This window comes from Leptodactylus fuscus, chromosome 6, assembly GCF_031893055.1.
Source record: "Leptodactylus fuscus isolate aLepFus1 chromosome 6, aLepFus1.hap2, whole genome shotgun sequence".
In the NCBI taxonomy this organism is placed as follows: Eukaryota; Metazoa; Chordata; class Amphibia; order Anura; family Leptodactylidae; genus Leptodactylus; species Leptodactylus fuscus.
The window spans coordinates 181,967,211-182,039,299 of record NC_134270.1 but is presented as its reverse complement, the minus strand read 5'-3'; the positions used below and the strand labels follow the sequence as shown (position 1 = coordinate 182,039,299).

General features: G+C 44.0%; 4 protein-coding genes across 4 annotated transcripts in view; all 4 read right to left on the bottom strand.

Moving 5' to 3' along the window:
- Positions 1 to 4,199, bottom strand: part of LOC142210219 (phospholipase A2 inhibitor and Ly6/PLAUR domain-containing protein-like) — a 15,227-nt gene extending 11,028 nt beyond the window's left edge. The window contains exons 1-3 of the mRNA XM_075279244.1: positions 4,148 to 4,199; positions 3,172 to 3,294; positions 2,779 to 2,925 (exon numbers count right to left, since the gene is read on the bottom strand). Coding sequence (XP_075135345.1) covers positions 2,779 to 2,925; positions 3,172 to 3,294; positions 4,148 to 4,199 — 322 coding nt within the window. The remainder of the gene's footprint in view (positions 1 to 2,778; positions 2,926 to 3,171; positions 3,295 to 4,147) is intronic.
- Positions 4,200 to 14,014: 9,815 nt separating this feature from the next.
- LOC142210218 (ly6/PLAUR domain-containing protein 8-like) lies at positions 14,015 to 48,784 on the bottom strand. The gene is made up of 6 exons (XM_075279243.1): positions 48,733 to 48,784; positions 48,217 to 48,333; positions 46,639 to 46,785; positions 15,356 to 15,502; positions 14,696 to 14,836; positions 14,015 to 14,139 (listed from the first exon to the last, which is right to left on the bottom strand). Exons 1-6 carry the CDS (start codon positions 48,782 to 48,784, stop codon positions 14,015 to 14,017), a joined length of 729 nt encoding a protein of 242 aa, XP_075135344.1.
- Positions 48,785 to 64,591: 15,807 nt separating this feature from the next.
- LOC142210217 (phospholipase A2 inhibitor and Ly6/PLAUR domain-containing protein-like) lies at positions 64,592 to 69,106 on the bottom strand. The gene is made up of 5 exons (XM_075279242.1): positions 69,055 to 69,106; positions 68,794 to 68,916; positions 68,460 to 68,603; positions 66,468 to 66,611; positions 64,592 to 64,719 (listed from the first exon to the last, which is right to left on the bottom strand). The coding sequence occupies exons 1-5, from the start codon at positions 69,104 to 69,106 to the stop codon at positions 64,592 to 64,594; spliced, it is 591 nt and encodes a 196-aa protein (XP_075135343.1).
- Positions 69,107 to 70,954: 1,848 nt separating this feature from the next.
- Positions 70,955 to 72,089, bottom strand: part of LOC142210216 (phospholipase A2 inhibitor and Ly6/PLAUR domain-containing protein-like) — an 11,373-nt gene continuing 10,238 nt past the window's right edge. Inside the window, exon 5 of the mRNA XM_075279240.1 lies at positions 70,955 to 71,109. Coding sequence (XP_075135341.1) covers positions 70,955 to 71,109 — 155 coding nt within the window. The remainder of the gene's footprint in view (positions 71,110 to 72,089) is intronic.

Sequence of the window (72,089 nt, the reverse complement as noted above, 5' to 3'; positions counted from 1 at the left end):
TACATTACATTCCTTATCCTGTATTATACCCCAGAGCTGCGCTTACTATTCTGCTGGTACAGTCACTGTGTACATACATTACATTACTTATCCTGTATTATACTCCAGAGCTGCGCTCACTATTCTGCTGGTACAGTCACTGTGTACATACAATACATTATTTATCCTGTATTATACTGTAGAGCTGCGCTCACTATTCTGCTGGTACAGTCACTGTGTACATACATTACATTACTTATCCTGTATTATACCCCAGAGCTGCGCTCACTATTCTGCTGGTACAGTCACTGTGTGCATACATTACATTACTTATCCTGTATTATACCCCAGAGCTGCGCTCACTATTCTGCTGGTACAGTCACTGTGTGCATACATTAAATTACTTATCCTGTATTATACCCCAGAGCTGCGCTTACTATTCTGCTGGTACAGTCACTGTGTACATACATTACATTACTTATCCTGTATTATACCCCAGAGCTGCGCTCACTATTCTGCTGGTACAGTCACTGTGTACATACATTACATTACTTATCCTGTATTATACTCCAGAGCTGCGCTCACTATTCTGCTGGTACAGTCACTGTGTACATACATTACATTACTTATCCTGTATTATACTCCAGAGCTGCGCTCACTATTCTGCTGGTACAGTCACTGTGTGCATACATTACATTACTTATCCTGTATTATACTCCAGAGCTGCGCTCACTATTCTGCTGGTACAGTCACTGTGTGCATACATTAAATTACTTATCCTGTATTATACTCCAGAGCTGCGCTTACTATTCTGCTGGTACAGTCACTGTGTACATACATTACATTACTTATCCTGTATTATACCCCAGAGCTGCGCTCACTATTCTGCCGGTACAGTCACTGTGTACATACATTACATTACTTATCCTGTATTATACCCCAGAGCTGCGCTCACTATTCTGCTGGTACAGTCACTGTGTACATACATTACATTACTTATCCTGTATTATACCCCAGAGCTGCGCTCACTATTCTGCTGGTGCAGTCACTGTGTACATACATTACATTACTTATCCTGTATTATATTCCAGAGCTGCGCTCACTATTCTGCTGGTGCAGTCACTGTGTACATACACTCACCGGCCACTTTATTAGGTACACCATGCTAGTAACGGGTTGGACCCCCTTTTGCCTTCAGAACTGCCTCAATTCTTCATGGCATAGATTCAACAAGGTGCTGGAAGCATTCCTCAGAGATTTTGCTCCATATTGACATGATGACATCACACAGTTGCAGTCGCAGATTTGTCGGCTGCACATCCATGATGTGAATCTCCCGTTCCACCACATCCCAAAGATGCTCCTCTATTGGATTGAGATCTGGTGACTGTGGAGGCCATTGGAGTACAGTGAACTCATTGTCATGTTCACGAAACCAGTCTGAGATGATTCCAGCTTTATGACATGGCATTGCATTATCCTGCTGAAAGTAGCCATCAGATGTTGGGTACATTGTGGTCATAAAGGGATGGACATGGTCAGCAACAATACTCAGGTAGGCTTTGGCGTTGCAACGATGCTCAATTGGTACCAAGGGGCCCAAAGAGTGCCAAGAAAATATTCCCCACACCATGACACCACCACCACCAGCCTGAACCGTTACCGATACAAGGCAGGATGGATCCATGCTTTCATGTTGTTGACGCCAAATTCTGACCCTACCATCCGAATGTCGCAGCAGAAATCGAGACTCATCAGACCAAGCAACGTTTTTCCAATCTTCAATTGTCCAATTTCGATGAGCTTGTGCAAATTGTAGCCTCAGTTTCCTGTTCTTAGCTGAAAGGAGTGGCACCCGGTGTGGTCTTCTGCTGCTGTAGCCCATCTGTAGCCTCAAAGTTGGACGTACTGTGCGGCGTTCAGAGATGCTCTTCTGGCTACCTTGGTTGTAACGGGTGGCTATTTGAGTCACTGTTGCCTTTCTATCAGCTCGAACCAGTCTGGCCATTCTCCTCTGACCTCTGGCATCAACAACGCATTTCCGCCCACAGAACTGCCGCTCACTGGATGTTTTTTCTTTTTCGGACCATTCTCTGTAAACCCTAGAGATGGTTGTGCGTGAAAATCCCAGTAGATCAGCAGTTTCTGAAATACTCAGACCAGCCCTTCTGGCACCAACAACCATGCCACGTTCAAAGGCACTCAAATCACCTTTCTTTCCCATACTGATGTTCGGGTTGAACTGCAGGAGATTGTCTTGACCATGTCTACATGCCTAAATGCACTGAGTTGCCGCCATGTGATTGGCTGATTAGAAATTAAGTGTTAATGAGCAGTTGGACAGGTGTACCTAATAAAGTGGCCGGTGAGTGTACATTACATTACTTATCCTGTATTATACTCCAGAGCTTCGCTCACTATTCTGCTGGTACAGTCACTGTGTACATACATTACATTACTTATCCTGTATTATACTCCAGAGCTTCGCTCACTATTCTGCTGGTACAGTCACTGTGTACATACATTACATTACTTATCCTGTATTATACCCCAGAGCTGCGCTCACTATTCTGCTGGTACAGTCACTGTGTACATACATTACATTACTTATCCTGTATTATACTCCAGAGCTGCGCTCACTATTCTGCTGGTACAGTCACTGTGTACATACATTACATTACTTATCCTGTCTTATACTCCAGAGCTGCGCTCACTATTCTGCTGTAATTCTCTCTCTTCCTCTCAGATCTTTGTCTTGCTGCTCACCATCGCCCCCTGCAGTTTCTAGGAGTCACTTACTTTGCATTGCTCCTTGATTGCACATATCTCCTCGGCAGCACTTCGCCACGTTGTACAGCTCTTGCCCTCCTGACATGTTGTAGGTGAAGTGACATCGTATTGGATGGGTCGCGCAGGATTTTATAATTTGTGGGGAATAGGTTTCTCCTGTAACGATAAATTTCCATGTTACCAGGACAGAAGAGTCGTCCGCACTGGATCTCGTGTGGCTTGTGCTGCTGTATACTGTATATCTTGGCCCGGTCAGGGGTCAGAGACTTCACCGAGCTGCTGTAATGGTCACGGGTCACAAGCATGTAATTAGAGAGTGGGTGCACTGGAGGCGGGGCTGTGCCGGATCAGTGTGAAGAGGCGGGGTTTAATCATATAATGGTGCACATACAAGTGAATTACCGTTTTTTACAAAAGTCCAGACGCTTATACAGTTCTCGACTGATGGGTCGCAGGTCTCGTTGCTCGGCTTGGTACAGACATCTCCAGTGAAGTTCCTACAAGATTCACAAAGAAGGCAGGTCCCTGCGGTAGAAAGGCCAGAATATTTACACCGACATCATATCTTATCCTCCGTGCACATTTAAAGAGACCGTTCATTAGGATTATCTTATCTTATCTCACTTCCACCAAGCTCAACTCTTTGCATCTCTTTGTGCAGTGATCTATGAGCAGTCAGGAGATATAATGCTACCTGAGCTTCCACAATGCACTTGTATCTGGTGAAGAGGAAGCAACAAAATGCTGAATGTGCATTTAAAGAAAGTCCAAGTCCTCCAAGTTCTGCTCTCTGCCTGATATCACACATGGGCAGTGCCAACTGGGATCAGACAAGGGGGCGTGATCCTTTATCAGAAAGCTCAGAGGTATTGCCCTTAGCCCATCCTACCTGACATTAGGGAGTCTAGTTAGCATATCAGGCACCAAAACTAACTGCACTGATTGCTTAGGAATGGCCGGGGCTAGAGAAAAATATTCCAGCTGTGCCAGGATTACCTGATATAGGCAAAGAGCTGGACTTGGAGGAGGTGCTGAACGGTCTTCTTTATATTCACATTCAGAATTTTGTTGCTTCCCCTTTACCAAGCTCAGGTAGCATTATATCTGCTGACTGGTCACAGGGAAGAGTCCAGATAAAAGCTTTGCTTTGGTTGTGACTAGAGTACAAGAATTATATTGGTCAACATCAGTACAGAAATGGAAACTAGTTACAAAGTTACTTTCCCATATAAAGAATAGACACATGGTGACAACCTGTTATAGATATGAATGGAATGAATGCAATACTATAGTACGCCTCTAGTGGCCGCTGCAGAGGATATGGGTAGTGAGAGAGGTTTTCATAGTCAAGGGGAGCTTACCGTAAAGCGAGACTCACCTGTTGCGATGGTGATGGAGAATATCAGGCAGGTGCTCAGCACAGTCTTCATGGCGGCTCCGAGACGGATTGAGGAGAAGCAGCACTCGGGCTGGTATTTATAGCCATCTACAAGGAGGATTTATGGATTACTCAGTTTATAGCGCCACACCAGGAGGAAATGCTAATTATCTGGTCACGTTGGCAGCGAGCGAGGGACAATCGCAACGTCCTAAAATATCCAGGATGTCACCAAATGTAGGTGTTACTCCTGCCGGTCATTGTAAGGCTGTGTTCACACCTCAAAGGACCTTAAAGGACAAATCCATCAAATGACCCCAATGATCCCTACTGACTATATAGTGGTCCATATGGTGTCACTATATAGTCCATATGGTGTGCAGTATCTAGTCAGTATGCAGGTGATGCTTTGGTAGTGCTACATCCAGTCCTGATGGGTTGGTTGGTTTCTGCTGGTGTAATTGCTCCTGAACACAGGTGTGGCAGTATAAACTGCGCTATTGCATTATATTCAGCTTCTTGTAAACTCTACTGAACATTATGTCCCCTATTAAAACGAGCAATTACTCAATTTATGTAACATAATCTAATAAATGATAATACTATGGGACTGAAATATCAGGAACAACTTCCCGATCCTGTAAACTCGAGTAGCCGTAACCACCAAATAACTGACCCAATTCATCCATGCCCAAGACAAAATCCCAAGGTCAGGACGCCTCCTACGTGCAGGGCGATAAGGTCAGACAGATTTGGTTGGACGGGCCAATGGACGTCCAATAAGGCCAGGACTCGGCCGACTCGTCAAGGTCTCCAGCCTAAGGCCTACAATGACCAAAGACAGATTTGGTTGGACGTGCCAATGGACATCCAATAAGGTCAGGACTCGGCCAACTAGTCGAGGTCTCCAGTCTACAGCCTACAATGATCAAAGACAGATTTGGTTGGACGTGCCAATGGACGTCCAATAAGGCCAGGACTCGGCTGACTCGTCGAGGTTTCCGGCCTAAGGCCTACAATGACCAAAGACAGATTTGGTTGGACGTGCCAATGGACGTCCAATAAGGTCAGGACTCGGCCAACTAGTCGAGGTCTCCAGTCTAAGGCCTTCAATGACCAAAGACAGATTTGGTTGGACATGCCAATGGACGTCTAATAAGGTCAGGACTCGGTCAACTAGTCGAGGTCTCCAGTCTAAGGCCTACAATGATCAAAGACAGATTTGGTTGGACATGCCAATGGATGTCCAATAAGGTCAGGACTCGGCCGACTAGTTGAGGTCTCCAGTCTACGGCCTACAATGACCAAAGACAGATTTGGTTGGACATGCCAATGGACGTCCAATAAGGTCAGGACTCGGCCAACTAGTCGAGGTCTCCAGTCTAAGGCCTACAATGATCAAAGACAGATTTGGTTGGACATACCAATGGACGTCCAATAAGGTCAGGACTCGGCCGACTAGACGAGGTCTCCAGTCTACGGCCTACAATGATCAAAGACAGGTTTGGTTGGACATGCCAATGGATGTCCAATAAGGTCAGGACTCGGCCGACTAGTTGAGGTCTCCAGTCTACGGCCTACAATGATCAAAGACAGATTTGGTTGGACGTGCCAATGGACGTCCAATAAGGTCAGGACTCGGCCAACTAGTCGAGGTCTCCAGTCTAAGGCCTTCAATGACCAAAGACAGATTTGGTTGGACATGCCAATGGACGTCCAATAAGGTCAGGACTCGGCCAACTAGTCGAGGTCTCCAGTCTACGGCCTACAATGATCATAGACAGGTTTGGTTGGACATGCCAATGGATGTCCAATAATGTCAGGACTCGGCCGACTAGTCGAGGTCTCCAGTCTAAGGCCTACAATGACCAAAGACAGATTTGGTTGGACGTGCCAATGGATTTCCATGAGCCCCAGCTATATCCAGATTTGTGGCTTCTACGAGTGACCCCAATGGAGCCAAGACAAACCCAAGTATTTTTTGAGTAAGGAGTTAAATTCACAACAAAGAATCCTCCATTTCTAAAAAGGACTTAGCCGAAATTGGCCAATAAAAAAATGATGACTCACCAAAAAAAAAAAGCCTGAAGGGAAGGCCCAAAATAATATCCATAAGGCGAGGCTCAGACGTCCTGCAGGTGATCTCCATAATGAACCGTCACTGCCCTCCCGTCATCCACTGAGCTAAGATTGTAAACAGAACGTCTTAAAACTCGTTTTACATGGACTGAATTATCTAAAGGCGTTCGCTCAACTTCTAACGACGCCGGCAGATAAATATGTAAGATCAGGAACATCAAGGCCAACCTATAAACCTACCGAGCTGATCCAGAAGAAGGTAAGGCCCAATGAGGTGGTCACCAGTGGTGTATAGGGTTCAGCGATCGGGAAAGATCGGATCCCGATCGACGATCGAGCAAATTTCACGATCGGCTGGAAAATGATCGGAAATTGGATTTTGAAATGTCAAGATTGGCTCAACCCTAAAAGTGACTCTTCCCATAGAGAAGCATTGACTAGGGGTTTGCGATCGGGAAAGATCGGATGCCGATCGGCGATTAAGCAAATTTCACAATCGGGATCGGCTAGAAAATGATCGGGAAATCTGATTTTAAAATCGATCCTGTAATCTCCAGATCGGCTCAATCCCAGTGGTGTAACTAAAGTATAAGTGCAAACTTTTGTCCGAGACCCCCTGCACCAAATTCTTGATGGTGATGGTTATGGCTGCTGCAGTGGTAGCTCAGATATTTTAACCCTTTCCTTGCCAACCCCGTATCTATACGTCCTCCCAGGGTGGCACTTCTGTAGCCAATCATGTATCTAATATGTGCTTACTAGTGTTGAGCGAGTACTATCCGATGGATTACCTCACCGGCATAGGAATGTCTGTAATCGGCAAAAACACCAAGGGGTTAAAAGCTTCGACGATTCGATGCGTTTAACCCCTTGGTGTTCGGCCGACTACACGCATTGCTATATCGGCGAGGTATTTGATGAATACTACTCGCTCAACACTGGCTCTTACTACTAATGACGACTGGTTGGGGCTATGAAGATGAATCTCATCTTTAAAATGAATCCAAAATCATCATCATAGCCCCATCCAGTCCTGAGATATAGGACTCTAAATTGTCCCCTCCCACCTCCTGTCTCAAAAAGTATCTTAAGAAGTGTGGTAGGAATAGGAGGAGGGGGGAGGAGGAGCCCTGCAGACTGCACAATCTTTATCATCATTTGTGTATGTGACCCCAGGAGGGGGGTAGCAGGGACTTCTGTCCCTGTTATCCCCTCTCCTATCAATCAGAGAGCATACTATACTTTTCCATGAGCCCCAGCTATATCCAGATTTGTGGCTTCTACGAGTGACCCCCAAAACTTCTGTCCCTGTTATCCCCTCTCCTATCAATCAGAGAGCATACTATACTTTTGCACTATGATTGGACAGGCGATCCCTGTTATCTCCTCTCCTCTCAATCAGAGAGCATACTATACTTTATATATAAGGCATCGGGCCTGTGGGACAGGGGTAATTGTGGTTCCATTAACTTTGATAGATGGGTCAGGTGGAGGGGCCATACAGGATGGGCTGAAGATGATAAACTCTGTTTTCTCCATGTTGAGTTTGAGAAAGCGGGAGGAGAGGAAGGAGGCTACGGCCGCTAAACAATCTGGAATTCTGGCCAGCAGGGAGGTCATGTCTGGTCCAGAGATGTAGATTTGGGTGTCGTCGGCATAGCAGTGGTACTGAAAGCCGTGAGATTCTATGAGTTGGCCCAGGCCAAGGGTGTAGATGGAGAACAGGAGGGGTCCTAGGATGGAGCCATGGGGTCACCTACAGAGAGAGGGCGTGGTGAGGAGGTGGTGTGTGAGTGGGAGATGCTGAATGTGCGGTCAGAGAGGTATGAGGAGATCCAGGAATGGGCCAGGTCTGAGATACCAAGGGATGAGAGAATTTCTAACAGGAAGGAGTGGTCAACTGTGTCAAAGGCAGAGGAGAGGAGGAGGAGGAGGAGGACAGAGTAATGGCGCTTGGCTTTGGCGGTTAGCAGGTCATTGGTGACTTTTGTTAGGGCAGTTTCAGTGGAGTGCCGGGGTATGAAGCCTGACTGGAGTCTGTCAAAGAGCAGGTTGGACGAGAGATAGGAGGAGAGTTCTGAGTGGACGTGCTGCTCAAGAAGTTTTGAGGCGTACGGGAGCAGTGAGATGGGACGATAGTTAGCAGGAGAGGACGGGGCGAGGGACGGTTTCTTAAGTATAGGAGTGACAGTGGCGTGTTTGAAGGCTGAGGGGAAGGATCCATTGGTTAGGGATAGGTTGAAGAGATGGATTAGGGCTGGAGTAATGACTTCAGCGAGTTGGGGATGAGACGTGACTGGATCGGGTCGAGCACGCAGGAGGTGAGGTGGGATTTGGAGATTAGGGAGGAGAGTTTTTCGTCAGTTATGGAGGAGAAGCAGGTCAGGGATGAGGAACAGTAAGTAGTTGGGTGGATGGATTGTCGGGGGAGTAGGGTGAGACTGTCTCTGATGGTGTCAATTTTAGTTTTAAAGTAAGAGGCAAAGTCATCAGCTGAGATAAGTGATGTCGGAGGGGGGGCGGGAGGACAGAGGAGGGAGTTGAAGGTGGAGAATAGCTGTTTGGGGTTGCGAGAGAGTGCGGATATGAGTGTGGTGAAGTAGACCTGCTTTGCGGAGGTGAGTGCATTCTTAAATGAGAGAACTGCTTCTTTGTACCTGAGGAAATCCTCCTTGGGGTGGCTTTTCTTCCAGAGGCGTTCTGCAACCCGCGAGGCTGCATCTCGCGATCGACCCATATGTCCTTTGAAATTGACCGGTAGATCGCGATCGACGTAATGGTCACCCCTGATTTAGACCATATACATAACGAGTAATGCAGCATAATATATACAGTATATAAATATATATATATATATATATATATATATATATATATATATATATATACCGTATTTTTCGGACTATAAGACGCACCGGACCATAAGACGCACTAAGGTTTTAGAGGAGGAAAATAGGGAAAAAAAAAATTAAGGAAAAAAAATTGGTGAAATATTTAATAACCTAATAATATAATATTTCACCAATGTAAATAGAACCGGGGGCTTTCGGACACAGGGATACTAAATGTGTATGTGTTTCACAGTAATGTTTTTGTTTTATATGTATTGTAGGGCTATGGGGGTGATTTGAACATATCTATCTATCTAATCTATCCTATCTATCTAATCTATCCTATCTATCTATCTCCTGTCTGTCTGTCTGTCTGTCTATCTATCTATTCTATCTAATCTCATCCATGGATGGAAAGAGACACCCTGCAGTGAAGCTATGTAAGAAGAGAAAAAGGGGCGGGCCAGACGGGTGAAGGAGGTGTGGTTTTCTAAGACTTGAAAACACACCTCTTTCACCTGTCTGGCTCGTCCCTCCTTCACTGCCTCTCACATCTTGCTCCGGCAAGGAAGCCACACAGGCAGGGAAATAGGGGCGGGCCAGACGGGTGAAGGAGGCGTGGTTTCAAGCTTGCCGAGAAAACCACGCCTCCTCCTCCCGTTTGGCCCGCCCCTCCTTCCCTGTCTGTGTGGTTTCATTGCCGGAGCCAGATCTGAGAGGCAGTGAAGGAGGGACGAGCCAGACGGGAGAAGGAGGCGTGGTTTTCTCTGCAAGCTTGAAACCACGCTTCCTTCACCTGTCTGGCCCGCCCCTACTTCCCTGCCTCTCAGATCTCGCTCCTGCAAACACGCGACACAGACAGGGAAGGAGGGGCAGAGCAGGCAGGCACCGTGCTGCTCTTCTTTTCATTCGCACAGACGGGACACAGACGCTGCGCACGCTGCATTCGGACTATAAGACGCACACACATTTTCCTCCCATATTGGGAGGAAAAAAAGTGCGTCTTATAGTCCGAAAAATACGGTATATATATATATATATATATATATATATATATATATATATATATATATATATATATATATATACATTGTCTACACCGTAAGCTATTATCTTAAATGTATTTTCTATATGAATGTGATTGAACAGGAGATTTAGGTGCAAATATGTATTCTTTCAAAAAATTATTTATGTTTGTCACAAAGTTGCATGAAGGTGGATGTGGCTGTTGATGATCCAATAATACACATGTACAGTCATGGCCAAAAGTTTTGAGAATGTTACAAATAGTAATTGTTACAAAGTCTACTGCTTCAGTTATTCTAATGGCAATTTACAGATACTCCAGAATGTTATACAGAGGGATCAGCTTAACAGCAATTACTTGCAAAGTCAATATTTGCCTAGAAAATGAACTTTATCCCCCAAAACACATTTCAACATGATTGCAGCCCTGCCTTAAAAGGACCAGCTTACATCGTTTCAGTGATTGCTCCATTAACACAGGTGTGGGTGTTGATGAGGACAGGGCTGGAGATCAATCTGTCATGATTAAGTAAGAATGACACCACTGGACACTTTAAAAGGAGGCTGGTGCTTGGCATCATTGTTTCTCTTCTGTTAACCATGGTTATCGCTAAAGAAACATGTGCAGTCATCATTGCACTGCACAAAAATGGCCTAACAGGGAAGAGTATCACAGCTAGAAAGATTGCACCTCAGTCATCAATCTATCGCATCATCAAGAACTTCAAGGAGAGAGGTTCCATTGTTGGCAAAAAGGCTCCAGGGCGCCCAAGAAAAATCAGCAAGTAGCAGGACCGTCTCTTAAAAGTGTTTCAGCTGCGGGATCGGGCTACCAGCAGTGCAGAGCTTGCTCAGGAATGGCAGCAGGCAGGTGTGAGTGCATCTGCACGCACTGTGAGGCGGAGAGTCTTGGAGCAAGGCCTGGTCTTATGGAGGGCAGCAAAGAAGCCACTTCTCTCCAGAAAACACATCAGGGACAGACTGATATTCTGCAGAAGGTTCAGGGAGTGACTGCTGAGGACTGGGGTAAAGTCATTTTCTCTGATGAATCCCCTTTTCGATTGTTTGGGACATCTGGAAAACAGCTTATTGGGAGAAGAGGAGGTGAGCGCTACCACCAGTCTTGTCTCATGCCAACTGTAAAGCATCCTGAAACCATTCATGTGTGGGGTGGCTTCTCAGCCAAGGGAATCGGCTCTCTCACAGTCTTGCCTAAAAACACAGCCATGAATAAAGAATGGGACCAGAATGTCCTCCAAGATCAACTTCTCCCAACCATCCAAGAGCAGTTTGGCCACCAACAATGCCTTTTCCAGCATGATGGAGCACCTTGCCATAAAGCAAAGGGGAGAACTAAATGGCTCAGGGAACAAAACAGAGAGATTTTGGGTCCATGGCCTGGAAACTCCCCAGATCTTAATCCCATTGAGAACTTGTGGTCAATCATCAAGAGACGGGTGGACAAACAAAAACCTACAAATTCTGACAAAATGCAAGCATTGATTGTGCAAGAATGGACGGCTATCAGTCAGGATTTGGTCCAGAAGGTGATTGAGAGCTGCCAGGGAGAATTGCAGAGTCCTGAAGAAGAAGGGTCAACACTGCAAATATTGCAACGCTGCAGTAACTCCTCCTAACTGTCACTATAAGCTTTTATTACTCAGAATATGATTGCAATTCTATTTCTGTATGTGAGAAAAACATCTGACAAACACACAGAAACCAGAGGGAGCAGATCATGTGACAAGAGGAGATTTGTGGCAGTCTCAGAACTTTTGGCCATGACTGTACACAGCGTGTAATCCCTACATTTTATAGGATGATACTTTTTTTTTTTTTAACATTTTCACCTTCGGAGCAGATTTTTGTTCCTTCTAGTTCTGGTGATTTTCTGAAGACTTGTGTGAGCAGGTGCAGGCTATAGTGATATGTACATGCGGTGCAGTCAGTGCTTAAATTGGAAACATTTTTTAGGGGGAACTTTGGAATAATGGCTCCCCCCTCTTGTAAAACCCTGCCCCCCCCCCCCCACACACACACAGACACACTCACTCCTGCACACACTGTTATGCCCAATACTGGCCCTTGCACAGTATTATACAAATTGTACAGCGCTGCAGAATATGTTAGCACTATAGAAACAAAATGTATTATTATTATTATTTACAGCGGCCCCCAGTACTATTATATGAATAAGGAGGAACATAATACAGCAGAATAGTGAGCGCAGCTCTGGAGTATTATACAGGATAAGTAATGTAATGTATGTACACAGTGACTGTACCAGCAGAATAGTGAGCGCAGCTCTGGAGTGTAATACAGGATAAGTAATGTAATGTATGTACACAGTGACTGCACCAGCAGAATAGTGAGCGCAGCTCTGGAGTATAATACAGGATAAGTAATGTAATGTATGTACACAGTGACTGCACCAGCAGAATAGTGAGCGCAGCTCTAGGGTATAATACAGGATAAGTAATGTAATGTATGTACACAGTGACTGTACCAGCAGAATAGTGAGCGCAGCTCTGGAGTATAATACAGGATAAGTAATGTAATGTATGTACACAGTGACTGCACCAGCAGAATAGTGAGCGCAGCTCTGGAGTATAATACAGGATAAGTAATGTAATGTATGTACACAGTGACTGTACCAGCAGAATAGTGAGCGCAGCTCTGGAGTATAATACAGGATAAGTAATGTAATGTATGTACACAGTGACTGTACCAGCAGAATTGTGAGCGCAGCTCTGGAGTATAATACAGGATAAGTAATGTAATGTATGTACACAGTGACTGTACCAGCAGAATAGTGAGCGCAGCTCTGGAGTATAATACAGGATAAGTAATGTAATGTATGTACACAGTGACTGCACCAGCAGAATAGTGAGCGAAGCTCTGGAGTATAATACAGGATAAGTAATGTAATGTATGTACACAGTGACTGCACCAGCAGAATAGTGAGCGCAGCTCTGGAGTATAATATAGGATAAGTAATGTAATGTATGTACACAGTGACTGCACCAGCAGAATAGTGAGTGCAGCTCTGGAGTATAATACAGGATAAGTAATGTATGTACACAGTGACTGCACCAGCAGAATAGTGAGCGCAGCTCTGGAGTATAATACAGGATAAGTAATGTAATGTATGTACACAGTGACTGTACCAGCAGAATAGTGAGCGCAGCTCTGGGGTATAATACAGGATAAGTAATGTAATGTATGTACACAGTGACTGTACCAGCAGAATAGTGAGCGCAGCTCTGGAGTATAATACAGGATAAGTAATGTAATGTATGTACACAGTGACTGCACCAGCAGAATAGTGAGCGCAGCTCTGGAGTATAATACAGGATAAGTAATGTATGTACACAGTGACTGCACCAGCAGAATAGTGAGCGCAGCTCTGGAGTATAATACAGGATAAGTAATGTAATGTATGTACACAGTGACTGCACCAGCAGAATAGTGAGCGCAGCTCTGGAGGATAATACAGGATAAGTAATGTAATGCATGTACACAGTGACTGCACCAGCAGAATAGTGAGCGCAGCTCTGGGGTATAATACAGGATAAGTAATGTAATGTATGTACACAGTGACTGTACCAGCAGAATAGTGAGCGCAGCTCTGGAGTATAATGTAGTAATATAAAGAGTTGTACTATATTTCGGTTACACTTCTGTATATTTGTATGATATATTACATATCTTATATCTTCTGAACCGCTGACACCGTGTTTCATGTTCTCATAGACTTCTATAGGTGGATTATTGTTTATTTGCTGTGTTTCTGCCCCCACAAGACACAGATGACCTTCCTGTAACCCTTTATTATCCTTGGGGTTACACATACAGAAATCAATCATCTTATTAATATTAGACCCGGCTCAGTCTCAGATGTTAGAAGTGACTGCGTCTTCTATGTCGTTCTTCACACAGAATCGGAGCAGGTCATGGTGTAGCCTCCCTGTAGCGCGGTGTGCGGGTAGGTCGGAGCTTCATACGTGCAGAGGTTCTCAGTAGTGCAGCCCTGCAAAATCCAATCCTCAAACAGAACTGTCAATGAAAACACAAAACCTATGTATCAGAAGACCAGACATTTCCTGATATTACGCTGTCGGGGAGCGGTGATACTATTCAGGACAATGGGAAGTGTCACTTACCGGCATGAAGGTAAGGAATAATATTTGGGGCACAAAGGGGCGATTACAGGACAGAACGGGGGTATTAATACTGGTAATAACTAGAGATGGGCGAACCTGGCGGGATCTGATTCTCATATATTATTATCCTCAGACCCCGAAGGCCCCCAATAAGTAGAGGCGTATTAGTAAACCCTGATACTCACCTTGACTCACCTCTCCTGGGCATCCCCTTCGCGCCTCTTCCGCCCTCTGGCTGTAATACATTATATTACACGGTTACGTCACATTGGGTCCACCATGCCCCCCATGTGACTGCTGAGACCCAATCACAGACCTCAGGGGTGATCCAGGGCACATGATGTCAGCAAGAGGTCTGAAGAGGACGATGAGGGGCCGGTGGACACTGCGATGAGGCCCAGGAGAGGTGAGTATCAGTGCATGTTGAAAAAACAGTAAAAGCTTCTTACCACTGTTATGGAGTCGGCCGGTGAACTTGAAGCATTTGTTCTGGAGCCCACGACATTTGATGGTCTGGGGTGAGCAAACGCTTGATTTTGCAAAGCAGGCCGGACATCGCACCCCATTCTCTGTCTGGTCTATTGGGGGCACTGAAATAAAAGAAAGAAATTAAAAAATAGCATAATAAATTGAGTTACAAGGGTCTATGGGGGCAGCTTGTGTCTGCAGATTGTGGGGTTGTTATAGGTCCTGGGCTATTTCATGACACCCGCCCCCTTGATAATAGAACTAGATCATTGGGTTGGACTTCTCTAATCCTTAGTGATCGGCATCAATGAGTGATCAGACGTTCTCCCTACAGCGGCCACTACAGGCCATATGGAGTATTACAGGCTCATGTCTTCTCATGGAATATTATATGTAGAAATGGCCATGTGTTTATAATGAGAGATGGAAGTATAAATTTATGGTCTGTTCCCTCATGGAAAAACTAGAAACCAAAGAGCCGGAACACCGAAGGCAACACCAAAGCCGGCTCTATAGTGGAAACAGGAGACAATGACATATACAAAGAGGTGTCCCCATAAGAAAGTACCCCGATATTGAAGGAGGTGGAGAAGACATTACCACAGAGGCGGTCAATGATTCTGTCCTTGTCAATGACTTACATGTGATGGACCCCGAATTACACATATCACCATAACAACACATCGCCGTGGAATAGACGTCTACCGGGACGCTCACGTTGTAGGTCATATCACATAGGATTGGATTGGTGGCACAAGATTTCTGGACCTGAGAGAATGTTAAAAAACCTGAAAGAAGTGCGACATGTCATAAAGAAGGTAAATATATAGTAAAAGAACAAGAATAGATAGGACACTATATACAATCTGCTCCTCCATAACCTGTAGATAGGACACTATATACAATCTGCTCCTCTATAACCTGTAGATAGGACACTATATACAATCTGCTCCTCTATAGCCTGTAGATAGGACACTATATACAATCTGCCCCTCTATATCCTGTAGATAGGACACTATATACAATCTGCTCCTCTATAACCTGTAGATAGGACACTATATACAATCTGCTCCTCTATAACCTGTAGATAGGACACTATATACAATCTGCTCCTCTATAACCTGTAGATAGGACACTATATACAATCTGCTCCTCTATAACCTGTAGATAGGACACTATATACAATCTGCTGCTCTATAACCTGTAGATAGGACACTATATACAATCTGCCCTATAACCTGTAGATAGGACACTATATACAATCTGCTCCTCTATAACCTGTAGATAGGACACTGTATACAATCTGCTGCTCTATAACCTGTAGATAGGACACTATATACAATCTGCCCTATAACCTGTAGATAGGACACTATATAAAATCTGCTCCTCTATAACCTGTAGATAGGACACTATATACAATCTGCTCCTCTATAACCTGTAGATAGGACACTATATACAATCTGATCCTCTATAACCTGTAGATAGGACACTATATACAATCTGCTCTATAACCTGTAGATAGGACACTATATACAATCTGCCCTATAACCTGTAGATAGGACACTATATACAATCTGCTCCTCTATAACCTGTAGATAGGACACTATATACAATCTGCCCCTCTATAACCTGTAGATAGGACACTATATACAATCTGCCCCTCTATAACCTGTAGATAGGCCACTATATACAATCTGCTCTATAACCTGTAGATAGGACACTATATACAATCTGCTCTATAACCTGTAGATAGGACACTATATACAATCTGCTCCTCTATAACCTGTAGATAGGACACTATATACAATCTGCTCCTCTATAACCTGTAGATAGGACACTATATACAATCTGCTGCTCTATAACCTGTAGATAGGACACTATATACAATCTGCCCTATAACCTGTAGATAGGACACTATATACAATCTGCTCCTCTATAACCTGTAGATAGGACACTGTATACAATCTGCTGCTCTATAACCTGTAGATAGGACACTATATACAATCTGCCCTATAACCTGTAGATAGGACACTATATAAAATCTGCTCCTCTATAACCTGTAGATAGGACACTATATACAATCTGCTCCTCTATAACCTGTAGATAGGACACTATATACAATCTGATCCTCTATAACCTGTAGATAGGACACTATATACAATCTGCTCTATAACCTGTAGATAGGACACTATATACAATCTGCCCTATAACCTGTAGATAGGACACTATATACAATCTGCTCCTCTATAACCTGTAGATAGGACACTATATACAATCTGCCCCTCTATAACCTGTAGATAGGACACTATATACAATCTGCCCCTCTATAACCTGTAGATAGGCCACTATATACAATCTGCTCTATAACCTGTAGATAGGACACTATATACAATCTGCTCTATAACCTGTAGATAGGACACTATATACAATCTGCTCCTCTATAACCTGTAGATAGGACACTATATACAATCTGCCCCTCTATAACCTGTAGATAGGACACTATATACAATCTGCCCCTCTATAACCTGTAGATAGGACACTATATACAATCTGCTCCTCTATAACCTGTAGATAGGACACTATATACAATCTGCCCCTCTATAACCTGTAGATAGGACACTATATACAATCTGCCCCTCTATAACCTGTAGATAGGACACTATATACAATCTCCTCTATAACCTGTAGATAGGACACTATATACAATCTGCTCCTCTATAACCTGTAGATAGGACACTATATACAATCTGCTCCTCTATAACCTGTAGATAGGACACTATATACAATCTGCTCCTCTATAACCTGTAGATAGGACACTATATACAATCTGCCCCTCTATAACCTGTAGATAGGACACTATATACAATCTGATCCTCTATATCCTGTAGATAGGACACTATATACAATCTGCTCCTCTATAACCTGTAGATAGGACACTATATACAATCTGCCCCTCTATAACCTGTAGATAGGACACTATATACAATCTGCTTCTCTATAACCTGTAGATGGGACACTATATACAATCTGCTCCTCTATAACCTGTAGATAGGACAATATATACAATCTGCTGCTCTATAACCTGTAGATAGGACAATATATACAATCTGCTCCTCTATATCCTGTAGATAGGACACTATATACAATCTGCTGCTCTATAACCTGTAGATAGGACACTATATACAATCTGCCCCTCTATAACCTGTAGATAGGACACTATATACAATCTGCTCTATAACCTGTAGATAGGACACTATATACAATCTGCTCCTCTATAACCTGTAGATAGGACACTATATACAATCTGCTCCTCCATAACCTGTAGATAGGACACTATATACAATCTGCTCCTCTATAACCTGTAGATAGGACACTATATACAATCTGCTCCTCTATAACCTGTAGATAGGACACTATATACAATCTGCTCCTCTATAACCTGTAGATAGGACACTATATACAATCTGCCCCTCTATAACCTGTAGATAGGACACTATATACAATCTGCTCCTCTATATCCTGTAGATAGGACACTATATACAATCTGCTCCTCTATAACCTGTAGATAGGACACTATATACAATCTGCTCCTCTATAACCTGTAGATAGGACACTATATACAATCTGCCCCTCTATAACCTGTAGATAGGACACTATATACAATCTGCTCCTCTATAACCTGTAGATAGGACACTATATACAATCTGCCCCTCTATAACCTGTAGATAGGACACTATATACAATCTGCTCTATAACCTGTAGATAGGACACTATATACAATCTACCCCTCTATAACCTGTAGATAGGACACTATATACAATCTGCTCTATAACCTGTAGATAGGACACTATATACAATCTGCTCCTCTATAACCTGTAGATAGGACACTATATACAATCTGCTCCTCTATAACCTGTAGATAGGACACTATATACAATCTGCTCCTCTATAACCTGTAGATAGGACACTATATACAATCTGCTCCTCTATAACCTGTAGATAGGACACTATATACAATCTGCTCTATAACCTGTAGATAGGACACTATATACAATCTGCTCCTCTATAACCTGTAGATAGGACACTATATACAATCTGCTCTATAACCTGTAGATAGGACACTATATACAATCTGCTCCTCTATAACCTGTAGATAGGACACTATATACAATCTGCTGCTCTATAACCTGTAGATAGGACACTATATACAATCTGCTCCTCTATAACCTGTAGATAGGACACTATATACAATCTGCTCCCTGTATAACCTGTAGATAGGACACTATATACAATCTGCTTCTCTATAACCTGTAGATAGGACACTATATACAATCTGCTGCTCTATAACCTGTAGATAGGACACTATATACAATCTGCTCCTCTATAACCTGTAGATAGGACACTATATACAATCTGCTCCTCTATAACCTGTAGATAGGACACTATATACAATCTGCTCTATAACCTGTAGATAGGACACTATATACAATCTGCTCCTCTATATCCTGTAGATAGGACACTATATACAATCTGCTCCCTGTATAACCTGTAGATAGGACACTATATACAATCTGCTCTATAACCTGTAGATAGGACACTATATACAATCTGCTCCTCTATAACCTGTAGATAGGACACTATATACAATCTGCTCCTCTATAACCTGTAGATAGGACACTATATACAATCTGCTCCTCTATAACCTGTAGATAGGACACTATATACAATCTGCTCCTCTATAACCTGTAGATAGGACACTATATACAATCTGCCCCTCTATAACCTGTAGATAGGACACTATATACAATCTGCTCTATAACCTGTAGATAGGACACTATATACAATCTGCTCCTCTATAACCTGTAGATAGGACACTATATACAATCTGCTCTATAACCTGTAGATAGGACACTATATACAATCTGCTCCTCTATAACCTGTAGATAGGACACTATATACAATCTGCTCCTCTATAACCTGTAGATAGGACACTATATACAATCTGCTCCTCTATAACCTGTAGATAGGACACTATATACAATCTGCCCCTCTATAACCTGTAGATAGGACACTATATACAATCTGCTCCTCTATATCCTGTAGATAGGACACTATATACAATCTGCTCTATAACCTGTAGATAGGACACTATATACAATCTGCTCCTCTATAACCTGTAGATAGGACACTATATACAATCTGCTCCTCTATAACCTGTAGATAGGACACTATATACAATCTGCTCCTCTATAACCTGTAGATAGGACACTATATACAATCTGCTCTATAACCTGTAGATAGGACACTATATACAATCTGCTCCTCTATAACCTGTAGATAGGACACTATATACAATCTGCTCTATAACCTGTAGATAGGACACTATATACAATCTGCTCCTCTATAACCTGTAGATAGGACACTATATACAATCTGCTGCTCTATAACCTGTAGATAGGACACTATATACAATCTGCTCCTCTATAACCTGTAGATAGGACACTATATACAATCTGCTCCCTGTATAACCTGTAGATAGGACACTATATACAATCTGCTTCTCTATAACCTGTAGATAGGACACTATATACAATCTGCTGCTCACTATATACTATCTGCTCCTCTATAACCTGTAGATAGGACACTATATACAATCTGCTCTATAACCTGTAGATAGGACACTATATACAATCTGCTCCTCTATATCCTGTAGATAGGACACTATATACTATCTGCTCCTCTATAACCTGTAGATAGGACACTATATACAATCTGCTCCTCTATATCCTGTAGATAGGACACTATATACAATCTGCTCTATAACCTGTAGATAGGACACTATATACAATCTGCTCCTCTATAGCCTGTAGATAGGACACTATATACAATCTGCTGCTCTATAACCTGTAGATAGGACACTATATACAATCTGCTCTATAACCTGTAGATAGGACACTATATACAATCTGCTCCTCTATAACCTGTAGATAGGACACTATATACAATCTGCTCCTCTATATCCTGTAGATAGGACACTATATACAATCTGCTCCTCTATAACCTGTAGATAGGACACTATATACAATCTGCTCTATAACCTGTAGATAGGACACTATATACAATCTGCTCCTCTATAACCTGTAGATAGGACACTATATACAATCTGCTCTATAACCTGTAGATAGGACACTATATACAATCTGCTCCTCTATAACCTGTAGATAGGACACTATATACAATCTGCTCTATAACCTGTAGATAGGACACTATATACAATCTGCTTCTCTATAACCTGTAGATAGGACACTATATACAATCTGCTCCTCTATAACCTGTAGATAGGACACTATATACAATCTGCTTCTCTATAACCTGTAGATAGGACACTATATACAATCTGCTCCTCTATAACCTGTAGATAGGACACTATATACAATCTGCTGCTCTGTAATCTGTAGATAGGACACTATATACAATCTGCTCCTCTATAACCTGTAGATAGGAGACTATATACAATCTGCTCCTCTATAACCTGTAGATAGGACACTATATATACAATCTGCCCCTCTATAACCTGTAGATAGGACACTATATACAATCTGCTCCTCTATATCCTGTAGATAGGACACTATATACAATCTGCTCCTCTATAACCTGTAGATAGGACACTATATACAATCTGCTCTATAACCTGTAGATAGGACACTATATACAATCTGCTCCTCTATAACCTGTAGATAGGACACTATATATAATCTGCTGCTCTATAACCTGTAGATAGGACACTATATACAATCTGCTCTATAACCTGTAGATAGGACACTATATATAATCTGCTCCTCTATATCCTGTAGATAGGACACTATATACAATCTGCTCTATATCCTGTAGATAGGACACTATATACAATCTGCTCTATAACCTGTAGATAGGACACTATATACAATCTGCTCCTCTATAACCTGTAGATAGGACACTATATACAATCTGCTCCTCTATAACCTGTAGATAGGACACTATATACAATCTGCTCCTCTATAACCTGTAGATAGGACACTATATATAATCTGCTGCTCTATAACCTGTAGATAGGACACTATATACAATCTGCTCTATAACCTGTAGATAGGACACTATATATAATCTGCTCCTCTATATCCTGTAGATAGGACACTATATACAATCTGCTCCTCTATATCCTGTAGATGGGACACTATATACAATCTGCTCTATATCCTGTAGATAGGACACTATATACAATCTGCTCTATAACCTGTAGATAGGACACTATATATAATCTGCTCCTCTATAACCTGTAGATAGGACACTATATACAATCTGCTCTATAACCTGTAGATAGGACACTATATACAATCTGCTCCTCTATAACCTGTAGATAGGACACTATATATAATCTGCTGCTCTATAACCTGTAGATAGGACACTATATACAATCTGCTCTATAACCTGTAGATAGGACACTATATATAATCTGCTCCTCTATATCCTGTAGATAGGACACTATATACAATCTGCTCTATAACCTGTAGATAGGACACTATATACAATCTGCTCCTCTATAACCTGTAGATAGGACACTATATACAATCTGCTCTATAACCTGTAGATAGGACACTATATACAATCTGCTCCTCTATAACCTGTAGATAGGACACTATATATAATCTGCTGCTCTATAACCTGTAGATAGGACACTATATACAATCTGCTCTATAACCTGTAGATAGGACACTATATATAATCTGCTCCTCTATATCCTGTAGATAGGACACTATATACAATCTGCTCCTCTATATCCTGTAGATGGGACACTATATACAATCTGCTCTATATCCTGTAGATAGGACACTATATACAATCTGCTCTATAACCTGTAGATAGGACACTATATATAATCTGCTCCTCTATAACCTGTAGATAGGACACTATATACAATCTGCTCTATAACCTGTAGATAGGACACTATATACAATCTGCTCCTCTATAACCTGTAGATAGGACACTATATACAATCTGCTCCTCTATAACCTGTAGATAGGACACTATATACAATCTGCCCCTCTATATCCTGTAGATAGGACACTATATACAATCTGCTCCTCTATAACCTGTAGATAGGACACTATATACAATCTGCTCCTCTATATCCTGTAGATAGGACACTATATACAATCTGCTCCTCTATAACCTGTAGATAGGACACTATATACAATCTGCTCCTCTATATCCTGTAGATAGGACACTATATACAATCTGCTCCTCTATATCCTGTAGATAGGACACTATATACAATCTGCTCCTCTATAACCTGTAGATAGGACACTATATACAATCTGCTCTATAACCTGTAGATAGGACACTATATACAATCTGCTCCTCTATAGCCTGTAGATAGGACACTATATACTATCTGCTCCTCTATAACCTGTAGATAGGACACTATATACAATCTGCTCTATAACCTGTAGATAGGACACTATATACAATCTGCTCCTCTATAACCTGTAGATAGGACACTATATACAATCTGCTCCTCTATATCCTGTAGATAGGACACTATATACAATCTGCTCTATAACCTGTAGATAGGACACTATATACAATCTGCTCCTCTATAGCCTGTAGATAGGACACTATATACAATCTGCTGCTCTATAACCTGTAGATAGGACACTATATACAATCTGCTCTATAACCTGTAGATAGGACACTATATACAATCTGCTCCTCTATAACCTGTAGATAGGACACTATATACAATCTGCTCCTCTATATCCTGTAGATAGGACACTATATACAATCTGCTCCTCTATAACCTGTAGATAGGACACTATATACAATCTGCTCTATAACCTGTAGATAGGACACTATATACAATCTGCTCCTCTATATCCTGTAGATAGGACACTATATACAATCTGCTCCTCTATAACCTGTAGATAGGACACTATATACAATCTGCTCTATAATCTGTAGATAGGACACTATATACAATCTGCTCCTCTATAACCTGTAGATAGGACACTATATACAATCTGCTTCTCTATAACCTGTAGATAGGACACTATATACAATCTGCTCCTCTATAACCTGTAGATAGGACACTATATACAATCTGCTTCTCTATAACCTGTAGATAGGACACTATATACAATCTGCTCCTCTATAACCTGTAGATAGGACACTATATACAATCTGCTGCTCTATAACCTGTAGATAGGACACTATATACAATCTGCTCCTCTATAACCTGTAGATAGGACACTATATACAATCTGCTCTATAACCTGTAGATAGGACACTATATACAATCTGCTCTATAACCTGTAGATAGGACACTATATACAATCTGCTCCTCTATATCCTGTAGATAGGACACTATATACAATCTGCTCCTCTATAACCTGTAGATAGGACACTATATACAATCTGCTCTATAACCTGTAGATAGGACACTATATACAATCTGCTCCTCTATAGCCTGTAGATAGGACACTATATACAATCTGCTCTATAACCTGTAGATAGGACACTATATACAATCTGCTCCTCTATAACCTGTAGATAGGAGACTATATACAATCTGCTCCTCTATAACCTGTAGATAGGACACTATATACAATCTGCTCTATAACCTGTAGATAGGACACTATATACAATCTGCTCCTCTATAACCTGTAGATAGGACACTATATACAATCTGCTCCTCTATATCCTGTAGATAGGACACTATATACAATCTGCTCCTCTATATCCTGTAGATGGGACACTATATACAATCTGCTCTATATCCTGTAGATAGGACACTATATACAATCTGCTCTATAACCTGTAGATAGGACACTATATACAATCTGCTCCTCTATAACCTGTAGATAGGACACTATATATAATCTGCTGCTCTATAACCTGTAGATAGGACACTATATACAATCTGCTCTATAACCTGTAGATAGGACACTATATATAATCTGCTCCTCTATATCCTGTAGATAGGACACTATATACAATCTGCCCCTCTATAGCCTGTAGATAGGACACTATATACAATCTGCTCTATAACCTGTAGATAGGACACTATATACAATCTGCTCCTCTATATCCTGTAGATGGGACACTATATACAATCTGCTCTATATCCTGTAGATAGGACACTATATACAATCTGCTCTATAACCTGTAGATAGGACACTATATACAATCTGCTCCTCTATAACCTGTAGATAGGACACTATATACAATCTGCTCCTCTATAACCTGTAGATAGGACACTATATACAATCTGCCCCTCTATATCCTGTAGATAGGACACTATATACAATCTGCTCCTCTATAACCTGTAGATAGGACACTATATACAATCTGCTCCTCTATATCCTGTAGATAGGACACTATATACTATCTGCTCCTCTATAACCTGTAGATAGGACACTATATACAATCTGCTCTATAACCTGTAGATAGGACACTATATACAATCTGCTCCTCTATAGCCTGTAGATAGGACACTATATACTATCTGCTCCTCTATAACCTGTAGATAGGACACTATATACAATCTGCTCTATAACCTGTAGATAGGACACTATATACAATCTGCTCCTCTATAACCTGTAGATAGGACACTATATACAATCTGCTCCTCTATATCCTGTAGATAGGACACTATATACAATCTGCTCTATAACCTGTAGATAGGACACTATATACAATCTGCTCCTCTATAGCCTGTAGATAGGACACTATATACAATCTGCTGCTCTATAACCTGTAGATAGGACACTATATACAATCTGCTCTATAACCTGTAGATAGGACACTATATACAATCTGCTCCTCTATAACCTGTAGATAGGACACTATATACAATCTGCTCCTCTATATCCTGTAGATAGGACACTATATACAATCTGCTCCTCTATAACCTGTAGATAGGACACTATATACAATCTGCTCTATAACCTGTAGATAGGACACTATATACAATCTGCTCCTCTATATCCTGTAGATAGGACACTATATACAATCTGCTCTATAATCTGTAGATAGGACACTATATACAATCTGCTCCTCTATAACCTGTAGATAGGACACTATATACAATCTGCTTCTCTATAACCTGTAGATAGGACACTATATACAATCTGCTCCTCTATAACCTGTAGATAGGACACTATATACAATCTGCTTCTCTATAACCTGTAGATAGGACACTATATACAATCTGCTCCTCTATAACCTGTAGATAGGACACTATATACAATCTGCTCCTCTATAACCTGTAGATAGGACACTATATACAATCTGCTCTATAACCTGTAGATAGGACACTATATACAATCTGCTCTATAACCTGTAGATAGGACACTATATACAATCTGCTCCTCTATATCCTGTAGATAGGACACTATATACAATCTGCTCCTCTATAACCTGTAGATAGGACACTATATACAATCTGCTCTATAACCTGTAGATAGGACACTATATACAATCTGCTCCTCTATAGCCTGTAGATAGGACACTATATACAATCTGCTCTATAACCTGTAGATAGGACACTATATACAATCTGCTCCTCTATAACCTGTAGATAGGAGACTATATACAATCTGCTCCTCTATAACCTGTAGATAGGACACTATATACAATCTGCTCTATAACCTGTAGATAGGACACTATATACAATCTGCTCCTCTATAACCTGTAGATAGGACACTATATACAATCTGCTCCTCTATATCCTGTAGATAGGACACTATATACAATCTGCTCCTCTATATCCTGTAGATGGGACACTATATACAATCTGCTCTATATCCTGTAGATAGGACACTATATACAATCTGCTCTATAACCTGTAGATAGGACACTATATACAATCTGCTCCTCTATAACCTGTAGATAGGACACTATATATAATCTGCTGCTCTATAACCTGTAGATAGGACACTATATACAATCTGCTCTATAACCTGTAGATAGGACACTATATATAATCTGCTCCTCTATATCCTGTAGATAGGACACTATATACAATCTGCCCCTCTATAGCCTGTAGATAGGACACTATATACAATCTGCTCTATAACCTGTAGATAGGACACTATATACAATCTGCTCTATAACCTGTAGATAGGACACTATATACAATCTGCTCCTCTATATCCTGTAGATGGGACACTATATACAATCTGCTCTATATCCTGTAGATAGGACACTATATACAATCTGCTCTATAACCTGTAGATAGGACACTATATATAATCTGCTGCTCTATAACCTGTAGATAGGACACTATATACAATCTGCTCTATAACCTGTAGATAGGACACTATATACAATCTGCTCCTCTATATCCTGTAGATAGGACACTATATACAATCTGCTCCTCTATATCCTGTAGATAGGACACTATATACAATCTGCTCTATAACCTGTAGATAGGACACTATATACAGTCTGCTCCTCTATATCCTGTAGATAGGACACTATATACAGTCTGCTCCTCTATAACCTGTAGATAGGACACTATATACAATCTGCTCCTCTATAACCTGTAGATAGGACACTATATACAATCTGCTGCTCTATAACCTGTAGATAGGACACTATATACAATCTGCTCCTGTATATCCTGTAGATAGGACACTATATACAATCTGCTCCTCTATAACCTGTAGATAGGACACTATATACAATCTGCTGCTCTATAACCTGTAGATAGGACACTATATACAATCTGCTCCTCTATAACCTGTAGATAGGACACTATATACAATCTGCTCTATAACCTGTAGATAGGACACTATATACAATCTGCTCTATAACCTGTAGATAGGACACTATATACAATCTGCTCCTCTATAACCTGTAGATAGGACACTATATACAATCTGCTCTATAACCTGTAGATAGGACACTATATACAATCTGCTCTATAACCTGTAGATAGGACACTATATACAATCTGTTCCTCTATAACCTGTAGATAGGACACTATATACAATCTGCTCTATAACCTGTAGATAGGACACTATATACAATCTGCTCCTCTATAACCTGTAGATAGGACACTATATACAATCTGCTCCTCTATAACCTGTAGATAGGACACTATATACAATCTGCTCCTCTATATCCTGTAGATAGGACACTATATACAATCTGCTGCTCTATAACCTGTAGATAGGACACTATATACAATCTGCTCCTCTATATCCTGTAGATAGGACACTATATACAATCTGCTGCTCTATAACCTGTAGATAGGACACTATATACAATCTGCTCCTCTATATCCTGTAGATAGGACACTATATACAATCTGCTCTATAACCTGTAGATAGGACACTATATACAATCTGACAATGTCTAATATGAAGTCCAATTCTTTACCCATTTTTTCTACCAACATGGCTTTGTAACATCTGGTGACGGAGTGGTCGCAGGTCTCAGTGGTGGAGTTTGTGCAGGTGTCTCCTTCCATGTTCCAGCAGTTCTCGCACTCTAAGCCGCTCCCTGTGGTGGGGGTCAGGGGTTAGATGTAATTTTTCGAGAATTACATAAAACTGGTGCAGAGGAAACAATTAGACTTGTCCGGAGTCCAAAGATTCCTCATAAGAAGACATAAGAGAGGCGGACAAGACTCCGGAGCTTGAATGGAAATGCATTCTATAGGAGCAGCTCCTCATCCTCACTGACAACCCCCTCCATTACTGACATCTGGTGAGGTGTCAGGAGCGAGACAGGAGGGGATCTGGAAGGGATTCCTATACATCAGTATAATCACCTGTAGGGATGCAGATGGAGAACATCAGACAGATGCCAAGTATCTCCTTCATGATGTAGCAGAGCTGAGGATGTGACCCAGAACCTGCCTTTATACTCTGCTCCAAGGTGGCTCCCCGGGGCCCACAGACACGCCAATACAATAAATAATGTAGGTCAAAGCACAACAAATATCCATATGTCTATCTATAATACCCAGCGCTTACATCACATCGCTCCGTCATCAAGGGTTTGGCTGCCACGTGCGGATGGGAGGTAAAAAATCAGAAATAAAGGATTGCTTCTGCTGCTCAATGGGAACAGTCCCCAACCCCAGTAATATTGTATCTATATAGGACCCCCTACCTAAAAACTAAGTCATCAGTGCCAAAACCCAGGAGAACCCCTCCAAAGGACACCCCAAGAGATGTGACTCTGTCTCTGATATAGGATGTACATTGTCTATTATGGGGTGTCTGTGAGTTATCTGCCCCCTGCTGGTCCTCAGTTATGTCATGTGACCTGCAATAAGTCTAAATCCATCCCAGCCTCTCCTCGGGGGTCGCTGTCTCACAGAAGTCGCGCTGGAAGAGGAGAGAGTTCAGCTGAGGGCGATGAGAGTTGTCTTATCAGCAGAATTAGATAATTATACCCTAATATTCCTTGGCCAATGTTCAGACACAATGATTTACACCGGACCTGTTATTCCTGTTGTCAGCAAAATTTAATAGCCGAAATGTTCCAAGTAGATCAAATCCACCGACTACACGGACATGAAGGTGGCCGACTACACGCAGCACGGACACTATGTATCTTATGCCCCCCATTAATATAGAGCGAGTCCCCAAATTACAGAATGCGAAACCCAAATACTAGTGATAATAACCTCTGGTCCCATAGACGCTGCAGTAAGTAGGGACCACTCTGTAACCCCCCCCCCCCATGCAGAGCCTAATAGGATACAATACACTGCGATACAATGTATCATAGAAAGAAGCAGAACATAAGGGCCCTCACAAGCTTCTCTAACCTCCTCAAAGACAAATCAATGGTCACATGAGCGATGAGCGATCCGGTGCTGAAACTGGATGTGACACAAAAACTTTGAGTTAAAATGAATCTGAACTTTTTGGGCAAACCAGATAAAATCTGGATGACTGCAGGAAAGCATGGACAGAAAAGAAGACTATCCTGACCTTGGGCACACTATGATATCTCATAGGCGGCTATCATGGCAGGGGAAGCCAATCATGAGGGACTATGGGACTGACGTCACTGATGACTCCTAGGCGGCAGGATGATGGAGAAGGTGTCTAGTGTGTAGGGAGAGATTAGACAGATAAGAGCGTCAAGAGACAGATAGGAAATAATACACAGATCATAACACATTGTATTTAATAAAAATAGCAAACACATATGGAATTAATATAATAATGTACAGAGCACCATGGGATTAATATAATAATGTACAGCACCATGGGATTAATATAATACTGTACAGCACCATGGGATTAATATAATAATGTACAGCACCATGGGATAAATATAATAATGTACAGCACCATGGGATTAATATAATAATGTACAGAACACCATGGGATTAATATAATAATATACAGCACCATGGGATTAATATAATAATATACAGCACCATGGGATTAATATAATAATGTACAGAGCACCATGGGATTAATATAATAATGTACAGCACCATGGGATTAATATAATACTGTACAGCACCATGGGATTAATATAATAATGTACAGCACCATGGGATAAATATAATAATGTACAGCACCATGGGATTAATATAATAATGTACAGCACCATGGGATTAATATAATAATGTACAGAACACCATGGGATTAATATAATAATATACAGCACCATGGGATTAATATAATAATATACAGCACCATGGGATTAATATAATAATGTACAGAGCACCATGGGATTCATATAATAATGTACAGCACCATGGGATTAATATAATAATGTACAGAGCACCATGGGATTAATATAATAATATACAGCACCATGGGATTAATATAATAATGTACAGCACCATGGGATTAAAATAATAATGTACAGAGCACCATGGGATTCATATAATAATGTACAGCACCATGGGATTAATATAATACTGTACAGCACCATGGGATTAATATAATAATGTACAGCACCATGGGATAAATATAATAATGTACAGCACCATGGGATTAATATAATAATGTACAGCACCATGGGATTAATATAATAATGTACAGAACACCATGGGATTAATATAATAATATACAGCACCATGGGATTAATATAATAATATACAGCACCATGGGATTAATATAATAATGTACAGAGCACCATGGGATTCATATAATAATGTACAGCACCATGGGATTAATATAATAATGTACAGAGCACCATGGGATTAATATAATAATATACAGCACCATGGGATTAATATAATAATGTACAGCACCATGGGATTAAAATAATAATGTACAGAGCACCATGGGATTCATATAATAATGTACAGCACCATGGGATTAATATAATAATGTACAGCACCATGGGATTAATATAATAATGTACAGAGCACCATGGGATTAATATAATAATGTACAGCACCATGGGATTAATATAATAATGTACAGAGCACCATGGAATTAATATAATAATGTACAGAGCACCATGGGATTAATATAATAATGTACAGCACCATGGGATTAATATAATAATGTACAGCACCATGGGATTAATATAATAATGTACAGCACCATGGGATTAATATAATAATGTACAGAGCAGCATGGGATAAATATAATAATGTACAAAGCACCATGGGATTTATATAATAATGTACAGAGCACCATGGAATTAATATAATAATGTACAGAGCACCATGGGATTAATATAATAATGTACAGAGTACCATGGGATTAATATAATAAAGTACAGCACCATGGGATTAATATAATAATGTACAGAGCACCATGGGATTAATATAATAATGTACAGAGCACCATGGGATTAATATAATAATATACACAGCACCATGGGAGTAATATAATAATGTACAGAGCACCATGGGATTAATATAATAATGTACAGAGCAGCATGGGATTAATATAATAATGTACAGAGCACCATGGGATTAATATAATAATGTACAGCACCATGGGATTAATATAATAATGTACAGCACCATGGGATTAATATAATAATGTACAGCACCATGGGATTAATATAATAATGTACAGAACACCATGGGATTAATATAATAATATACAGCACCATGGGATTAATATAATAATATACAGCACCATGGGATTAATATAATAATGTACAGAGCACCATGGGATTCATATAATAATGTACAGCACCATGGGATTAATATAATAATGTACAGAGCACCATGGGATTAATATAATAATATACAGCACCATGGGATTAATATAATAATGTACAGCACCATGGGATTAATATAATAATGTACAGAGCACCATGGGATTCATATAATAATGTACAGCACCATGGGATTAATATAATAATGTACCGCACCATGGGATTAATATAATAATGTACAGAGCACCATGGGATTAATATAATAATGTACAGCACCATGGGATTAATATAATAATGTACAGCACCATGGGATTAATATAATAATGTACAGAGCACCATGGAATTAATATAATAATGTACAGAGCACCATGGGATTAATATAATAATGTACAGCACCATGGGATTAATATAATAATGTACAGCACCATGGGATTAATATAATAATGTACAGCACCATGGGATTAATATAATAATGTACAGAGCAGCATGGGATAAATATAATAATGTACAAAGCACCATGGGATTTATATAATAATGTACAGAGCACCATGGAATTAATATAATAATGTACAGAGCACCATGGGATTAATATAATAATGTACAGAGCACCATGGAATTAATACAATAATGTACAGCACCATGGAATTAATATAATAAAGTACAGCACCATGGGATTAATATAATAATGTACAGAGCACCATGGGATTAATATAATAATGTACAGAGCACCATGGGATTAATATAATAATGTACAGCACCATAGGATTAATATAATAATGAACAGAGCAGCATGGGATTAATATAATAATGTACAGAGCACCATGGGATTAATATAATAATGTACAGCACCATGGGATTAATATAATAATGTATAGAGCACCATGGAATTAATATAATAATGTACAGAGCACCATGGGATTAATATAATAATGTACAGAGCACCATGGGATTAATATAATAATGTACAGAGCACCATGGGATTAATATAATAATGTACAGAGCACCATGGGATTAGTATAATAATGCACAGAGCAACATGGGATTAATATAATAATGTACAGCACCATGGGATTAATATAATAATGTACAGCACCATGGGATTAATATAATAATGTACAGAGCACCATGGGACTAATATAATAATGTACAGAGCACCATGGGATTAATATAATAATGTACAGAGCACCATGAGATTAATATAATAATGTACAGAGCACCATGGGATTAGTATAATAATGCACAGAGCAACATGGGATTAATATAATAATGCACAGAGCAACATGGGATTAATATAATAATGTACAGCACCATGGGATTAATATAATAATGTACAGAGCACCATGGGATTAGTATAATAATGCACAGAGCAACATGGGATTGATATAATAATGTACAGCACCATGGGATTAATATAATAATGTACAGCACCATGGGATTAATATAATAAAGTACAGAGCACCATGGGACTAATATAATAATGTACAGAGCACCATGGGATTAATATAATAATGTACAGAGCACCATGAGATTAATATAATAATGTACAGAGCACCATGGGATTAATATAATAATGTACAGCACCATGGAATTAATATAATAATGTACAGAGCACCATGAGATTAATATAATAATGTACAGCACCATGGAATTAATATAATAATGCACAGAGCACCATGGCATTAATATAATAATGCACAGAGCAACATGGGATTAATATAATAATGTACAGCACCATGGGAATAATATAATAATGTACAGAGCACCATGGGATTAATATAATAATGTACAGAACACCATGGGATTAATATAATAATGTACAGAGCACCATGGGATTAGTATAATAATGTACAGCACCATGGGACTAATATAATAATGTACAGAGCACCATGGAATTAATATAATAATGCACAGAGCAACATGGGATTAATATAATAATGTTCAGCAACATGGATTTAATATAATAATGTACAGCACCATGGGATTAATATAATAATGTACAGAGCGCCATGGGACTAATATAATAATGTACAGAGCACCATGGGATTAATATAATAATGTACAGAGCACCATGGGATTAATATAATAATGTACAGAGCACCATGGGATTAAAATAATGTACAGAGCACCATGGGATTAATATAATAATGTACAGCACCATGGGATTAATATAATAATGTACAGATCACCATGGGATTAATATAATAATGTACAGAGCACCATGGGATTAATATAATAATGTACAGCACCATTGGACTAATATAATAATGTACAGCACCATGGGACTAATATAATAGTGTACAGAGCACCATGGAATTAATATAATAATGTACAGAGCACCATGGGAATAATATAATAATGTACAGCACCATGGGATTAATATAATAATGTACAGAACACCATGGGATTAATATAATAATGTACAGAGCACCATGGGAATAATATAATAATGTACAGCACCATGGGATTAATATAATAATGTACAGATCACCATGGGATTAATATAATAATGTACAGAGCACCATGGGATTAATATAATAATGTACAGCACCATGGGACTAATATAATAATGTACAGCACCATGGGACTAATATAATAGTGTACAGAGCACCATGGAATTAATATAATAATGTACAGAGCACCATGGGATTAATATAATAATGTACAGAAGCATGGGATTAATATAATAATGTACAGAGCACCATGGGATTAATATAATAATGTACAGCACCATGGGACTAATATAATAATGTACAGAGCACCATGGAATTAATATAATAATGTTCAGCAACATGGATTTAATATAATAATGTACAGCACCATGGGATTAATATAATAATGTACAGAGCGCCATGGGACTAATATAATAATGTACAGAGCACCATGGGATTAATATAATAATGTTCAGCAACATGGATTTAATATAATAATGTACAGCACCATGGGATTAATATAATAATGTACAGAGCGCCATGGGACTAATATAATAATGTACAGAGCACCATGGGATTAATATAATAATGTACAGAGCACCATGGGATTAATATAATAATGTACAGAGCACCATGGGATTAATATAATAATGTACAGATCACCATGGGATTAATATAATAATGTACAGCACCATGGGACTAATATAATAATGTACAGCACCATGGGACTAATATAATAATGTACAGCACCATGGGACTAATATAATAATGTACAGCACCATGGGACTAATATAATAATGTACAGAGCACCTTAGGATTAATATAATAAAGTCCAGCACCATGGATTTAATATAACCAGCTGTGACCACTACGTCTTTAAAGCCCCATAAAGTAATGATTGATATGATGGGTGAGGACACGGTATACAGTATACGCTTCTGCACCTCTCGCCTTTCTTCAGGTCACTCGCAGACTTTTCCCTTCCCCTTCTCTTAAGATTATAATCCCCATATCCATAAAATAGTGTCATGTGTAGAGATGAGCGAACACTAAAATGTTCGAGGTTCGAAATTCGATTCGAACAGTCGCTCAATGTTCGTGTGTTCGAACGGGTTTCGAACCCCATTATAGTCTATGGGGAACAGATACTCGTTAAGGGGGAAACCCAAATCCGTGTCTGGAGGGTCACCAAGTCCACTATGACACCCCAGGAAATGATACCAACACCCTGGAATGACACTGGGACAGCAAGGGGCGCATGTCTGGGGGCATCTAACACACCAAAGACCCTCTATTACCCCAACATCACAGCCTAACAACTACACACTTTACACACTCAATACCACCTCTCTGACAGTAGGAAAACACCTTGAAACATGTGTATTTGGCACTTGCAGTGAGGAGAGCTTGTCACCAACAGTGAATTTGGCCCTTGTAGTAATTTGAGGTTGGCACCAACATTTGTTTTGAAAATCAGGGTGGATTGAGCCTCTAAAAACCCCAGTTTGGACCAATTCATGGTGGAGGGAGCCTCTAAAAACCCCAGTTTGGACCAATTCATGGTGGAGGGAGCCTCTAAAAACCCCCAGTTTGGACCAATTCATGGTGGAGGGAGCCTCTAAAAACCCCAGTTTGGACCAATTCATGGTGGAGGGAGCCTCTAAACCGCCCAGTTTGGGCAAATTCATGGTGGAGGGAGCCTCTAAAAACCCCAGTTTGGACCAATTCATGGTGGAGGGAGCCTCTAAACAGCCCAGTTTGGGCAAATTCATGGTGGAGGAGCCTCTAAAACCCCCAGTTTGGACCAATTCATGGTGGAGGGAGCCTCTAAAACCCCCAGTTTGGACCAATTCATGGTGGAGGGAGCCTCTAAACAGCCCAGTTTGGACCAATTCATGGTGGAGGGAGCCTCTAAAACCCCCAGTTTGGACCAATTCATGGTGGAGGGAGCCTCTAAACAGCCCAGTTTGGGCAAATTCATGGTGGAGGGAGCCTCTAACCAGCCCAGTTTGGACCAATTCATGGTGGAGGGAGCCTCTAAAAACCCCAGTTTGGACCAATTCATGGTGGAGGGAGCCTCTAAACAGCCCAGTTTGGGCAAATTCATGGTGGAGGGAGCCTCTAAACAGCCCAGTTTGGACCAATTCATGGTGGAGGGAGCCTCTAAAAACCCCAGTTTGGACCAATTCATGATGGAGGGAGCCTCTAAACAGCCCAGTTTGGGCAAATTCATGGTGGAGGGAGCCTCTAAAAACCCCAGTTTGGACCAATTTATGGTGGAGGGAGCCTCTAAAAACCCCAGTTTGGACCAATTCATGGTGGAGGGAGCCTCTAAAAACCCCAGTTTGGACCAATTCATGGTGGAGGGAGCCTCTAAACCGCCCAGTTTGGGCAAATTCATGGTGGAGGGAGCCTCTAAACAGCCCAGTTTGGGCAAATTCATGGTGGAGGGAGCCTCTACACAGCCCAGTTTGGGCAAATTCATGGTGGAGGGAGCCTCTAAAACCCCCAGTTTGGACCAATTCATGGTGGAGGGAGCCTCTAAAAACCCCGGTTTGGACCAATTCATGGTGGAGGGAGCCTCTACACAGCCCAGTTTGGACCAATTCATGGTGGAGGGAGCCTCTAAAAACCCCAGTTTGGACCAATTCATGGTGGAGGGAGCCTCTAAACAGCCCAGTTTGGGCAAATTCATGGTGGAGGGAGCCTCTAAACAGCCCAGTTTGGGCAAATTCATGGTGGAGGGAGCCTCTAACCAGCCCAGTTTGGACCAATTCATGGTGGAGGGAGCCTCTAAAAACCCCAGTTTGGACCAATTCATGGTGGAGGGAGCCTATAAACAGCCCAGTTTGGACCAATTCATGGTGGAGGGAGCCTCTAAAAACCCCAGTTTGGACAAATTCATGGTGGAGGGAGCCTCTAAACAGCCCAGTTTGGGCAAATTCATGGTGGAGGGAGCCTCTAAACAGCCCAGTTTGGGCAAATTCATGGTGGAGGGAGCCTCTCAACAGCCCAGTTTGGACCAATTCATGGTGGAGGGAGCCTCTAAAACCCCCAGTTTGGACCAATTCATGGTGGAGGGAGCCTCTAAACAGCCCAGTTTGGGCAAATTCATGGTGGAGGGAGCCTCTAAACAGCCCAGTTTGGGCAAATTCATGGTGGAGGGAGCCTCTAAAAACCCCAGTTTGGACCAATTCATGGTGGAGGGAGCCTCTAAACAGCCCAGTTTGGACCAATTCATGGTGGAGGGAGCCTCTAACCAGCAGAGTTGTGGGAAATCATGGTGGAGGGAGCCTCTAACCAGCAGAGTTGTGGGAAAGCAGGGTGGAGGGAGCCTCTAACCAGCAGAGTTGGTGGAAAACAGGGTGGAGGGAGCCTAGTATTAGCAGAATTGTGCAACGCTTATGGTGGATGAGTATGAGGATGCGGAGGAATTGGAGAGGTTGAGTACAGACATGGAGTTTCATGTTGGGGTGCTTTACACAGGTGGGCACAAAAATGAAGGCTCTATCCAGTGGTGGTTCATTTTTATCAAAGTGAGCCGGTCGGCACTCTCAGCTGACAGACGGGTGCGCTTGTCAGTGATGATGCCACCGGCTGCACTGAACACCCTCTCAGATAGGACGCTGGCGGCAGGACAGGACAGCACCTCCAAGGCATATAGGGCAAGTTCAAGCCACAGGTCCAACTTCGACACCCAATACGTGTAGGGCGCAGAGGGGTCGGAGAGGACAGGGCTGTGGTCGGAAAGGTATTCCCGCAACATGCGCCTATACTTCTCACGCCTGGTGACACTAGGACCCTCCGTGGCGGCACTTTGGCGAGGGGGTGCCATCAAGGTGTCCCAGACCTTAGACAGTGTGCCCCTTGTTTGTGTGGACCGGTGAGCACTTGGTCGCCTACTGGAGGAACTGCCCTCCCTGCCGCCAACGTCACATGCTGGAAACATCTCCATCATATTCTGCACCAATTGCCTGTGGCAAGCATTGATGCGATTGGCCCTCCCCTCTACCGGAATAAAAGACAAGATGTTGTTTTTATACCAGGGGTCAAGGATAGCAAAGATCCAGTACTGGTTGTCCTCCATGATTTTGACAATACGCTTGTCGGTTGTAAAGCACCCCAACATGAACTCAGCCATGTCTGCCACAGTGTTAGTTGGCATGACTCCTCTGGCCCCACCGGAAAGTTCAATCTCCATTTCCTCCTCATCCTCCATGTCTACCCATCCGCGCTGCAACAATGGGACGATTCGAAGTTGCCCGGAAGCCTCCTGTATCACCATCACATCATCGGACAACTCTTCTTCCTCCTCCTCCTCCTCCTCCTCCTCCATTAAACGCAGTGAAGCGGACAGATGTGTGGACCTACTCTCCAGCTGTGACGGATCGGATGCTATCCCTAACTCCTCTGTGTGATCTGAGTTATCCCTGATGTCAATCAGGGATTCTCTCAGAACACACAAGAGCGGGATTGTAAGGCTCACCATCGCATCCTCAGAGCTCACCCTCCTTGTGGACTCCTCAAACACCCGTAGGATGTCACAAAGGTCTCTCATCCATGGCCACTCATGGATGTGAAACTGAGGCAGCTGACTTTGTGGCACCCTAGGGTTTTGTAGCTGGTATTCCATCAAAGGTCTCTGCTGCTCAACCACTCTATTCAACATCTGAAACGTTGAGTTCCAGCGTGTGGGGACGTCGCACAAAAGCCGGTGTTGTGGCACATGCAGGCGTTGCTGGAGAGATTTTAAGCTAGCAGCGGCTACTGTCGACTTGCGAAAGTGGGCGCACATGCGCCGCACTTTCACCAGTAGCTCTGGAACATTGGGGTAGCTCTTTAGGAAACGTTGCACCACTAGGTTGAAGACGTGGGCCAGGCATGGAACATGTTGGAGTCCGGCAAGCTCCAGAGCTGCTACCAGGTTCCGGCCGTTATCACAAACGACCATGCCTGGGCCCAGGTGCAGCGGCTCAAACCATATTGCCGTCTCATCGAGGAGGGCATCCCTCACCTCGGAGGCAGTGTGCTGTCTGTCCCCCAAGCTGATCAGCTTCAGCACGGCCTGCTGACGTCTACCAATGCCAGTGCTGCAACGTTTCCAACTCGTAGCTGGGGGTCAATCTAACAGCGGAGGAGGAGGCGGTGACGGAGGAGGAGGCGGTGGCGGAGGAGGAGGTGGTAGAGGAGGAGGAGGAGGGGGGTTTTCTTCTCATGTCCCTGCCAGGAATGTTAGGCGGGGAGACGAGGTACACCGGGCCAGTTTGGGAAGCAGTCCCAGCCTCAACTACATTCACCCAGTGTGCCGTCAGTGAAATGTAGCGTCCCTGTCCGCATGCACTTGTCCACGCGTCGGTGGTCAAGTGGACCTTTGTGCAAAGCGCGGAACTAAGGGCCCGCCTGATGTTGAGTGACACGTGCTGGTGCAAGGCGGGGACGGCACACCGGGAGAAGTAGTGACGGCTAGGGACGGCATAGCGAGGTGCCGCAGTTGCCATCAGGTCCAGGAAGGCAGGAGTTTCAACAAGCCGGAACGCCAACATCTCCTGGGCCAGCAGTTTAGCGATGTTGGCGTTCAAGGCTTGCGCGTGTGGGTGGTTAGCAGTGTATTTCTGCCGCCGCTCCAATGTCTGAGAGATGGTGGGTTGTTGTAAAGAAGCGCCTGATGGTGCCTTTGATGGTGCAGGAGAAGGAGATAAGACAGGAACAGGGGAGGATGAGGGAGAAGTCAACAAAGTGGCGGAGGCAGATGAAGTGGTGTCCTGGCTCGTCCTCTGGAGTGCATCGCCAGCACAGTCAGCAGTGGCAGTGGCAGAGGCAGTGGCAGTGGCGTGAACGACAGGCGGCCTTTGTCCTGCCGTTGCTGCCTGCCACTGATTCCAGTGCTTGGATTCCAAATGACGGCGCATTGAAGTGGTGGACAGGTTGCTCTTCTCAGAGCCCCTAATCAATTTCGAGAGGCAAATTGTGCAGACAACACTATATCTGTCCTCGGCGCATTCCTTGAAAAAACTCCACACCTTCGAGAAACATGCCCTTGAGGTGGGAGTTTTTCGGGGCTGGGTACGAACTGGAACATCTTGGGAGATTCCGGGTGTGGCCTGGCTTCGCCTAAGCTGCTGACCTCTGCCTCTGCCTCTAGCTACCCTTTTTGGTGCTGCACCTGCCTCAACATCCACACTACTTTCCCCGCTTGACATCCCCCCTGTCCAGGTCGGGTCAGTGTCCTCATCATCCACCACTTCCTCTTCCAACTCCTGTCTCATCTCCTCCTCCCGCACAATGTGCCGGTCAACTGGATGCCCTGACGGCAACTGCGTCACATCATCGTCGATGAGGGTGGGTTGCTGGTCATCCACCACCAAATCAAACGGAGATGGAGGAGACTCTAGTGTTTGAGCATCTGGACACAGATGCTCCTCTGTTAGGTTCGTGGAATCGTGACGTGGAGAGGCAGGTTGAGGGACAATGAAAGGAGCGGAGAACAGCTCTGGGGAGCAGGGACAGTTTGGGTTATTGTTCTGTGAAGCTTGGGAATTTTGGGAGGAAGGAAGACAAGACTGTTGGGTAATAGGAGGAGAGGAGGCAGAGTCTGACTGGCTGCTGGACAATGTGCTGTAAGCCATTGCAAGACCTGTTCCTGGTTCTCAGGCCTACTAAGGTTTGTACCCTGCAGTTTAGTTAATGTGGCAAGCAACCCTGGCACTGTGGAGTGGCGCAATGCTTGCTGCCCCACAGGAGTAGGCACGGGACGCCCTGTGGCTTCACTGCTACCTTGCTCCCCAGAACCATTCCCCCGACCTCGCCCACGGCCTCGTCCACGTCCCTTTCCGGGAGCCTTGCGCATTTTGAATTCCCAGTTAGAAATTGGCACTATATACCAGTAGTAAAAATTGTGGGTGCACGTAACCCCAATATATTCTTTGAATTCCCAGTCAGACAATGGCACTATATACCAGTAGCAAGAAATGAGGGTATTTGTAACCCCAATATATTCTTTGAATTCCCAGTCAGACAATGGCACTGTATACCAGTAGCAAAAATAGTGGGTGTATATAGCCCCAATTCTATTGCTAGGGGACTTGCAGTGTATTTCTGGGGTGAAGGTGGGGGGGCACACCGTTGGAACGGGTATCGGGGGTATATATCGGGTATACGGGAATACACTGACAGTGTATTCCATTCAGGATCCTGGGAAAGCTGGGTTGCGGCGATTGAGCCCGTCAGTGCCACGTTACACTGACAAGCTTCTCCCTGGAATTTAGCTCTTATAAGAGCTGTTGGTTGTCTTCTCCTTCCTATCCTAGCCTGTCCCTGCCTACCCAGAATCTAAGCCCTAGCTAGCTGGACGGAAACCTCCGTCCCCGGTGAATTGCAAGCTCAGAATGACGCGAACCTGGGCGGCGCTGTTCTTTTAAATTAGAGGTCACATGTTTTCGGCAGCCAATGGGTTTTGCCTACTTTTTTCAACGTCACCGGTGTCGTAGTTCCTGTCCCACCTACCCTGCGCTGTTATTGGAGCAAAAAAGGCGCCAGGGAAGGTGGGAGGGGAATCGTGTAATGGCGCACTTTACCACGCGGTGTTCGATTCGATTCGAACATGCCGAACAGCCTAATATCCGATCGAACATGAGTTCGATAGAACACTGTTCGCTCATCTCTAGTCATGTGCATGAAATATGGAAATCTCACTGAACACTGAACGTGCAGGGCCATTAGTTATTGTATCAGTACTTTATATTATTATTTACTAGCTGTTACCCGCGACTTCGTCAGCGGTGATTCGAGAATTGGGTGGATACAGATTTGTTAAATGTTTGCGTACTTGAAAAAGTGGAGTGGATAGCAAATTCTCCAGGTTATATTGAGTATAGCTGTTACCCGCGACTTGGTCTGCGGTGATTGTAGCAGTGGATATATACAGGCGCGGGTAAGGTTTTCGTACTGTGTATAAGGTCTGGGATATGAAATGTAACTTTGTATCTTGTTGTTTCTGTAATTCAGAGAATACGTGAGACTTTTGTGTTGAAGTTACTTTGTATTAGAGCTGCTATATATACGGTGTTGGTATAAACTTTACATAGTGACTTTGGGACAGAGGGATTTGAAGTTAACCCTTTCCCGCCGATGGCATGTTTTGATTTTCGTTTTTGACTCCCCTCCCTCTAAACCCCATAACTTTTTTATTTCTCCGCTCCCAGAGCCATATGAGGTCTTATTTTTTCCGGGACAAATTTTTCTTCATGATGGCACCATTATTTATTCTATATAATGTACTGGGAAGCAGGGAAAAAATTCCGAATGGGGTGGATTTGAAGAAAAAATGCATTTCTGCGACTTTCTTATGGGCTTTAATTTTACGGCGTTCACTGTGCAACCAAAATGACCTGTCCCCTGTATTCTGTGTTTTGTTATGATTCCGGGGAGACCAAATTTATATGGTTTTATTAACATTTTGACCCCGTAAGAAAAATCCAAAACTGTGTTAAAAATTTTTTTTTTGAAAAGTCGCCATATTCCGACAGCCATAACTTTTTTATACGTGCGTGTACGGGGATGTATAGGGCGTCTTTTTTTGCGGGGCCGGGTGTACTTTGTAGTTCTACCATTTTTGGGAAATGTTATTGCTTTGATCACTTTTTATTCAAATTTTTATCAGAATCAAAACGAAAAAACGGCGGTTTGGCACTTTTGACCATTTTTCCCGCTACTGTGTTTATCGAACAGGAGAAATATTTGTATAGCTTTGTAGAGCGGGCGATTTTGGATGCGGGGATACCTAACATGTATGTGTTTCACAGTTTTTAACTACTTTTATATGTGTTCTAGGGAAAGGGGGGTGATTTGAATTATTAATACTTTATATATATATATATATATATATATATATATATATATATTTTACTTTTTTAAAACTTTTTTTTTGCATTTATCAGACCTCCTAGGGGTATTGACATGGGTGGGCGGTGTCGCGGATTGTCAGAGCAGTGGGGGTCGGCAAACATGGCTGCTCCGGAGCGTTAAAGAGAGCCTCCTGGAGTATCGGTAAGGTGAGGGGCAAAGTGGTAAAGTATATGTATATGTGATTGTGTGTGGTTAGGGGCGAGGCTGTAGAGGGTAATATGAATTTTGGGGCTTGCTATGGTCCAAAGTGTGTGAGATTGCAGAGATGATGGTGTGAGTTCGGGTTTTGTGGGGGTCCTGGCACAAACGTATGTGCGCTATTGTGACGAAAAGTAGCCTATTGCGCAATCGGGTGTATTAACTATGTTTGTGGAAAATTTCAGCCAAATCGGTCGAGCGGGTTTTGCGTGATTGAGGAACAAACATCCGAACATCCAAACTCACAAACCCACAAACTTTCACATTTATAATATTAATAGGATTAAATCATGTGATAAAAATGAGAACTTCATCCTAAATTGTAGACGTAGAATACTGAGCCAGGCTTGGCAATGCCGCCATGATGTAGATCCTTAGAATGGGCACCGGGGCACCAACCAAACAGGCTTAGAGGTCAAGCGGATCACTCAGTGAAGTCTATGAAGAGACAGGTATATGTTTGCAACGGCAACAAGAAACACACTTTGTATTTGGATATTTGATACAAATTTTATTACAAATTAATAGAACCCGCCAATGGCCGCATGCATCACAGGAACCTCTGTAGCTTCTAGAGCAGCCATCGCACCAGTAGAAGACACACCGCACCCAGGGTCATGGTCATCTTCGGGACACTTAGGCCACCACTGTAGCAGACAAACTGAACTTCGGTTGTTGTGTCGAGAAGGGACCTTGACCAGTGGCCGAGATCTCTCCCTGAAAGGTGATACAACCAGCTGCCGGGGTCAATTCCATACAGTTTGTGGGTCCATGTGCCAAGGTCACAGATACTTTGTGACGCACACCCTCGAGTGGCTGCAGAGATTGATATATAATGACCAGAGACGTAACCTGTAGAGTGATGACAGGAAAATCAATTGGAGTTCAAAGCCACACTCAGTAAGAGACTGACAGGGAAAGCTTTGGCAGGTTTGGGGATCAGGTTAGTATAGAAATAGCCGAACTGTATCATTGCTCCAGAGTGTTCCCGGTGACCACTGATAGTAGTGATGGTGTAACCACAGGGATCTGCAGCAACATATGGTGACAAACTACCGCTACTATGTATACACTCATGCGGTCAGTATGGCTACATTGTATTGCAGCTTTGTCCCCGTGATGGCAGCTCAGACTACCAGATGTGTCCACCCTAAAAGAGGTTCCAAGGAAGTCTTATTTTACTTCCTTCCATTTATTTCATGCTGTCGCTGGAAGTTCCAGACTGGTTCCGATCAGGGATCATATGATTGGAACCAGTACTCAGTACCAGGTCCCCCCTTTCCTGTATTCACAGATATTTACCTGTTCTATGGGTACCCCTAAACCACAGCTACCTTCTATGTGAACACTGGAGAGGAAGGAGGAGGTGGAACGACCCAGGGCCAGTTACTATTCCTATCACGTGATGGGGTCGGAACTGGATTCACCATCAAACTAATATAAGACTTCCCCTTTAACTTGGCTCTGAATTTCTGTGTTTAAGAATTCCAATTTATCATGAAACCAATTTAATACATTATTGCAAAATAATCTGAAAACCTACGCACAGCCATATATAAATACATGTAGCCTATCATCCTGTGACAAAATACCACAAGAAAAGCTGATACTCTTGTGACTTGTAAATCTGGACACGTCTATCATATCTGTATATTATCAGGTTGAAATAACGTAACAATGTAGCCCTATAAAAATACAGGATATGAGATTTGTTACTTTGTATCAGTTAAGAGTTTTGGTCCCATCGAACAATAAGATGGCCATGCCTTTAATGCTAGGTTCACACGAATGTTCTGAGACTCCTTTCCCCATTCTACTTAAAATAGGACTTTTCTCTTTGCCGATTTTGGTATATAATCATCGGAACCCCGGAAGACCCCGTTTTTTTGGTCCTGAAGAGTGGAAACCCCAATGCTAATATGAACCTAGCGTAAGAAGACATTGCTCTGGTAAAAGGTTCCTCAACTATGAAATAACAGAATTACCTGTGAATTTGGAGGCCATGAGAACGCACCGCGTGGCATTTCCCGTGCACCGGACGGTTTCTAAGGAATCACAGGAGCTGGTGTAGGCGGCCGTGCAGGATTTACAGATCTCACCATTGAATTCAGGGTTTCTGGGAAATACTATTGTAGGGAAATTCAGATCCTACATGTAGTCAGTCCGGGCGCAGATGACGGGGTCATATGAAGACAATTGTACATATGTGATAGACACCCGTACACGTGTACAGTCAGGCCAAAAAAATGTTAAGACCAACACAAACTTTTTTTTTAGAAAATTTGCTTCTTCAGTGGTTTTTTGAGATGCTTCTATGGTTAATGAAGAACAATTTTAAGTATTTCAGAAATTTTTACACTTTTTTGACACCAAGTTTCTACAAAAACTCAATATTTCCAATTATTTTCTGTTGACCCAGACAATCATTATTCTAGATGTCCCAAATAAGATCATTATTCAAGATGTCCCTCGTCTTCTGCAGTCCTTTCCCTCCTCTTATGGAGAGGGAAAGGTGACCAATCCCATGTGCGCCGCCATCTCCTGTATGAAGACTGACACCTAAACATCCCTCCCAACCATCCAGGAGACATCTGGTGATGGACAATGCCTTTCCCAGCATGGCAGACACCATGTCACAAGGCAAAAGTCAGAACTAAGTGGCTCAGTGAATAAAACATTTTGGGTCCATGACCTGGAAACCCAATCCCATTGAGAATCTTTGGTCAATTCTCAAAAATTGTGAGGACAAACAAAAACCCAAAACCCAAGCCCTGGCACGTAGTATTAGTTGTCAGTAGTCAAGACTTTATCCCAGAAGCCGATATCCAACATGGCGGGGCGAACTGCAGAAATCTGGGAGAATAGGGGTCAATGCAGGAAACATTGTAGGGGTCAATAAAAACGTATAAAATACTTAGAATTGCACTTCGGTCACCACATCTGACTGAAGGATTGAAGAACAAAGAGGCAGCAAACAATGTGGAAACCAAAATTTGTGTAAATGTCTGTACAAGAATATTTTACATTCCACACTTAGCCATTGCACGGGTCTGTTTCCTTCCCAGCGCAGCCCGGCCTTGTCCTGGTCACCATCAATATCTCATGTGAGGGGTCACCTATGAATATACTAAGTCCACTCCAGACTGTGTTGGACCATTTGTACATTGCTACATTGCAGTGATTGATGTGACCTCACGTGACATTGTGACAGATCAGGGAGACGTCTCCATTACGTGAAATATAATGTGACAACTTACATGTGGGGACTGTAGGAGAACAGCTGCTGGTGTTACAACATGACGTAGCGATTCGGATTTCTACTTTGTTAATGTTCACACTTCCTAGGAGGTCGCACTCATGTAGGGGAGAGCAGGTCCTGCGCGTCACCAAATACGAAGATTCACCTGAAAATCGGCACAAGGGATATTATTTTCTGATAGTTGTAAGAAATCAAAAGGCGTTACAGTATATGGGAATACGGGGGATGGGAATACGGGGGATGGGAATACGGGAGAGAGGGGAATGCAAGGGATATGGGAATACGGGGGATGGGAATACGGGGGGTGGGAATACGGGAGAGAGGGGAATGCAAGGGATATGGGAATACAGGGGATGGAAATACGGGATATGGGAATACGGGATATGGGAATACGGGGGATGGGAATATAGGGGATGGGAATACAGGGGATAGGAATACGGGGGATGGGAATACGGGGGATGGGAATATGGGGGATGGGAATACGGGATATGGGAATACGGGGGATGGGAATATGGGGGATGGGAATACGGGATATGGGAATATGGGGGATGGGAATATGGGATATGGGAATACAGGGGATGGGAATACGGGGGATGGGAATATGGGGGGATGGGAATATGGGATATGGGAATAGGGGGGGTGGGAATACAGGGGATGGGAATACGGGGGATGGGAATACGGGGGATGGGAATACGGGGGATGGGAATATGGGATATGGGAATGGGGGGTGGGAATATGGGGGACAGGAAAATGGGGGATGGGAATACGGGGGATGGGAATACGGGATATGGGATTACGGGATATGGGAATACAGGGGATGGGAATATGGGGGATGGGAATATGGGGGAAGGGAATACGGGATATGGGGGATGGGAATACGGGGGATAGGAATACGGGGGATGGGAATATGAGGGATGGGAATACAGGGGATGGGAATACGGGGGATGGGAATATGGGGAATAAGCAGCTGCATGGCAGAGGCTGAGATAAGCTTTAGGGTAAGGCCTACAGCCGCAGCAACACCAGCGGGCGAGAAACTGCGCGGCAATGCCTTGTGAATCCTATCCACTTGTCAGGTAACGTAAAACGTCACAGTTTTTTCCTAAAGGAGTTGGACCCTGCTGGATATTTTCAGCTGGCTGTGGGCCAATAAAACCTTGTTATGATCAGGTCTGCCGTCAGCCATCTTGTGCAGACTCACCGCACTTCACGGATTGGTTGTTAATGTCAATGGTGGGCTTGTCCATAAAGTCCCATCACCTACTGGGTAGAAGCATGATGGCGGAATCTAAAGTGTACGGCCAGACGGACTTGTTGGGTCTAGTTGTTGGACCGGTTTTCGGAATAGTTTCTTATCTGAAGGATTGGGTTGAGAACTTTGATACTTTGCTGGTTTTCAGTGACTTCAGAGATTTAGGATAAAAACTTGCGATAAAATAATGAAAGAAGCTTTTACTTACCTGTCCAGTTCTCCCAACAACATACACATATATATTGCACTATAAACACTGTGTATGGGACACAATTAAGAAGTAACAAGGTAATAAAAGAGGATTCTCATCATTCCTCATCTCACCAATGTAGCTTTCTGCGTACAGGGATCCACACACATAACCAGAAGGACAAGTCACGTTCTTGCCTGAGCATGTAGAAGACGTTTGGGATAGACACTCCGTGCACCAGAGAGAGTCACCTGAAAATGGAGAAATTACTGGTGCGGTGAGCCATGTTGTGCCTGACTACAGTAGTAATGTCCCCAGAGATCCTCAGATGGTCACTGTACGGGTGAATGACTATGGGCATAAGTAAGATGGACCAAGGTCCTGGTCTTGAGTGGCTTTAGAGATCGATAATGGGGACTCGATGATCAACCAATGTCCAACCCTTGGGCACATCCTTAGAATTACACTACAGAAAATCAGTAGCCGCTACAAAGTAAATGTGGAACCCCTTGAAGACTATTAGGACTCACAGCCATCTATCTAACACAAGGACCCACCAATCCTCTATTCAAGCCAGGAGACCCCATGAGGTCCATATGGACAGGACTTCATCAGATCCCACCCAGCACAGCCTATACAATAAGACTCACCTGCTGGGATGGAGATGGCTAACATTACCCCAATGCCCAGTAAGGTCTTCATGTTCCTGCGTTCTCCTTGGTTATGAGTCAGGACTTGCACTTATAATCTCCTGTGCTGCAGGCCAATATCCATATAGTGAGACAGACGATACTGTATATTACACGTTTATTAATGTTATGAGCTATTTGCATTGCAATTATCAAGGGCTTGGCCGGCACACACTGATCTGAAACAGACAACATAAACAGTCGGTGGAAACCCACGGAACATTCCATGCAGATGTGTAATATGACGTGAGGACGGCCATTACCATTATTGCCCGGCTGTGCTATATGAGGAGTAGTGACCGTGAGTTGTCCTATACATCTCCTCTCTGTGTGTGAGGGTCAGTATTGCAGATTAGGGTTTGTATTGGTGACATTTCTAGGGGCAGTGGTGTCTGGTGGAAGGGGAAACATTCAGGGGAAACAGACATCAGGTTCAGCCATTGTCTGCCACCTGGTCATATACAATCCCCATCATCTATCTTATTGCATGGCCTGACTACCACCTCCATCATCCAATGAGGGTCAGGGTTAGTGGTCAGGGTGTAGATATAGGGATGGACTCATCGCATAGACTATGCCTGGATTACTATGGTGTTTCTATGGGATGGAGGAGATAATACAATTTATTCCCCGCACTAAGGTGGGGGCAGATCCATTGATACCATTTGTGGGACAGGACCCTCTAACATTCAGATAGGTCCAGAAAGTTTGACATAGAGCACTGGGGACTCCGTAGTATTGGGGATCCCATACCATCATGTAAGGATCCAGAAGCCCTACAAGTGGGAGCACAGCCATACAAGATGGTAGAAGGTGCCGGAGCATCTATAGGGCAGATATCATCTCTGGTGAAGGTATCCTATACTATACAGACATGGCTGCTGGGTAATGTCGGTCGGGGTTACTCTTACTGGGCCGAGAGTGGACACTTGGGTGGGAACAACCTCTTCATTGTTTGCGTCCAGTTCATCCAGATTTGTCTCCCAACAAGTTTTACTGCTTGTGATAATATTGTGTCTCCGGTGTTGTATAGGGCGGATCTGATGTCTTCAGGGCGGATCTCATTACACATGTGGGAACAGAAAAGTCAGGTCAGAGTCAGCCAACTTGTGTCTGATACGTGAGTGAGATAGATAGATAGATAGATAGATAGATAGATAGGAGATAGATAGATAGATAGATAGATAGGAGATAGATAGATAGGAGATAGATAGATAGATAAATAGATAGATAGATAGATAGATAGATAGATAGATAGATAGGAGATAGATAGATAGGAGATAGATAGATAGATAGATAGATAGATAGATAAATAGATAGGAGATAGATAGATAGATAGATAGATAGATAGGAGATAGATAGATAGATAGATAGATAGATAGGAGATAGATAGATAGATAGATAGATAGATAGATAGATAGATAAATAGATAGATAGATAGATAGATAGATAGATAGATAGGAGATAGATAGATAGATAGATAGATAGATAGATAGATAGATAGATATGAGGATAGATAGATAGATAGATAGATAGGAGATAGATAGATAGATAGATAGATATGAGGATAGATAGATAGATAGATAGGAGATAGATAGATAGATAGATAGATAGGAGATAGATAGATAGATAGATAGATAGATAGATAGATAGATAGGAGATAGATAGATAGATAGATAGATAGATAGATATGAGGATAGATAGATAGATAGATAGATAGATAGATAGATAGGAGATAGATAGATAGATAGATAGATAGATAGATAGATAGATAGGAGATAGATAGATAGATAGATAGATAGGAGATAGATAGATAGATAGATAGATAGATAGGAGATAGATAGATAGATAGATATGAGGATAGATAGATAGATAGATAGATAGATAGATAGGAGATAGATAGATAGATAGATAGATAGATAGATAGATAGATATGAGGATAGATAGATAGATAGATAGATAGGAGATAGATAGATAGATAGATAGATAGGAGATAGATAGATAGATAGATAGATAGATAGATATGAGGATAGATAGATAGATAGATAGGAGATAGATAGATAGATAGATAGATAGATAGGAGATAGATAGATAGATAGATAGATAGATAGATATGAGGATAGATAGATAGATAGATAGATAGATAGGAGATAGATAGATAGATAGATAGATAGGAGATAGATAGATAGATAGATAGATAGGAGATAGATAGATAGATAGATAGATAGATAGATAGGAGATAGATAAATAGGAGATAGATAGATAGATAGATAGATAGATAGATAGATAGATAGGAGATAGATAGATAGGAGATAGATAGATAGATAGATAGATAGATAGATAGATAGATAGGAGATAGATAGATAGATAGGAGATAGATAGATAGATAGGAGATAGATAGATAGATAGGAGATAGATAGATAGATAGATAGATAGGAGATAGATAGATAGATAGATAGGAGATAGATAGATAGATAGATAGGAGATAGATAGATAGATAGATAGATAGGAGATAGATAGATAGATAGATAGATAGATAGATAGATAGATAGATAGGAGATAGATAGATAGATAGATAGGAGATAGATAGATAGATAGATAGATAGGAGATAGATAGATAGATAGGAGATAGATAGATAGATAGATAGATAGATAGATGATAGATAGATAGAAAGATAGATAGATAGGAGATAGATAGATAGATAGATAGATAGATAGGAGATAGATAGATAGATAGATAGATAGATAGATAGGAGATAGATAGATAGATAGATAGATAGATAGGAGATAGATAAATAGGAGATAGATAGATAGATAGATAGATAGGAGATAGATAGATAGGAGATAGATAGATAGATAGATAGATAGATAGATAGATAGGAGATAGATAGATAGATAGATAGAAGATAGATAGATAGATAGATAGATAAGATAGATAGATAGATAGATAGATAGATAGATAGATAGATAGGAGATAGATAGATAGATCGTTGCAAATACTTACACATATACAGTCATATACAACATACACACACACACACACACACACCTATCTACACACATACAGGACTCACACAGTATATAAGACACATAATGTAAACACATATTTTACCCAAGAATATATACTTACCTGGGTGCACAGGCCATGGAGGAAACTCTTGTACAGCTCTGCCTGGCAGTGGAGAAAGCTGTGACATCACAAGAGACTTCTCCCCTCACACTCCATTGCTGAGGGGGAGGGGCGGCACAGCTAGCTGATGTGTGCAGGGAAATTTTTACAAACAGGGATGGGCAGCCCCTGCAAATGGCAGAGATTTATCTGCTGCCGATCTAGTCCTGATGGAAGAGAAAGTATAGGGCCCCTGAGGATGTTTGCCCCCCCGCAGAGCCTGGATAGATGCCGAATTTCAAGAGGACTTTAATACTGTTTAGTAGAGATGAGCGAACAGTGTTCTATCGAACTCATGTTCGATCGGATATTAGGCTGTTCGGCATGTTCGAATCGAATCGAACACCGCGTGGTAAAGTGCGCCATTACTCGATTCCCCTCCCACCTTCCCTGGCGCCTTTTTTGCTCCAATAACAGCGCAGGGTAGGTGGGACAGGAACTACGACACCGGTGACGTTGAAAAAAGTAGGCAAAACCCATTGGCTGCCGAAAACATGTGACCTCTAATTTAAAAGAACAGCGCCGCCCAGGTTCGCGTCATTCTGAGCTTGCAATTCACCGAGGACGGAGGTTTCCGTCCAGCTAGCTAGGGCTTAGATTCTGGGTAGGCAGGGACAGGCTAGGATAGGAAGGAGAAGACAACCACAACAGCTCTTATAAGAGCTAAATTCCAGGGAGAAGCTTGTCAGTGTAACGTGGCACTGACGGGCTCAATCGCCGCAACCCAGCTTTCCCAGGATCCTGAATGGAATACACTGTCAGTGTATTCCCGTATACCCGATATATACCCCCGATACCTGTTCCAACGGTGTGCCCCCCCACCTTCACCCCAGAAATACCCTGCAAGTCCCCTAGCAATAGAATTGGGGCTATATACACCCACTATTTTTGCTACTGCCATATAGTGCCATTGTCTGACTGGGAATTCAAAGAATATATTGGGCTTACATATAACTTCAATTCCAGGGAGAAGCTTGTCAGTGTAACGTGGCACTGACGGGCTCAATCGCCGCAACCCAGCTTTCCCAGGATCCTGAATGGAACACACTGACAGTGTATTCCCGTATACCCCATATATACACCCCAAATCCCCGTTCCAACGGTGTGCCCCCCCACCTTCACCTCAGAAATACCCTGCAAGTCCCCTAGCAATAGAATTGGGGCTATATACACCCACAATTTTTGCTACTGGTATATAGTGCCATTGTCTGACTGGGAATTCAAAGAATATATTGGGGTTATGTGCACCCACAATTTTTAATACTGGTATACAGTGCCATTGTCTGACTGGGAATTCAAAGAATATATGGGGGTTACGTGCACCCACAATTTTTGCTACTGCTATACAGTTCCATTGTCTCACTGGGAATTCAAAGAATATATGGGGGTTATGTGCACCCACAATTTTTAATACTGGTATACAGTGCCATTGTCTGACTGGGAATTCAAAGAATATATGGGGGTTATGTGCACCCACAATTTTTACTACTGGTATACAGTGCCATTGTCTGACTGGGAATTCAAAGAATATATTGGGGTGACGTGCACCCACAATTTTTGCTACTGCTATACAGTGCCATTGTCTCACTGGGAATTCAAAGAATATATGGGGGTTATGTGCACCCACAATTTTTACTACTGGTATACAGTGCCATTGTCTCACTGGGAATTCAAAGAATATATGGGGGTTATGTGCACCCACAATTTTTAATACTGGTATACAGTTCCATTGTCTCACTGGGAATTCCACAAATAATTTGGGGATTCATTCACCCTACATCTCAGGCTCTTGCCATATTCACCCAGGTTGTCAGTGCTGCACCAGCTCGTTCCCAGACAGCTCGGCCCGAAAAACACGTTACCTATATAGAGGATTTGGACAATGAAGACAACATGTTCTAAATCTAATGTCTGCACCTTCTCCAGAATTAAAATAAAGGCAGCGTTTAACTTTCAAATAGCACTGCACAAAGGAAGAGCTTATCAGCTTGTCTCATGACATGCTACTGAAAAGTTTCATTTGTGTATCTTAATGTAAATATAGTTGTATAAGCTTTTTGGGTTTTAGGCACTGCCAAGTTATTTATTACCACCCGCTCCCTTATAATGATGATGACGCCAAAGTCACTGTGGGTGTTCAGAGCTCACAGCTTTGGGTGACATTTGTCTTGCTCTCTGTCGGTACCAGCTGTCTTTTTGGATACCGTAAAGTTATGTTGACTTTATTAACAGCTATAGAAGCTTTAGCCAGGTTGTGACGGTGTGTAACCCTAACAACACTAAGTGGGATACACATTAATAGTCAGTCTATGTACGCTAAACGTATCACTGAAGTAATTTTTTTTCCCTCTCCCCTAATATAAGAAAGGAACAGACATTAGACCTAGACCGGGGTTCGAGGCTTGAAAAAATCCAGTATTATTTGTTCTTCATGATGTGAAATATGTGTTGAAAAGCAACCCAAGATGAAGTCAGCCATGTGTGCCAGTGTGTTACTTGGCATGCCTTTGCTGGCCCCAACTGTAAGGGTCACTCTCCATTTCCTCCATTTTCCACTCCCCTTCACACCATTTGTGGTGAAGCAATGGGATGCACTGAAGTGCACCCTCTAGCCTCGTGTGGGATAGGGACATCAGATGCCACTCCAACCCCCTCGTCTTCCTCCGCCAGCCAACGGTGCGAAGATGAGAGGAGTGTGCTCTGAATGTTTTCTGCCTAGCAGAGGCTAGTTCTCACTTACGAAAATGGCCCCACTTTGACCTGTATATCAGGCACAATGGTGTAGGTTTCAAAGAAACATGGCACCAACAAGTTGGAAAACGTGGGCCATGCGTGGACCGTGTTTGAGTCTGGCAAGCTCCAGATCTGCTACCAGGTTCCAGCCATTATCACAGGCGCAAAAATGCCAGGCCCCAGGTGTAGCAGGGAAAAAAAAATGCCATCTCAGCCAGGATGGCATCCCTGACCTCGGAGGCACTGTGCTGTCTGTCCCCCAAGCTGATCAGTTTCAGCACGGCCTACTGACATCTCCCCATGCCAGTGTTACAGTGTTTTCCGCTAGTAGCTGGGGTGGAGGTTGCAGCTTCGTAGGGTTTCAGTCTACTCCTGCCATGAATTTTGGCCTGGGAGAGGAGATAGGCCACCCCAGTTTGCACCCGGGGAACAGACTCCACCACATTCACCCTGCCTGTCATTAAAGATAAGCACTGCAGCATCCCTGACCACAGGCGCTTGTCCATGTGTCGGTGGTCAAGTGGACCTTGCAGCAAAGCGCAGAGCTCTGGGCCCGACTGATGTTATGGGACACATGCAGGCGCAAGGCAGAGACAGCACACCAAGAGAAGTAGTAACGGCTAGGCCCAGCATAGGGAGGTGCCCCAGCTGCCATCTGCTGACGGAAGGCCTGGGTCTCCAGAAGCATAAACAAACACCAACATCTCCAGGGCCAGCAGTTTATCGATGAGGCTGTTACAGGCTTGGGCATGGGGGTGGGTTGTATTGTACTTCTGCCTGCAATGAAAAGCTTGGGAAATGTGGAGTGGCTGGGAAGAGGCGCATGATGGTGCAGGCCAAAAGGGCGCATGAGGGTGAACTCCCCAATGTGTCAGAGATAGGTGTGTAGGTGTCCTTGCATCATATACTTGCACCATATTTGGCTTTGGAAGTTAATTTTGTGCCAAAAAGTGGTTAAGACAGCGATCCCTCAGCTACTCCCGTTACACTGTCTATTGAAGTTACCATCTGTGGAAGTGGACCACCATTTCTAAGATCCCAAAGGAAGCAGGCAAGAGATGTGCAGTTCAGAAAAAAAGATGAGAAAATAAGTTTAGGCTGTAGAGCACAGAGGGATCGGAGAGGACAGAGCTGGTGTCGGCCAGGTATTCCCACAACATGCGCCTATACTTGTCCCTCCTGGTGACACTAGGCCCCTGAGTGGCAGTAATTTGTCCAGGGGGGCCATTAACGTGTTCCAGACCTAGGAATAAGTCTTCCAACAGGGTAGAGTTTTGCATGCCTTTGCTTCTACCCACTGTTTTTGCTGCTTAGCTTCCCTCCACATCTACTCTGCTTTCACCCCTAAACATCACCCCAGTTTATGCCTTTGCTTCTACCCAGGTTTTTTGTTGATTTAGCTTCCCTCTACATCTACACTGCTTTAGCCCCTAGACATCACCCCTGTCCATGTGGGGTCGGTGGCCTCGTCATCCACCAACTCCTCTTCCAATTGCGCACTGCCCCCTTACTGCAAACCGCACATGACCACAGCTTGCCTTGATGGCAACTGTGTCTCATGATCCCCACTTAGGTCCAGACAAGTCGGTGGCGGGTCCAAAACCCCAAAATTGGAAGGAAATGGCAGATGCTGCAGTATTTCTAACACCTGTTCCTGGTGCTCGGGCCTGGTCTGTGTTGTACCCTGCACCCTGCTTAACGCATCTGCCATATCCGAAGTTGTGCTGAGCGCATGCTAATGTTTCGTGTCCAGTGCAATGGATGGGATGGGATTTCACATAAGTCTGCCACCCATGGCCACTCATGGTTGAGCAACTGAGGGAGTTGACTTTGACGAACCCGAGGGTTTTGGAGTTGGAACTACATCAAAGGTCTGTGCTGCTCACACACTCTGCTCAACACATGATATGTTTAGTGCCAGCAGTGTGGAGACGTCGCACAACAGCCGTTGTTCCAGCAGGTACAGGCGTTGTAGGAGTGCATAGAGGCTAGCAGCGGCAACTATACACTTTAAAAACTATCCGCACAAGCGCCACACTTTCACCAGTAGCTCAGGAACATTGGGGTACCTTTTTCAAAAGATTAGCAGCAATGAGTTAAAAACGTGGCCCAGGCATGGAATATGTTGCAGGCTGCCAAGCTACAGAGCCAATCCCAGGTTACGGCCATTATCACACATGACAACATGCCTGGGCCCAGGTGCAGTGGCAAAAACCACATTGCCGTCTCATCGAGGATGGCATGACTCACTTTGTAGGCAGTGTGCTGTCTGGCCCCCAAGCTGATGAGCTTCAGCACGGCCCGCTGACGTCTCCCCACACCAGTGTTGCAGCGTTTCCAGCTCGTAGCTGGGGTCAATTTAACAGCGGAGGAGGGTGGTGTTTCAGCCCTCCTCCCAGGAATGTTGTGTGGGGAGACAAGTCAGGCCACCACATTTTGCGACCCGGTCCACGCCTCAACTACATTCAACCACTGTGCCCAAATTGAAAGGTAGCGTCCCTGTCCGCATGCACTTGTCCATTCGTAACTGGTCACATGGAACTTTAGGGCTAAGCGCTGAATTTAGGGACCGCCTCATGTTTGGGGGAAAGTGCTGGTGTGGACGGCACAGTGCGGTGGCGCAGTAGACACTCTGCCCAAAAAGGGCAGAGTGTCCCCCAGCCGGGATTCCAACATCTCCTGGGCCAGATTTCTTGAGATGAGGCCGTTGAAGCCTTGGGCATGTGGGTGGGTTGCGCTGTACTTTAGCATGAAATGAAAGGCTTGGGAGATGGGGAGTTGCTGGGAAGAGGCGCATGATGGCGCGGGCAAAAGGAGAAATGGCAGGAAAAGGTGAGGATAAGGGTGAACTCCCCAAAGTGTCAGAGGCAGATGTGGAGGTGTCCTGGCTCCTGGTCTGGACTGCAGCGCCAGCCCTGTCAACAGTGGAAGAGGCAGTGGCCGCCAGGCCAAACGACGATTATCCTGCGCTTGCTCTCACCCACTGAGCCCAGGGCTTGCCTTCCAAATGATGGCACCCGCAAGAGGTGGTGAGATTCCTCTCCGCAGATCTCCAAACCATCTTGGACTTGCAAATTGCACTAAATTTGTCATGTAACTGACATGTATATGATGAGTCTATCCATTGTCTGTTCATTTTGGTGAAAGTCAGCCTGTCAGCTGACAGACAGCTGTGCTTGTCAGTGATGATGTCACCGGCTGCTTGTACCCCCAGTTTTTGCTGCTTAGCTTGCCTCCACATCCACACTGCTTTTGCCCCTACACATCACCCCTATCCATGCCTGTGCCTCTAGCCATAAGTCTGCCACCCATGGAAACTCATGGTGCAGAAAGTGAGGGAGCTGACTCTGAGGAACCCTTGGGTTTTGTAGCTGGTACTCCATCAAAGGTCTCTGCTGCTCACACACCCTGCTGAACATACGGTATCTAGGGTTAGAGCGTGTGGTGACCTCGCACAACAGTAGGTGCTTCAGGCAGATGTAGGCCTTGCTGGAGTGTATTGCGGCTAGCTCCAGGTACTGTAGACTTGGGAAAGTGGGTGTCCAAGTGCCGCACTTTCACCCTTAGCTCAGGTAATTTGGGGTATGTTTTTAAAAATCATTGCACCACTACATTGAACATGTGGGCCAGGCATGGAACGTGTTGGAGGCTGGCAAGCTCCAGAGCCCTCCAACAAGCTAAAAAACCTGGCCCCAGGGGCAGCGGGGATAAACAAATTGCCATCTCATCCAGGATGGCATCCCTGACCTCAGAGGCAGTGTGCTGTCCGTCTCCCAAGCTGATGAGCTTCAGCCCAGCCTGCTGACGTCTCCCCACACCAGTGTTGCAGCGTTTTCAGCTCGTAGCTGGGGTAAATCTAACAGCGGAGGAGGAGGAGGGTGGTGTTTCAGCCCTCCTCCCAGGAATGTTTTGTGGGGAAACAAGTCAGGAAAATTCTTGAAACGGGAGAGTTTTGCATCTTTGCCCTTGCTGCCTATGGACATCCCTTTGCCTCTAGCCACCATTTTCCCTGCTTTGCTTGCCTCCACATCCACACTGCTTTTGCCCCTAGACATCACCCCAGTCCATGCCTTAGCTTGTACCCCCAGTTTTTCCTGCTTAGCTTGCCTCCACATCCACACTGCTTTTGCCCCTAGACATCACCCCAGTCCATGCCTTAGCTTGTACCCCCAGTTTTTCCTGCTTAGCTTGCCTCCACATCCACACTGCTTTTGCCCCTAGACATCACCCCAGTCCATGCCTTAGCTTGTACCCCCAGTTTTTCCTGCTTAGCTTGCCTCCACATCCACACTGCTTTTGCCCCTAGACATCACCCCAGTCCATGCCTTAGCTTGTACCCCCAGTTTTTCCTGCTTAGCTTGCCTCCACATCCACACTGCTTTTGCCCCTAGACATCATCCCTATCCATGCCTCTTCCCCTAGCCATAACTCTGCCACCCCTGGAAACTCATGGTGCAGAAACTTTGGTTGCTGACTTTGAGGAACCCTTGGGTTTTGTAGATGGAACTCCATCAAAGGTCTGTGCAGCTCACACACCCTGCTCAAGATATGGTATTGTAGGGTTTCAGCGTGTGTGAATGACGGACAACAGCCTGTGTTTGGACAGATGTAGGCCTTGCTAGAGTGTTTTTAGGCTAGCAGCGACTCCTGTGCACTTGCAAAAGTGGGCGCACAAGCGCCGCATTTTCAACAGTAGCTTCGGTACATTTGGGTATGTTTTTAAAAAACTTTGCACCACTAGGTTAGACGTGGGCCAAACATGGAACGTGTTGGAGGCTGGCAAGCTCCAGAGCCGCTACCAGGTTCCAGCCATTATCACAGGCATAAAAATGCCAGGCCCCAGGTGTAGCAGGGAAAAAAAAATGCCATCTCAGCCAGGATGGCATCCCTGACCTCGGAGGCACTGTGCTGTCTGTCCCCCAAGCTGATGAGCTTCAGCACCGCCTGCTGACGTCTCCCCACACCAGTGTTTTAGCGTTTGCCGCTAGTAGCTGTGGTGGAGGTTGCAGCGTCGTAGGGTTTCAGTCTACTCCTGCCATGAATTTTGGCCTGGGAGAGGAGATAGGCCACCCCAGTTTGCACCCGGGGAACAGACTCCACCACATTCACCCTGCCTGTCATTAAAGATAAGCACTGCAGCATCCCTGACCACAGGCGCTTGTCCAAGTGTCGGTGGTCAAGTGGACCTTGCAGCAAAGCGCGGAACTAAGGGCCCACCTGATGTTGAGTGACACGTGCTGGTGCAAGGCGGGGACGCCACACCGGGAGAAGTTGAGACGGCTAGGGACGGCATAGTGAGGTGCCACAGTTGCCATCAGGTCCGGGAAGGCGGGAGTTTCAACAAGCCGGAATGCCAACCTCTCCTGGGCCAGCAGTTTAGCGATGTTGGCGTTCTAGGCTTGCGTGGGTGGGTGGTTAGCGGTGTATTTCTGCCGGCGCTCCAATGTCTGAGAGATGGTGGGTTGTTGTAAAGAAGCGCCTGATGGTGCCTTTGATGGTGCAGGAGAAGGAGATAAGACAGAAACAGGGGAGGATGAGGGAGAAGTCAACAAAGTGGCGGAGGCAGATGAAGTGATGTCCTGGCTCGTCCTCTGGAGTGCATCGCCAGCACTGTGAGCAGAGGCAGTGGCATGAACGGCGGGCGACGTTTGTCCTGCCGTTGCTGCCTGCCACTGATTCCATTGCTTGGATTCCAAATGACGGTGCATTGAAGTGGTGGACAGGTTGCTCTTCTCAGGGCCCCTACTCGATTTCGAGAGGCAAATTGTGTAGACGACACTATATCTGTCCTCGGCGCATTCCTTGAAAAAACTCTACACCTTCAAGAAACGTGCCCTCGATGGGGGAGTTTTTCTGGGCTGGGTACAAAAGGGAACATCTTCGGACATTCCGGGTCTGGCCTGGCTTCGGCAAAGCAGCTGACCTCTGCCTTTGGACATGTCTCTGCCTCTAGCTACCCTTTTTGGTGCTGCACCTGCCTCAACATCCACACTACTTTCCCAGCTTGACATCTGCCTTGTCCAGGTGGGGTCGGTGTCCTCGTCGTCCACCACCTCCTCTTCCAACTCCTGTCTCGCCTCCTCCTCCTGCACAATGCGCATGTCAACTGGCTGCCCTGACAGCAACTGCGTCTCATCGTCGTCGATGAGGGTGGGTTGCTGGTCATCCGCCACCAAATCGACCGGAGATGGAATGGAGGAGACTCTAGTGTTTGAGCATCTGGACACAGATACTCGTCTGTTAGGTCCGTGGAATCGCGAAATGGAGGGGCAGGTTGCGGTACAGTCAAAGGAAGGGAGAACAGCTCTGGGGAGCAGGGACAGTTGGGGTTATTGTTCTGAGAAGATTGGGAATTTTGGGTGGAAGGAGGACAAGACTGTTGGGTAAGAGGAGGTAGAGGCTGACTGGCTGGTGGACAATGTGCTTTAAGCGTTATCCGACAGCCATTGCAAGACCTGTTCCTGGTTCTCGGGCCTACTAATCTTTGTACCATTCAGCCTAGTTAATGTGGAACTTTTGTGCAAAGCGCAGAACTTAGGGCCCGCCTGATGTTAAGGGACACACGCTGGTACAAGGCTCAACTCACCCTAAGTGCCAAAAACACTGCTGGTGCAAGGCTCTACTCATGCCAAGGGCCTCAATCTCTGCTGGTAGCTCAGCTTAAGGTCATGTAACTTTGTTTGGAAGGGCTCATGTTAAGGGCTAGAAAAGTGAATTTTGGAAGGTCTTACCACATCACACACACACACACACACACACACACACACACACACACACACACACACACACACACTCAAAATGACAGTTAAGGGTGAGGGCTTTTGGAATTCCCATTGCCTATTCCATTTGTGGTTGTCATGGGGAACGTGATTTAAAGGGGTGGTTGTTACTGTTTGTTGAGCTTAAATTGGGGTTTGTGTCCATCCATTTGGGGAGTAAAGAAGGTTTCCAGGTGTTTTCCTACTGTCAGAGAGGTGGTATTGAGTGTGTAAAGTGTGTAGTTGTTAGGCTGTGATGTTGGGGTAATAGAGGGTCTTTGGTGTGTTAGATGCCCCCAGACATGCGCCCCCTGCTGTCCCAGTGTCATTCCAGAGGTGTTGGCATCATTTCCTGGGGTGTCATAGTGGACTTGGTGACCCTCCAGACACGGATTTGGGTTTCCCCCTTAACGAGTATCTGTTCCCCATAGACTATAATGGGGTTCGAAACCCGTTCGAACACACGAACATTGAGCGGCTGTTCGAATCGAATTTCGAACCTCGAACATTTTAGTGTTCGCTCATCTCTACTGTTTAGGTAAAAAAATCAAAGTCCCGTGGCTGCCGCCCCCTCCCAAACTGCTGCTCTGAGATGGCTGCCTCACCTCGCCTCATTAGAGGCCTTACCCACAATTTAGGGGACATTTGTCAGATTACTGGGTGTAAACCACTGTGACCTGAGGGATCAGGAGATTGGGGGTCTGAGTATGTAAGTGTGAGCCACGATGGCCGCTCCAGACTAGTCTATGTGACTCTAGAGGTGGCGGAAACATCATAGAAGTAAATATGGTGCTGACAGATCATGTGCAATGGAGTATATGGGGGACATCAGGTCCTTGTTCTCCTGATGGTGTGGGGGGGTAGGGGATAAATGTGTTTGATGATAAAATCCCTTTAAGCCCAGAGGAAAATGTGATCTGCCCAAAACAGATGACTCCAAATGAGCTCCATATGTCACCAGGTCCTGACACTCCAGCATGGAGACCACAGTGCACTATAAGGCGGTATAGACCGGACACTGGGGATTATTATAGTATTAGTATATATTACTGCTACTATTATTATTATATTACTATATACTGACTAGACACACAGAAGGTTTTGTCCATCATCACTTATACTCCAGTCACATCTAGAGCTGCAGTCACTATTCTGCTGTTACATCAGGTCTTATACTCCAGTCACAGCCAGTTCTGCTACATCTCATATGTAGCAGGGTTCAGCACACACTCAGCTCTGCTGCATCTGAGATCGGACCAGAATGGAGACTGCTGTGGACCGATCTTTGACTCCGCCTCCTCACAGACGAGCCTCCGGCAGAACCAGCGTTGATTGGCCGAATGCTGTCCTCTGTATGACATTCGGCCAATCAACGCTGGTCAATGCATTCCTATGGTAAAAAGTCAGCTCCCGCATAACACAAGCTGACAGGGATCCCGACATAATACAGTGACTTGGGCATGTTAGATGCCCCCAGACATGCTCCCCCTGCTGTCCCAGTTACATTGCAGAGGTGTTGGCATCATTTCCTGGGGTGTCATAGTGGACTTGGTGACTCTCCTGAGGCGAATGGTGGGATCCCCTGAAACGAAGCATTTTCTCCCATAGACTATAATGGGGTTCCATGTTCGTTCGAATAGTCCAATATTGAGATGCTATTCAGAACCAATAACGAACATCGAATATTTTACTGTTCGCTCATCTCTAGTAGTTAATAATTCTCCTCTCACGTCTCTTGCACTATATTATATTTCTACCTAATAATTTACACCAGACGGGATATTCCTGCCAAGATTAATCGTTTATTTGTTGCTAAATATCCAAATACACTGATACAACATACAATACAGGTATATAGATATAGAAGCGCAAGCAGAGGTTTATACAGCCAGAGGTCAAGCCAAAATATAAAAACTAGGCTGAGATTCCTTGTGCTAGGAAAGGACAACACCCAACTACTATCCCCACTACACGTCACTACTATCACAATTACTTGTCGCTCCTATCACCACTGCCCAGTTTCATGCCGTTCTTCCCCCCTTCATCTGCCCACAGTTTCATGTCCCAGCCGTCTCTGCCCCAGTGTCATGCCGTTCTCCCCCCTTCATCTGCCCCAGTGTCATGCCGTTCTCTCCCCCCTTCATGTGCCCCAGTGTCATGCCGTTCTCTCCCCCCTTCATCTGCCCCAGTGTCATGCCGTTCTCCCCCCTTCATCTGCCCCAGTGTCATGCCGTTCTCTCCCCCCTTCATGTGCCCCAGTGTCATGCCGTTCTCCCCCCTTCATCTGCCCCAGTGTCATGCCGTTCTCCCCCCTTTATCTGCCCCAGTGTCATGCCGTTCTCCCCCCTTCATCTGCCCCAGTGTCATGCCGTTCTCTCCCCCCTTCATGTGCCCCAGTGTCATGCCGTTCTCTCCCCCCTTCATGTGCCCCTGTGTCATGCCGTTCTCCCCCCTTCATCTGCCCCATTGTCGTGCCGTACTCCCACCTTTATCTGCCCGAGTGTCATGCCGTTCTCTCCCCCCTTCATGTGCCCCAGTGTCATGCCGTTCTCCCCCCTTCATCTGCCCCAGTGTCATGCCGTTCTCCTCCCTTCATCTGCCCCAGTGTCATGCCGTTCTCCCCCCTTCATCTGCCCCAGTGTCATGCCGTTCTCCCCCCTTCATCTGCCCCAGTGTCGTGCCGTTCTCCCCCCCCCCCCTTCATCTGCCCCCAGGCAGAACATTATGTTCGTTATGTTTAACACAAACAAACACCTTCCAACGCTCCCCCGCCGCTCCTTTCTCCACTCTCTCCCTCATACACATAGTTGTAGGTGCGATGTGACGTCATCACATCGCGGCTACAAATGCCGGAGCGCAGCGGTAAGGCAGGAGCTGAGCTGTGACACCTCCTGCTTTAAACGCCTACGATGTCAGTTCATTGGCGTCCATAGGATGCCGACGAGTTGAAATCGGGACATACCTCCCGCCGACCGGGACCACGGGAAAGGACACCGAAATCGTGAGTGTCCTGCGGAAATTGGGACTGTTGGGAGGTATGTGCATATACAATGATCCCCTTGTATGGCTCCTCCATGTCCCTATAGCACATAAATCAGTATCAGCGAGAGACGCGCGGCCACTAGAAGCGGAGACCTGAAATCTAAAATGGACATTTCCCCTATTTTATGGGATCGGAGCAGGACACTCTGTAGCCGTCTCCTATGAGGGACTCTGGGTAGGTCGGAGAGTCATGGTGGCACATGTTCTCAGTGCAGCATCCTCGGAGAGCCCAATCCTCAAAGTGAGCTGGTGATGAGAAGACACAAATGGGGCGGAGTTATTAATAGTTCGACAATGCTCTGCCTATAAGTGCCAAAATATGTGGGGCTCAATGGTCAGAACATGTTCATGAACAGCATGGACCAGAAAGAACAGAAACATACAACGGGCTCCACACTGCGGAAAAATCTGGGCGTGCTTTATAACAGGTGTAGCTTATAGTGAGCGTGGTTCATGACAGGTGTGGGCTATAGTGGGCGTGGTTTATGATGGGTGTGGTTTATAGTAGACATTGCATATAATGGGCGTGGTTTGTAGTAGGTGTGGTTTATGATGGTGTAGATTATATTGGGTGTGGTTTGTGATGGGTGTGGATTATAGTGGGTGTGGTTTATGATGGGTGTGGTTCATGATGGGTGTGGTTTATAGTACACATTGCATATAATGGGCGTGGTTTGTAGTAGGTGTGGTATATGATGGTGTAGATTATATTGGGTGTGGTTTGTGATGGGTGTGGATTATAGTGGGTGTGGTTTATGATGGGTGTGGTTTATGATGGGTTGGATTATAGTGGGTGTGGTTTATGATGGGCGTGATTATAGTGGGTGCGGTTTATGATGGGTGGGGGTTATGGTGAGCACGATTTGTGTTGGGTGTAGTTTATAGTAGACATGGCTTAGAATGAGTGTGGTTTATAGTGGGTGTGGTTTATGATGGGTGGGGGCTATGGTGGGTGTGGTTTGTGTTGGGTGTAGTTTATAGTAGACATGGCTTAGAAGGGGTGTATTTTATAGTGGGTGTGGTTTATGATGGGTGGGGGCTATGGTGGATATGGTTTGTGATGGGTGTGGTTTATAGTAGACGGCTTAGAATGAGTGTGGTTTATAGTAGGTGTGGTTTATGATGGGTGGGGGCTATGGTGGATGTGATTTGTGTTGGGTGTAGTTTATGGTAGACATGGCTTAGAATGAGTGTGGTTAATAATGGGTGTGGTTTATAGTAGGTGTGGTTTATGATGGGTGGGGGTTATGGTGGGTATGGTTTGTGATGGGTGTGGTTTATAGTAGGTGTGGTTTATAATGGGTGTGGTTTATGATGGGTGGGGTTATGGTGGGTATGGTTTGTGATGGGTGTGGTTTATAGTAGGTGTGGTTTATGATGGGTGTGGTTTATGATGGGTGTGGTTTATGATGGGTGGGGGCTATGGTGGGTGTGGTTTGTGTTGGGTGTAGTTTATAGAAGACATGGCTTAGAATGGGTGTGGTTTATGAAGGGTGGGGGCTATGGTGGGTGTGGTTTGTGATGGACGTGGTTTATAGTGGGCATGGCCTACCCTATAGGTATAATGGAAGCAGAAGGTCCGCAGAGGAGACTATAGTGATGGAACTTCCCATTCTTCCGCACAAGATCAGCCGGAACACTTAATCACATTTCTTAATCAATTAATTTTAACCCTTTGTTTACCTAATACTTAGATTAGTGACATCACGACACTCAGCATGGCCATGTGACTAATGTGGCCCAATCAGAGACCTCAGAGGTGACCCCGTTGCACCAGATGCTGAAAGGCTCAAAAGAGGTGAGGGAAGGTCTTTTATTTTTGACCCCTTTTTGGGCCTCCACCTCTGAAGAGACCCCGGACTATAATAATTTACCGCAATACAATTTAGTTAATTGGTTTTGGACATTCGGGTTGACTCCATCTCGTGCCAAAACGGTTCACCAATCTCTAGAAGTTACAGATGGGGATGACTATATTGTCAGAAGCTTCTCACCGCCGTTATAGATGGCTCCAGAGGAGGAGAAGCATTTGGTCTGGGGCCCCTGGCACTTCATGGTTGTAATGGGCGCGTAGGCTTTTCCTTTTCCATAGCAGGCCGGACATCGCACCCCATTCTCTGTCCTGTTTATTGGGGCCACTGAAATGAATGGAAATAAAATTGTTAGAATAAAAGGTACAAAAAGAGCGACAAAAATTCTCCAGAGACTGTTGAGGCCTGAGGTCAATGTGTCAGACACCCAGGGGGTGTAGTTAATGGACATACTGAATGGCCGCTTTATTAGAGACCCCATACCTGGTCTCTTTAGCGGCGTTCACACTCCCGCCTCTGTCTGCCACAGGTTTTCGATTGTAAACCCAGAGGAAACTGGACAGGGGGCGGCTTGCTGGTGGTCAGCTTTAATATCCATTCATATGATGGGTTTTTAAAGGTGACCTCCGGTATCTGTATATGGCCTCTCCGCCTAGAAACAGTTTTTTTTTTTTTTAATGGACACAAAGTTGTGCATGCAGGACTTGTGGTGGAGAGGCCGTCCCCTGTCCAGTTTTCCCGGGGTTTATGAAGGAAACCCTGGGGTAGACAGAGACGGTAGTGTGAACCCAACCTTATATTTGTACAGTATATAAATGAGTTTCTGTCTGTCTATTCCAAACGACCAAACGACTGGACCGATCTTCCCCAAATTTGGCACACCAATACACTAGGTGTCTGGGAAGGTTTTAGACTGGGCCTCAACTCTCTCGTACATACTGTTCCTGAGATACATTATACCCAAAACAATGACCGGCATTAGCAATACAAACCTGCAAATCTTTCATTCATATTCCAACTGTCATACACACGGTCGCTCCACATGCACACAGCTTTACTCAGGGTGTATCCAAACTGAGAAACACGCAACGGAGGATTAGATACACAGTATAACACACAGTATCACACATCAGGAGATTAGACACACAGCTCTCCACACAGTATCACACATCAGATGATTAGATACACAGCTCAGCACACATAGAATATTAGATACACAGCTAAGAACACAGCATTTGAAATCAGAGGATTAGATACACAGCTCAGCACACAGTATCACACATCAGGGGATTAGATACACAGCTCAGCACATAGTATCACACATCAGGGGATTAGATACACAGCTCAGCACACAGTATCACACATCAGGGGATTAGATACACAGCTCAGCACACAGTATCACACATCAGGGGATTAGATACACAGCTCAGTATACAGTATCACACATCAGGGGATTAGATACACAGTTCAGCATACACCATTACACATCCAAGTTTTACTCCAGGTTTCCATAACAACCCAGCCATTTTTCTTCACTGCTGTAGGTCAGCTTTAAAGGGGCAGGGCGCTGTGGATGACACTGTTACACAAGGTCACATACACACAGCTTTACTCCAGGGCTCCATAACAACCGATCGCAGGTTTTTAACGGATATCCAAAACGAGATACACATAGTCACATGACGTTTATGGACACACACACAAAATACACCAGTGCAAAACTGGGCAATTCTTTTGGGGCCACCACACAAACAAAAACTGACATATACCTGTGTGAGCCGGGTGCTCCTGCTGGTATATGATAAATACACAGAATGGCCACTTTATTAGAGACCCCTGACCTTGTATAAATATTGCTCATCTGTCAGTTTTGTGGGTTTGCTGGTCATGAACCTCTATTATCCCTTGTAGACCCCGAGTATAGTAGCGCAGGCCTGGGGTACAACCATCAGCCCTCTCATGGGCTCCAGTGAGGTCTCAGTTATATAGGAGCCTGGAAGAGGACATGGACCTGCATCTCAAATAACCATTGTATGAGAGTTATAGGTAAGATATCAGGGGTGTTACTGTGTGTACGTAGCCCAATAAGACAACTCTTTGGGTAGCTTTGTGTAGTGTGAGCGCAGTATATACAGTACATATGACCCAGCTTTTCTATACATATCAATGACTTACATTTGATCGATCCCTTATTACACAGATCTCCCCGGCAGCATCTTATTGTGCTGTAAACTTCTACCCCGATGCTGATGTAGGTGGCGTCACAAAAGACCGGATGGTTTGCACAGGATTTCCAGGTCTGCGAATGGCTTAAAAAACCTGATACAAAAGCAAAAATTGTTCTAGAATGTGATATATACTGTATATTAGTGTGATAACAATGGATAACCTGCTGCGCGTAGGCTCTCAGGGCAGCCGCTGTGCAGTTAGTGCGCCCTCTACTGGTCACATCTATATCGAACAATATATAATAATGTATTCCCCTATAGGAGACATCAAACTGCATTACCCAGATTCTCCACTAGTAGGATGGTGTAACAGCTGGTGACTGAGGGGCCGCACGTCTCGGTGGTCGACTTTGTGCAGACGGCTCCATTGTTGTTCTTACACTTCTCGCACACTAGACCGGCCCCTGCGGTAACAGAGATGGTTTAGTCATTCTTCCATATAGATAGTAGACTTACTCTGCAGAGGGGCTGTTATACATGCAGTGGCCTCTAGAGGCAGAGTGAAGTATTACACGTAGTCCATTCATATACAGAAGGCTCACCTGTAGGGAAGGAGATGGAGAATATCACCCAAACGCCCAGACAGGTCTTCATGATGTAGCAGAGCTGGACGGACGCTCCGGATTCCTGCGATGTCTCCGAATAGGAGGAGAGATCTGCATTTATATTCCTAGCAGGGAGGACACCCAATATAATAACCTCCTATAATGTTATTCTGGGGTGGCATCGGGACAGAACAAGGTCAGAGCAGACAGCCAATAATTACTGATCAGATACAGTGCGGACTAGTCCAGTCTGTATATAGGGGATATAGACGGGATCACTGCAGATATCACTCTATACAATAAAAGGGGAACGTGATAAATGTCCTTCAGATACAGAGAGCCAGATCATAGTGTGGATTCCATACATCTATCCATGTGTGTATGTAACGCCCCCTTTGGCCACACCCCCGGGTAGCGGGGCGTTCGGATAAGTATGAGTTGCCGTTCTACCTTGCTTAGCGCAGTGCCTCCACCCTTGTCGGTGATATTCTGCTGCTTCCGGGGTGACAGTACCTTTCTTCAGATCTCTGCCTGGGCCTTGACAAGGGAAAGCCCCCCCCCCCCCCCCACACCAACACGCCAGAGAGGATTGTGGTATAAACTTTTATATGGAACTTAAGAGTAATGGTGAAGTCCAATATGCAATAACATTCACAGCATCAGTAAGAGGTGGTACTGTAAGCCATAAACCTATCTAGAAAATGGCAGGTCTATATGGCAAAGCCCTAGGACAATGTATAACAATCACAAAGCTCAGTCTTAGTACAAGGCCTGTTGCCGCGGTTCTGGAAAGAATCTTCTTTCGTTGGTGCACATGAGATGTCAGAAATGAACAATGCTCCTTTAATTCCTAGCAGGGGAATATTCCTTAGTGCAGGAGATTTGGTACTGGCTACAATCATCCATCAGCAGCAGCAGCCAGCGCTATCCCTTACAATAGGACATGGCAGCACAGCAGGTGCCCGGATGCATCAAGTCTCTTTTACTCCTTCTGCAGGGCTCCAGCATTAAACAGTTATACTAGCCAAGAACCATTCACTCCTGGATCATAGGATGCAGTCTAAATAAGAATGCTGGTGGTAGGTACACTTACAGTTAAAGAGGAATTAACGCTGTCCTGTCCAACAGGCTGCCAAAGGGTTAAGTCTGGAAGAATGTTCTGGTGTAGCAGGGAGGCGCCTCTGTCCGTTGTGGGGGGTATGGATACCCTGTCTATTCAGCAAATCGTCCTGTGGAGTCGGTAACTTTTTCTCTGAAGGTATTAAACCCTCTTTCCTTTTGCTTTCAGCCTCTGGGAGCTCAGGAGATCTTACACTTGCATCCACCTGTGATCCCTCTCTCCTGCAGACTGCCTGAGCACATGGTCTCCCCTGCCAAGCAGCCCCTCCCATCCTCCAAGGATTTCATAAACAAACATAATTGCTTTCATGCTGCAGGCATAATGTTTGCAAACTGTTAACCCCTCGTTGCCTTGAACTGCACACAGGGGTTACGTATATATATATATATATATATATATATATATATATATATATATATACTGTATATATTGTGTATCGGGGAGGGGCATGAACGCTGCCGATCCCCTGTTATTTTAGCGGCTCATGCAAGGCTTTTATTTCAATTTCTGGGACACAGACATCCAAAGAATCAACAAACTTATTAAGAAGTGCAAGTCCTTTAATTTGTCACCCCGTGCGCCAACAGCCCTCTGCACTCTGCAGAAATACTACATGGTAAGTACTAGGCAGGGAGGAGGGGGATGCGGCTGCAGTATCCCTCTGTGTCCATGAGCCTGCAGGTTAATAATGATAGAATTCTCTTTATTAAGCACAACAATCCCCTCCCCCCCACATTTGTGAATTCAGGTCTATCGATGTTGGGGTAGTGGCGATGTTTAGTTGATGACGGGCAGTTGGCCGTCGTCCTCCTCAGGGCAGTGGCGGACGGCTTTAGTGCAGCTGATCCCTGTGCCACTCTTTTCAGCCTTCGCAGTACCCGGGCAGGCGCTCTGAGTGGCGCAGCCTTGATAGGAGATCGGGGCATCTGGCCCTAAAAAAACATCATTAAAATAGAAATCTGATTATTTACTATAGTCAAGACATCCAACAATGACCTACTAAGTAAAAGGGCTGAGCTGCAATACCTGACACAGCCTATAGATAAGAGGGCGCTCTTCCTATATAACCCAAATAAGGGCCTCACGATGCCCTCCATTACACATATACTGTATATAGAACTTGTCATCAGATATTATGGAGTACCATGTGACTTGCCAAGATCTGCCAACATTGTCACCAAACTGGACCCTTTGACAGGTCAAACACAACAAATATGGCTGAAAATATCTGATACAGACCTCAAAATCTCCTGTGTAGGGGGTATAATAAAATAAGATACTGTCCTTCTACAGTCACCACTAGGGGAGCTCAGGATCTGACCACAGACTGATGATATACAGTCACCACTAGAGGGAGCTCAAGAGCTGACCGCACAATGATTACTGTATATATAGTCACCACTAGAGAGAGCTCAGGAACTGACTGCAGACTGATTATATACAGTCAGCACTAGAGGGAGCTCAGGAGCTGACCACAGACTGATTATATACAGTCACCACTAGAGGGAGCTCAAGAGCTGACCGCACAATGATTACTGTATATACAGTCACCACTAGAGGGAGCTCAGGAGCCAACCACAGACTGATTATATACATTCACCACTAGAGGGAGCTCAGGATCTGACCGTACACTGATTATATACAGTCACCACTAGAGGGAGCTCAGGAGCTGACCACAGACTGATTATATACAGTCACCACTAGAGGGAGCTCAGGAGCTGACTGCAGACTGATTATATACAGTCACTACTAGGGAGCTCAGGAGCAGACCGTACACTGATTATATACAGTCACCACTAGAGAGAGCTCAGGAGCCAACCACAGACTGATTATATACAGTCACCACTAGAGGGAGCTCAGGAGCTGACCACAGACTGATTATATACAGTCACCACTAGAGGGAGCTCAGGAG

Coding starts and splice junctions, on each gene's coding strand:
- LOC142210218 (XM_075279243.1), bottom strand. CDS start 48,784: ATGAAGACCTTACTGGGCATTGGGGTAATGTTAGCCATCTCCATCCCA. Junction 48,334..48,732: donor AGCCATCTCCATCCCAGCAG/GTGAGTCTTATT, acceptor CTCCATTTTCAG/GTGACTCTCTCTGGTGCACG. Junction 14,140..14,695: donor CGGCCGACTCCATAACAGTG/GTAAGAAGCTTT, acceptor TTTCATTGACAG/TTCTGTTTGAGGATTGGATT.
- LOC142210217 (XM_075279242.1), bottom strand. CDS start 69,106: ATGAAGACCTGTCTGGGCGTTTGGGTGATATTCTCCATCTCCTTCCCT. Junction 66,612..68,459: donor TAATAAGGGATCGATCAAAT/GTAAGTCATTGA, acceptor CATTCATTTCAG/TGGCCCCAATAAACAGGACA. Junction 64,720..66,467: donor TGGAGCCATCTATAACGGCG/GTGAGAAGCTTC, acceptor TCTCATCACCAG/CTCACTTTGAGGATTGGGCT.